This window comes from Hordeum vulgare, chromosome 2H, assembly GCF_904849725.1.
Source record: "Hordeum vulgare subsp. vulgare chromosome 2H, MorexV3_pseudomolecules_assembly, whole genome shotgun sequence".
NCBI classification, from domain to species: Eukaryota; Viridiplantae; Streptophyta; class Magnoliopsida; order Poales; family Poaceae; genus Hordeum; species Hordeum vulgare.
The window spans coordinates 99,739,573-99,793,016 of NC_058519.1; the positions used below are offsets into that span (position 1 = coordinate 99,739,573).

General features: G+C 41.3%; 2 protein-coding genes and 1 pseudogene across 2 annotated transcripts; all 3 read right to left on the reverse strand.

The window, feature by feature from the left end:
* Positions 1-22,334: 22,334 nt before the first annotated feature.
* On the reverse strand, positions 22,335-24,257 carry LOC123425317. Its single transcript, XM_045109000.1, has 3 exons — positions 24,117-24,257; positions 23,875-24,048; positions 22,335-22,818 (listed from the first exon to the last, which is right to left on the reverse strand). Exons 1-3 carry the CDS (start codon positions 24,175-24,177, stop codon positions 22,736-22,738), a joined length of 318 nt encoding a protein of 105 aa, XP_044964935.1. The 5' UTR covers positions 24,178-24,257; the 3' UTR covers positions 22,335-22,735.
* A 1,246-nt stretch (positions 24,258-25,503) lies between these two features.
* Positions 25,504-27,292, reverse strand: LOC123425681 (neuronal tyrosine-phosphorylated phosphoinositide-3-kinase adapter 1-like). Its single transcript, XM_045109388.1, has 3 exons — positions 27,284-27,292; positions 26,227-26,915; positions 25,504-25,713 (listed from the first exon to the last, which is right to left on the reverse strand). Exons 1-3 carry the CDS (start codon positions 27,290-27,292, stop codon positions 25,683-25,685), a joined length of 729 nt encoding a protein of 242 aa, XP_044965323.1. The 3' UTR covers positions 25,504-25,682.
* On the reverse strand, positions 27,269-29,721 carry LOC123425684 (annotated as a pseudogene).
* Between the last annotated feature and the right edge of the window lie 23,723 nt (positions 29,722-53,444).

Here is a 53,444-nt window from a genome sequence, read left to right on the forward strand (position 1 = left end):
CTAATATTATATGTGGATGACATATTACTGATTGGAAACAACGTAGAGCTTTTGGAGAGCATAAAAGGTTACTTGAATAAAAGTTTCTCTATGAAGGACCTAGGAGAAGCTGCTTACATTCTAGGCATTAAGATCTATAGGGATAGATCAAAACGCCTGATAGGACTTTCACAAAGCACATACCTTGATAAAGTTTTGAAGAGGTTCAAAATGGAACAGTCCAAGAAAGGGTTCTTGCCAGTTTTACAAGGTACGAGATTGAGTAAGACTCAGTGCCCAGCAACTGAGATAGAGAGCATATGCGCTCCGTCCCCTATGCTTCAGCCATAGATTCTATCATGTATGCGATGCTGTGCACTAGACCGGATGTTAGCCTGGCCATAAGTATGGCAGGTAGGTTCCAGAGTAATCCAGGAGTGGATCACTGGACAGCGGTCAAGAATATCCTGAAGTACCTGAAAAGGACTAAGGAGATGTTTCTCGTATATGGAGGTGACGAAGAGCTCGCCGTAAAAGGTTACGTCAATGCAAGCTTTGACACAGATCCGGACGACTCTAAGTCGCAAACCGGATACGTATTTATTCTTAATGGGGGTGCAGTAAGCTGGTGCAGTTCCAAGCAAAGCGTCGTAGCAGATTCTACATGTGAAGAGGAGTACATGGCTGCCTCGGAGGCGGCTAAGGAGGGTGTCTGGATGAAGCAGTTCATGACGGATCTTGGAGTGGTGCCAAGTGCACTGGATCCAATAACCTTGTTCTGTGACAACACGGGTGCCATTGCCTTAGCAAAGGAACCACGGTTTCACAAGAAGACCAGACACATCAAACGACGCTTCAACCTCATCCGCGACTACGTCGAGGAAGAGGACGTAAATATATGCAAAGTGCACACGGATCTGAATGTAGCAGACCCGCTGACTAAACCTCTTCCACGACCAAAACATGATCGACACCAGAACTGTATGGGTGTTAGATTTATTACAATGTAATTCGCATGGTGATGTGAGGGCTAGATTATTGACTCTAGTGCAAGTGGGAGACTGTTGGAATTATGCCCTAGAGGCAATAATAAATATAGTTATTATTATAATTCCTGTATCAAGATAATAGTTTATTATCCATGCTATAATTGTATTGAATGAAGACTCATTTACATGTGTGGATATATAGACAAAACACCATCCCTAGCATGCCTCTAGTTGGCTAGCCAGTTGATCGATGATAGTCAGTGTCTTCTGATTATGAACAAGGTGTTGTTGCTTGATAACTGGATCACGTCATTAGGAGAATCACGTGATGGACTAGACCCAAACTAATAGACGTAGCATGTTGATCGTGTCATTTTGTTGCTACTGTTTTCTGCGTGTCAAGTATTTATTCCTATGACCATGAGATCATATAACTCACTGACACCGGAGGAATGCTTTGTGTGTATCAAACGTCGCAACGTAACTGGGTGACTACAAAGATGCTCTACAGGTATCTCCGAAGGTGTTAGTTGAGTTAGTATGGATCAAGACTGGGATTTGTCACTCCGTATGACGGAGAGGTATCTCGGGGCCCACTCGGTAATACAACATCACACACAAGCCTTGCAAGCAATGTAACTTAGTGTAAGTTGCGGGATCTTGTATTACAGAACGAGTAAAGAGACTTGCCGGTAAACGAGATTGAAATAGGTATGCGGATACTGACGATCGAATCTCGGGCAAGTAACATACCGAAGGACAAAGGGAATGGCATACGGGATTATACGAATCCTTGGCACTGAGGTTCAAACGATAAGATCTTCGTAGAATATGTAGGATCCAATATGGGCATCCAGGTCCCGCTATTGGATATTGACCGAGGAGTCTCTCGGGTCATGTCTACATAGTTCTCGAACCCGCAGGGTCTGCACACTTAAGGTTCGACGTTGTTTTATGCGTATTTGAGTTATATGGTTGGTTACCGAATGTTGTTCGGAGTCCCGGATGAGATCACGGACGTCACGAGGGTTTCCGAAATGGTCCGGAAACGAAGATTGATATATAGGATGACCTCATTTGATTACCGGAAGGTTTTCCGAGTTACCGGGAATGTACCGGGAATGACGAATGGGTTCCGTGAGTTCACCGGGGGGGCAACCCACCCCGGGGAAGCCCATAGGCATTTGGGGAGACACACCAGCCCTTAGTGGGATGGTGGGACAGCCCACAAGTGGTCTATGCGCCAAGAGAAGAAAAATCAAGAGGAAAAGAAAAAAAAAAGGGGAGGAGGTGGGAAGGCAGGAGGACTCCCTCCCACCAAACCTAGTCCAACTCGGTTTGGGGGGGAGAGTCCTCCCCCTTGGCTCGGCCGACCCCCTTGGAGGTCCTTGGACCCCAAGGCAAGGCCCCCTCCCTCCCACCTATATATATGGAGGTTTTAGGGCAGATTTGAGACGACTTTTCCACGGCTGCCCGACCACATACCTCCACGGTTTTTCCTCTAGATCGCGTTTCTGCAGAGCTCGGGCGGAGCCCTGCTGAGACAAGGTCATCACCAACCTCCGGAGCGCCGTCACACTGCCGGAGAACTCTTCTACCTCTCCATCTCTCTTGCTGGATCAAGAAGGCCGAGATCATCGTCGAGCTGTACGTGTGCTGAACGCGGAGGTGCCGTCCGTTCGGTACTAGATCGTGGGACTGATCGCGGGATAGTTCGCGGGGCGGATCGAGGGACGTGAGGACGTTCCACTACATCAACCGCGTTCTCTAACGCTTCTGTTGTACGGTGTACGAGGGTACGTAGATCACTCATCCTCTCTCGTAGATGGACATCACCATGATAGGTCTTCGTGCGCGTAGGAAAATTTTTGTTTCCCATGCGACGTTCCCCAACATTGTGCTTGTTCACATTCACTTAGAAGTCATATTGTTATAGATCCTCTAACAAGTGGTGCTTGCCCAATACCTTTGCTAGCCAAAACTACGCACTAAGTAGAGATACTACTTGTGCATCCAAAATCATAAACCCAAATCCATGTTTCAAGAGTCCACCATACCTACCTATGGATTGAGTAAGATCCTTCAAGTAAGTTGTCATCGGTGCACAAAGCAATAAAAATTGCTTCTAAACATGTTTGATCATTTAGAGTAAGGGGAATTAAGCATTGTACAAACTTGTGATGCCGATTATAAAAGCGATGGACTGCATAATAAAGGTTGCCATCACAAGGGGAAATATAACGTAATGTTCTTTTGCACTAAGAGATTTAGCATACAACCAAAAAGCACATGACAACGTCTGCTTCCCTCTGTAAAGGGCCTATCTTTTACCTTTATGCATTTACTTTTGTGCAAGAGTCAAAGTATTTTCCTGTACTTCCTTTATCTTCTCTTTGGCAAGCATCATGTGGTGGGGAAAGATCTAAACATATATATCCAGCTGAATGTGGGTGTTCATGAGTTATTATTGTTGACATCACCCTTGAGGTGAATACGTTGGGAGGCAACACTATAAGCCCATATCTTTCTATGTGTCCGGTTGAAACCTTTTGCTCATATGAATGCGGTGACTATTAGCGATCATAGAAGACTAAACAATGGTTGAGTATGTAGACTTTCCTAAAAGCTCCGACATGTGACCCTTCCTGAAAATATGATGAATTGTGTTGCAAAGTTGACTGAAAACATAGTTTGTTAGTTTACAATAGAGTTTATGCTTCATACTTCAATGTTGTGATGAATTGCTACTTGTTTATAAGAAGCCTTTATGATGAAAATGTTGTGATGAAGTATTTTATAAAGTTTTATTTGTTGTTATAATAATGAGCATGATGTTGCTATGTTTGCATTTTGTTTTCATTGGCACCTCTCTCTCAAAGCATGTGGTCATGATTTTCGTTGTTGGCTTTCGCTTGAGGACAAGCGAGGTCTAAGCTTGGGGGAGTTGATACGTCTATTTTGCATCATGTTTTGTTACTCTTATTTATAGTGTTTTTATGCATTTTCCACTTGGTGGAGAAGTTCTAATGCCTTTTCTCTCGTAATATGCAAGGTTTACATCAAGTGGGAGAATACGAGCTGATGGAATTCTGGAGCTGAAAAAGCTACGTCAGAGATACCTATTCTGCACATCTTCAATTGGGATGAAAATATACAACGTGTGAGGCACCCCTGGCGCGGCCTAATGTCTAGTGGGCCACCTGGCCCACCTCTGGCGCCCATCTTGTGGTATAAATTCTCCTTCGCCCTAAAAAATTAAAGAGAGGAATTTTGGGACGAAGCGTCGCCGTCTCGAGGTGGAACCTGGGCAGGAGCGCTTTTGCCGTCCGGCGGAGCGATTCCGCCGGAAGAACTTCCCTCTCAGAGGGGGAAATCGAGGTCATCGGCATCACCAACAACCCTATCATCTTGGGGATGCCAATCTCCATCAACATATCCACCAGCACCATCTCCTATCAAAACCCTAGTTCATATCTTGTACTCAATCTTGTACAAGAACCTCGAATTGGTACCTGGGGTGTGCCTAGTAGTGTTAATTACTTCTTCTAGTTGATGCTTTATGGTTTACTTGGTGTAAAATCATATGTTCAGATCAATTATGCTATTCAATACCTCTCTAATCATGAACATGTTCATCACTTGTGAGTAGTTACTTTTGTTATTTAGGCCACGAGAGAAATCATGTTGCAAGTAGTCATGTGAAGTTGATATGCGTTCGATATTTTGATGATATGAATGTTGTGATTCCCTTAGTGGTGTTATGTCAACATCGACTACATAACACTTCACCACATTCTGGGCCTAAGGGAACGCATTGTGGAGTAGTAATAAGAGGGTGGGTTGCAAGAGTGATAGAAACTTAAACCCCAGTCTATGCACTCCTTCGTAAGGGGCTGATTTGGATCCCTATGTTTAATGCTATAGTTAGAATTTATTCTTAATACTTTTCTCGTAGTTGCGTCCTTTGTGGATGCTTGCGGGAGGGTTAATCATAAGTGGGAGGTTTGTTCAAGTAAGAACAACACCCAAGCACCGGTCCACCCACATAGCAAATTATCAAAATACCGAACGCGAATTAGCCAACTTGACGAAAGTGACTAGATGAAATTTTCGTGTGCCCTCAAGAACACTTTGCCTATTATAAAAAAATATTCTGGCCTGTTCTAATAACAATTATTCTAAACTATTATAACTATTATTTTTAGAATAATTGTTATCAAAATACCGAACGCGAATTAGCCAACTTGACGAAAGTGACTAGATGAAATTCTCGTGTGCCCTCAAGAACGCTTTGCCTATTATAAAAAATTGTTCTAGCATGTTCTAATAACAATTATATTGCACATACGATTAACATACACTTCATTGAAGAGCTTGTATGATGTGATGTTGATTGTTGATGTGGACACTTATACCAACGATTGAACATACGGACTCTTGAAGATGCTCTAATAGCACATAGCACGATATGATGTCAAGGCCACGCTATATGATGTCAAGGCCGCGCTATATGATGTCAGTGCGCGTGCGGGTCAGTGTTGCATGTTGCTAGTCGTATTATCTCATCAGAGCAAGTACAATAAGGTACAGTCAGCAGGCTGTAAGGATTAAAATACTATATTTTTGCTGAGTTGGATGAGAGAGAAGAGGAGAGAGAAGGGAAGCGGGATCTTCGTGAAGAGTCAGCTCTAGCACGTGCTCCTAGGTGCTTTGTGAGAATGAAAGATGAACCATATATGATAAAAGTATTACTTTTTTATAGCTAATTATTATACAAGCTAGCTATAAGATGGGCTATAAGACTGCTTATAGCCAGCAGTTGGCTATACTATTAACTATGCTCAAGATATCCTGCAGTGGCGGTGTTGGGTGTTGCGAGGAGCGCGCGGTCCTCAAGAACCTCGCGGTCGCGATTGTGTGCTGCCAGTCATGATGTGTCTTGGAGAAAGAGAAATCCTATGCAGGCGATCGTGAGTGCTAGTGTCAAGTGGCGTGTGTCCTCCTATGAATAGCATTGCAGCAGTGGCATAGGCACCATGTAGCTCGCTGTTAAAATAAAGTTGCATGCATGTGTAAATCTTGTTAAGAATAGATTAGTTGCTCATTAATTAAGCTGATTAGGATTAAGTTAATTCTTAGATAGGTTACTTAGTCCTCAAACAACCATGCACTTTCTTGACTTTTAAGAAAACTATGTAATAACTTGGCCCTTAAGTAACTTTAAGTTACTTGACTTTCAAGCAACATGTGTACTTCCGCCCGGATATAAATACCCCATTGCTATCATCAATAAAGACTAATCGTCTATTCACTTTCATTCATCTTTCGTTCTTTACTTTCTATTTCAAACACGTTATCAGCACTTGGCTCTTTGTTGAGAGAGAAAGGCCATCCATGAAAACTGGCTCTTGTGTAAGCAATGCCGAACGACGCGGCGGCCTTTACGCATGTTCAGAGTCGGGAGAAGATGTGCAAATGAATGAGAAGATAAGAGATGGTTATGGACGGGTCACCGAGCATGTGTTTGCTTGAGAAGCGATGCATTCTTTTGTAAAGGGAAAATATACCAGGAAGACTAATTTAATTTCTTTTTCCGTTCTTACCGTGAGTCCGTGATGCAACGAGGGACTAATAATATAACCTAGTGATTGATTGCATTTTTCATGTGCATGGACGAATATAGAGGCGCTCTATGAGGCAAGATTTAGGCCACGACCGCGGTTCTCGGCATCGCTTCAGCGGAGCGGCGCGGCGCGGCGCATCCCTGCATGCGGCGTGTGCGAAGCATCAGCATGGCCTCGTCTGTCCCAGCCTCGGCGCGTAATGCGCGTACCCTTTTGATCGGCATCGGCAACAACGACGGCTATACACCTGGCACGACAACAACACCATTCGGCATGCGCGTAATGACGGGCTGCTCGATTCTAATCGGTTGATTCGTCAACGCATGGGTTCTGGTACTAATTACGGCGACACTTTAAAACATCAACAGCGAAGACAAGCAAGCATCGGCATGGATGCATACGCTCAGAAGAAAACTCTATCAGCAGAACATTTATTTGGTTTTGTCTTCTTGTGATCAGTCATGGATCTAATAACTGATTTTTTTTGCATGTGAAATTGCTTGTGAGCGTTGTGAGAAGGATAATCAATCGCTGCCTAGGAATCTAGAGCAAATTCCTTTTGCATTACAAGAAAACATGAAGTGCATAAGCGTTCTTCCACAATAACAGAATCTTGGACATCATAGTGAGCGGCAGCCGACGAGACGAATCTCTCTACGATGTAGTTTCTCCCTCGGGCATGGCCACACTCAAGCCACAACAGTCCTCAAGACGAATGTCGACGGCCTTCAACACGCCCGTAGCGGTGTACATCGGTAAAGTTGTCCTGGGAAGACCTCATCTTTTCCTATTACACAAATATGTGAATTATTAAATTTTGCATCTATATGTATTACCACGGTGATGGTAATGCAAAAGAATGTTTCGCGTACATTTTATTCCTTCGGAATTTAAGACATTAGATGTCTTTACGACAAACATTCCTTATGACATGCGTTTTGAGGACAACAACTATAACTTTGCAACAGAAATTATTTTTTCTTGCAAAATTGCTATAAATTCAAAATAAGAATTATAATGTGTCATACTCAATATGACTAATCAACATTTATTTGTGAACCATAAGGTATTGGTGGCATCTACTTCATCATTTGCAGATTATCCATCACTACTATGAGGTCTACATCTTATCACTAACAAGATGACTAACTTCAAAGTGTTCTTCAAAAAATTAATATTTGACTACCTCAAGATATCATAAGGTAATATTGGTACCTACTGCAAAATCTTGCAGATTATTCAATATGACTGTGAGATCTACATCATGTTATTCTGACATACGACTATCTTCATACCGATTTTCGTAAATATAGCATAACATAAGGTAATATATATGAACATCTACTTACAAAAGTCAGACTATGTTTTCTATTACTGCGAGATCTTCACCATATTGGTGATTATCTTCAAAGTGGTATCCTATATAAACCGAGGTCTACACATATGGCTATAAGGCATCAGCCGTATTAAAATGTGCTCGTCCGAAGCATTTATTGTTATTGTTCACTAAAATATTTTACTCTCATAGTACATATTGTTCTTGGACATTTTGCTTGAATATGTCATACGAAACTATGAAATATTTACATATAACTGTGATTACCTTCTATTACATTGGTAAAATACATGGCAATGGAGCCTACGCCACTATTTTTAATTATAGTGTCGTCCATCCATCAAGATGGATCCCATAATGTATGGCAATGATTGAGTATCACAACACTTTCGCAAGGACCACATCACATCGTGGTTATACTTTCATAGTGACTAATCAATGTTAAGCACATGCAAGTCTATACGTTTTGGCGGCGACTCTAAAATCACACACTTCCTCAAGAATGAAGTCCAAAACATTAGCAATAATTTCATCGCATGTGTTATATTGAAGGATGCACCTAGGTTCACCAAGGATCACCTTGGCCATGGTTGTTCTCAAACAAATTATTTTATCAATATATATTTCTTACTCATAGAAATAAATTAAAATGAATGTAATAACACTTTCATGTAACACATGGCTGGCATTTCCAAATGCTTTAAATTCATGTTAGGTGGGAGTATTTATCGTAAGATGATTCATGACATCAGTCATTATATCCACATGTGGCATTTGTGGCCACTATAACTCCATCTTCGGAATATGTGTCATGGCTATTCTCTTAATAGCTAAGTATATTCATATGTATTTCATGTGTCACCAAGTTCACTTAGTTCTCAAACTAAGTACATAATGGATGAATATATATTCATCTTGAATATTTCTCTTAAGAGAAACATGCTGCCATGAGCACATTTGGAATGATAACCCAATATATTTTTTTCAAGGCCTCAAGTCTATTGCAACTTACAGTTTTGGTAGTTATAAAATCAACTTTAAGTTGAGATTTTATGATCAGATATTTTTCATATTTGAATCCGATTGAAAAACCCATAATACACTTTACATCCTCTTATGATGGTATTACCATTCTCATGGTAAAGAAACATGTTATTTCTTAAAATCATCATATTCACCCAACGGGTGCTTCAAATATTTGCTAGCATTGAGAATACTATGCAAGTCAATGGTTACAAAATAGAACCATGAGGAATTCAAAGTAAAGTGGAGGCTAAAGACAACCAATGACATAATTACCTTTTTAATTGGTGATTGATCATTTTTAAATGATCACAAAGACAACTCTCAAGTTTGTCAAATGTGTGGTTACATAAATATCATACATATGATTACCAGCGTCAAACATATGGTTAAACCACACCATAAATTTATTAAGAAGGCAAATAAGTTCATTGGGATAGTTGAAAATTTGCAAACATACAACGAGGAAATATCCTCGTAAATGATTGTTTCCAAATCTTCATCAGAAGTTGAACCAAAAATATAGTGTAATAAAAGAATGATCAATTCCTTTATGCCTATGATATGTTTGCATAATAAATTTTTCAGTAATATGGGTGACCTCATGGAATATCCTAATTATTCCCAAAATAACATTAGCCTATACTTGTGCTACTACATGTAGTGTAATGTCCAGTATCCTATTTATTGAACATTATATTTGATAAATTTTGAATGTATGAATCAATTCATACTCAATATTGTTGCGTACACAATGATTTTCTAAGTATTAATAAATTAAATATTAAGCTTAATAGCCTTAGCCATCCTGGTTTGGGGATGATTAGAAAATTATTGCCAATTCTATTGGTCACAACTTAACAAGTTGCAAAATTTCCCAAATGATCAGATTTTATGTGCACCACATGTGCCATAGGGGAAATTACTTTAAGGAACTCTCACCTTACAATTCCTTGAACACATTCAGAAGATATGTGCATTACTCAACCATTGTATGGTATTATATAGATACTTCATGGTACTCATGGAAACATTTATAAAATGATTTCCAGTGTGTCTCTTGTCACACAAACCATGAATCATATAACTAAATTAATTGCTCAAATTCTTAAAGTAAGAGCAAGCTAGTTATCCTAAACAAGGAATAAATCCATTCGAATGGACAACTTCGTTGAACTCATTTCACAAGCAATGTATGATTATACCTAATACTTTATGTACATACACATAATCGTTTAGCTCAATATCTTATAAAAGATAGTGAAATTAATAATATGACCAAACTTACAAAATCGTAATTTACTAGCCTGATGCTAGACAAATACGGCATTACACACCGTAAGTATGATCTAAATCATACCAACTGCATAGCATACTACTTTCCTCTTGTAGTAATTACGTGGAAATCAACAAAGTATTTGCTATCTGCGATAATTCGGTTACATACCGATATCACCACTCCAGCATACATCAATGGGCTCTCATAGAAATTTAGGGAACTATGTGTGAAATAACAATATGTCCGTCAATTAAAATTATTCACAGCTCGTATGCTGATTGCATCAGCAATAAGGACATTTCCAGCATTAGGGGGAGATTAGTACCACAAAGAATGCCGAGAAATAAATTATACATGTTATTGACATTCTGTCCTTATATCCACGTACTCAAAGAATCTGAACAAGAAGTTTAGAATCACATATTTGCAACTCACTGCAAATCTGCCACATACATTTACTGATGACAAATGTGTCACTGAAATTTATATTCCTACAGTAAAGTGTCAGAAAGAGTGGAGGTACCTGATAAACCACTCTTCTCCCTAAATGAGAGCAAGAGGGGAAGAAATCTGACCACATGAGATATAATCTCGCATATGCTTCCGCAGAAACAGAGGAAATCAAATCCTCAACTAGTAAATGTAATTCAACATCAAGTTGAAAGATACCTCACTGGATGGTCATCATCCAAAACCCGACATAAATGTTCACAAATGTTTTGGTGTCGGGACATCGAAACACCTTGACTCCACTGTTGAACGAAATCACAAGGAGTTAAAAGGAATAAATACATTTCCACAAATTTAATCGATTCCTCTAGAATCATATAACATAAGTCTACATTTGTCGACATATATTTCTTCTAAAGATTGCTAAAACCTTTTGGGCCCTGAACCAAAATCCATGGTAGAGTGCCTCTTGTACTCATATTGGTTCACATAAAAGGAAGCAAGTAATGAAGAATAGCACTCGCCAATCAAAGAGTGGTATTTACCACAGTAATACCTACTCCTTATAAGTATCTTCCATATGAAATACTAAAAACTTCTCATTCATAGACAAAGTCAATGAGGTGGTGAAAAAGCAAGGCTTGTTGCAAAAGGGTTCACGCAGAGACCCAACATCGGTTACGATGTAACATATCTTCTTGGTATGAGTGGAACTATGTTTTGATAATAAATACCGTTGGCAGTACAAATAATATTATCCATGCAGTTAATGGATGCAGTGACTACATACTCATATGAGTCACTCATTTCGGAAATCTATATTAAAGTCCCTGAAGGGCTTCATTTCCAAATCCAAAAACAAATCGCAACATGTATTGTGTAAAACTTCATAAGTCACTATATGACTAGAAATAGTCGTGAATCATATGGTACTACCGACTAGACGAGTTCCTTCTTGAGAGGATTACTCATAGGATGATGATTGTTCATGTGTTAATAAAGGAATCCTAAAATTTGATTCCCTTACATCACCTCAGTGTATATCGATGATTTCATCATCAATGTCTCTGCAAGACATAAACATACACAAAAGCATCTCAAGACGGAAATTTTGGATTCAACCAAATTTAGCTTAATCTTACAACTTGAGCATTCTCTCAATATTACATATCAGTCTACATATATCCAAAACATATATGAGAAGTTCAGTGTGGATATATCATAACAACATAAGACATGTATGGTCATACTACCTTTGATAAGGTACATACCTAGGATTGATAATGAAGTGACATAAAGACCTGAAGTTCTATATCTCACTAATGTCAAAGAACTCATATGATTGCAAACTATGTCAGGCCTGACACCATATTTGCTATTTTGTTCAGAGTGCAACCCCCAACAAAAGTAACATGCTTGATATATGGAATATCATCTTATATCTTAAGCTCACAATAAATATTGGACAATTCCATCAGGAAATACAAGATATGACCATGATGTGATATGATGATATTGGCTCTTTATTTGATCCCAATGACGCCATATCAATGACTGAATTTGTTGGAATAGCCTTCATATGGAAGTCATCTAAATGGACTTTAATGGTTATTCCCACGTATCATTATGACATAATTGCTTTATCTAAAAGCATTGTAAAATATGCATGGTTTGGTCGAATGATTAACCACAGTCAAAATCATGTGGTTGAGATTCATCAGAATCACATTACTTGATTTATAAAGCTACTTCCACTTGTGTTACTCAATACCAACAGGTTATATGAAGAGCAATATCATAAATCACATTGCTCGGAAACTATTTATCCTCATGGATTATAGAAAAGTGAGGAAATAATTTGCAATCAAAATCATGTGAAAATCCAACAGATTATACACAATCTTATGTTCATGTCAATGAAATTGGTATGAGACATCCACCATATTTGCAAAGTTCAGGGGGAGTAATCTCCCAAACTATAACCTATTAACAATCATCAGATTGCATATATTGTACTCTTTTTCCCTTGATGAGTTTTTCCCTAATGGTTTCTCATAAAAGGTTTTTAACGATACAATATAATACAAGTGTTTGTATATGCCATATCATTTTCTCCTTATATTTTTCCCACTGGGTTTTAAAGGAGTTTTCAATGGCATGTCAAATGCACTCTTTTCCCTTATGAGTTTTTCTCTCAAAAGTTTCTCATAATGGTTTTTAATGAGGCAATATCTTATCAAAGATCATATGTCATACTTTCTATTTTCCCTATTGGGATTTTTAAAGGAAGTACTCAAGACATATCAATTGTTCTCTAAACTCACCAATGAGTTTTCTCCTTCTTCAAAGGTTTTTCTCATATGAGTTATCAAGAGGCAATAATTATTATATGTTGCATCATTTTCTCCTTATTATTTTCCCACTGGGTTTAAAGGAGTTTTAGCAACATGTCTGCACAATTCTCCTCATATTTTTCCCACAGGGTTTTTGGAGGAGAATTTCAAGAATATTCAAAGAATTTATGAAGATGATGCATATTAAGGATAGTAAAACTGCACCTAATCCCTGCCCTCTCAGCGCTTAGCATTTTCGGCCGTCTGTTTTGGCGATCTGGGAATTTCTGGCCGTCGGATTTACTGTTTAGGCCGATCTGATCCGTAGTATGTTGAATCTAGCCCATCTGTCCTGGGGCTGCTGCTCCATGGGCCGAAACCAACGCCTCTGATGCATTGGGCCTTTCGCCAGCCGGCCCACTGTTGGGATGAGCGACCGCTCCGGCCAGGCGGACGGCGGCGGCGGCCTCTCCTCTCTCTGCTCCCCATCCCGCGCTGCTGCGACGTGCAGGGAGCTGGTCATCCACTTTGCCGCCGCTCCTTCCACCCCGGCCCGGCGCCACCTCCCTCCCTCGTTGGTCTGGCCGGATCCACCAGCCTGCTCTGCTCCTCTCCTCTCTCTGCTTCCCATCCCGCGCTGCTGCGACGTGCAGGGAACTGGTCATCCACTTTGCCGCCGCTCCTTCCACCCCGGCCCGGCGCCACCTCCCTCCCTCGTTGGCCTGGCCGGATCCACCATCCTGCTCTGCTCCCCCGTCGTCCCTCGCTCCGGCGTATACAAATCTGAGGAGGGTCGCGCCTTCGCCACCATTGTAAGTGTCTAATCTCCCGGCGCTCCAAATTTGGGTGGATGCCATTGTGGGCGCACCTGACTTGTTCGATGAAATGCCGCGTCGACCCGTATGGCTTCTACCTTGGTTGACTTGTGCGTTGTTCCTCTGCTGCAGCGTTCGGGCATCACGACCGCCGGCACTGGGATCTGAGTCCTGAAGTTCTTGGAAAATGAGTGCAGGTGAGGGTGTGACTTTCAATTGATCCCTACTATGCGTGCTCGTGGACGTTCATGTTTACTTTTGTTGTTACCTTAAGACATCTGACAGTGGCCAACAACTTTGTGTTCCGTTAGCGTGTTGCCCCATCACTAACTTGACATCTATACTAATATTACCAACCGTTGAATAACCTTGTGAGTTCTCGCAGGTGGCGCGTTTGGTGGAAACAGGGGGGCGAGGCCTGTACCTCCTGAAAAAGGTGTATTCCCTCTCGATCACTTGCACGAGTGCGACCTAGTAAGTTGTGATCATTTTGTTTTCTTCATAGGGTATAGTGTCAGTATGTATTAATTGAGAGCTACATGTTCAAACACGAGAAGAAGGAATATCTTGCTTGCCTGAAATCGACGGGAGCTCAGTCTGAAAAATGTCGGATGTTCTCGAAGAAATACTTGGAATGTAGGATGGAGAGGTTAGCATTCTTACTCTCTGTGTAATAATTTCAGAACTACCATATTGTAGTAATGTTGTTGGCTCAACCTGTTTTTGGCGCATCCACCAATTTATGTGTGGTGATTTAGGGTGGATTTGCCTCCGAAGCAAACTTAATATTGCCTTTGCTAGGCTGCCAAGCGAACTAGCATGCATGGGCTAGCAAATCTTGCCACACTAGAAAAACAGTCTATTTATTGCTGCAGCATGTTAAGATCATTTTCTGAACCATATTTAGTAGTTGAGTGAAGAAACAGTTTATTGCTGCATTGGCTTACAGCAAACCAAGCCTGGCCTCCATCCATGTTCGGTTATTTGCCTCCTATGTTTTTTGTAGCGAATTTGCCTCCTGCAGTGACAACACATGTGTAATGTGCTACATCCAGGCCTGTCTATCTGATGGTTGCTTGAAGCAACCAATCTTGCCAACCAGGCAACCACAAATATGAACTATTAGCTTTAGCCTTTTAGGGGATGTTTAATGCTTGCAGTTGTCGATGTTTTTCTATGATTTATTGTAGAATAGCTCAAGTTCTGACTTGCATTGTTAAGATTTGTTACCGACTTTGGTATCTGAAATTCATTATTCATGCTCATAAACAAAATGCTTTTCATTTGAATTTTTTTGGATGCGACCGATCACTGTTCGCTAAGGTCGTGTTATTTAGGACAGTAAAACTGAGCCTAAACCGAGCTCTCTCATGACTTTGACATTTCTGGCCGTCAGATTTCGCGTTTGAACCGTTTCTAATCGTTAGATCTTCGTTTCAGCCTCAATGTACCGCGACTTGGGCCGCTCCTCCAAATAACTTGGGCCGCTTGTCCTAAGGAGCCGCTACTCTGGGGACTTTTTTGAAGGCTTGTCGTTGATCCACCAGGTCGCTAACCCTCCCGAAGAAAAAAATTGCTCGACACACAGAAATTGCTCTGTCGCTCCGAGAGAAAGGAGAAGGGGATCCGGCGCTGCTCGAGAGGTGAGAGCCCGATGCAGGGATGGATGGATTAGTCATGGCGACGGTGCACCCTATATTTCCGGCGACGGGTGATGTCGCTGACGCCCCATCTCTCTTTCTCCCACGATAGCTGGCTCACCTCAACCCTTTCCCCTCTCTCTCGCAGGTCGTTGGTTTCCCTAACCGCCGTGGCGGCATCGGCGGCGAGCCGGCGACTCTGGGTCATGTCACCACCATCACATGTAAGCCCAATATCCGCACGATCCCATCTCTCATCCTCTCTCGGCAGAAGAGCCCTAGGCGCACACCCCCCCCCTCCCCTGCTCGATTCTTTGTTTTCGCGCGACCTACAACAGAGTGAAATCCTGTGTCGGCAAGGCAATAACTCAGACGCGCTAGGAGGAACTTAGCCACACTTTTCTAGGGACGCAAAGGGTTGAGATTAGTTTTTCTTTTCTTTCTTTATTCTTAATTTCTGATTTGATGTCGCTATGTTGATTCCTTGCAGTGAGTCATGTTCAAAGACATCCTCCAATTCATTAGGATGATCAGGGATCAAAGAGGAGCGTCGGTACATCATCAGCACGCCCCGCTGCTGAACCCCCTTCTCCACCCATCCAGCGGCGTACAGGACGTCGGCAAGTCCAGCACCCCCTTGGCCCCTGCCTCGTGTCCTCTAGCTCCAACAATTTATATTTATTGTTAAGGTACATGAATCAGTCGGGAAATATTCTGATATTTATGTACATTGACTTGGTTCTTGAGCAGGAGTTAGTGCATAATCAATATCAGAACCATCAGAAGTTCAGGATTGGACGTGGTGTTATTTTGTTCCAATTTCTGACACAACCATATGTGTATGCATATCTATGTTATCTGGAGTATGCTGGCATGTTCAAATCATCGTGGTTTTATCCAATATTTACAAGTTATCTCCGCTTTTGACAAACTGCACTTTTCAGTATCTCCGTTGCTTACAGTGCTAAGAAGCTTGATTTTTGTGTAAAAATTATTTCTTTGTGGTTTTATCCAATATTTACATATCTTCAAAATCTTAACATATATAAGAATAGGATTTTTATTTTACTTCCATGTTTACATCATGAATGCCATGGTTTTGAACATTTATGTCAGCTTTTTGTTCATTTGCTATATAACAGTCGAAGGTAGGAGTTTGTGGCTCTGTGATTGTAGTTCTATATGATGATGTGCACCATGTGTTTTCTTAAACTACATTGCCAATCATGACCGTCAGTCATTGTCACATCGCATTCACCATGTAGCCCAAAGGAGAGCTACAAAATTGTGCATCGAGTATGTTGCTTTGCTTCTCCTAGCATACTGCAGCGACAACTCTTGCTTGCTTCATCTTGTCAATTGTCACTTTTCCGTTTACTGTTGGATCTTAGTCTGGATTGCATTGGTTGGATTTCACCTGGTTTCGCTCATGTGATTTAGCTTGTTGATTTGGGGCTAGGATTTAGGGAACACAAAAATTAGGAAGCTTGGCCGAATTTACGGATCAATGAAAAAGATGACATGGCAATGTATTTAATTGGAGATGAGGATTCCTGACTACTTGGTATGTTGGACTATATGGTGGCATATACAATCTGGCCTATTGATCACTGATAGCATGAATGGTTCTTCCGATGAAACACATGTGTGTTGGCTTTCATACGATGTAAGGTAAGCATTGTTTTGATTAAAATGGTTAGTTGTGAGAGGTTATGGCTGGAAAATATGTCTGCTAACTCCGTATCGGTAATTGATTATGTTATATAGTTGGAAAATAAAATTGTGCTAGCATTTGCAATCTCAAGATTAGGTCTGTATAACTATCTACATATAGGAATATCTCTATAACTTTGAAGTATAATAATTATATGCCAAATTATTAGCATTATGATTTGGACCAAAAATATTCTAGGATTTTTTTATTCTTACATTAGTATTTGCAATAAATGTTCCCTTCATTCTTAAGGTTGAATAGTTTTTAAATTATATTGTCCTTCTTTTCTAGAATTATCCTTTTCTTACATTACATTTTAGAATAAGGATGTGTTATATTTTCTTGGGATTCTTGCCAAATGAATCATCCTACTTTATATAATTTTTTCTTCGAAACCTGTTACAGCGGTCTGTCATGGGCATAGAACATTGTTGCATCTTATTTGCATGTGTAAAATTTATCATAATATTACCCTTTCTATTCCATATTTAGTTTAGTCCAGTTTAATCCTCACATATGTTCATCTTTCCATTCATCAGATTCGACGAGAGACTGGTGCTGCTGCGACCATAAGAGCCGGTGATTTCTATACATGCATTGTACCAACGAAAGCTACCATTGATCATGTAGCTTTCCTTGGTAAGAACTAAGAATAATGTATGCTCATATTTGTATAATTTTTAAATATGTGAGTTCGTAATGTATATCACAAAGTGCAGCCAAACAGTTCACTAAATACTCCCTCCGTTCACAAATTTAAGATGTTTTAACTTCTTTCTTTCAATCGGATGTATATAGACATGTTTTATTGTGTTTGTTCACTCTTTCCAATCCGTATGTAGTTCATATTGAAATATCCAAAACATCTTATATGTGAGAACGGAGGAAGTAGTATTTTTGCAGTGTCCTTGATTGTTGTTATTTATACTGAATTTCATTTGTGTTGATCTAAACAGAAAGTTCATTGTTGCATTTTGGTTATGTATATGTAGTACTATTTTTTTTCTATTCAAATATACATGATTCAAGCATTGAGAGTGTCATACGCACCAATAGTTGAAAGAGCTAATCCATCTACTTAGAACGTCGGGAAGCTTTTCACATGCCCATTGACCAATGCATCTGCTACTTAGTAGCATCAGATAACCCATCCTCTAATTGTATTGCCGATGTCATATACATATATGTACAGAAAATATGACTTTTTAAGGATGTTACACTATTATTATTTTTGGCGTGTCTTGCTGAGAAGTTTTGTCAAGATTAGTACAATAGTCATTAGCTCAGTATCATGGAATGCCATTTGGCTCCACTTTCCTTCTACGTTCACCTTTTGGCACATTGGTCTAAATGTTAGGTTGTAGATTTATGACCAAGCTTATGAGATGTTATAAAAATCTCAGTAGACATCAAACTAAGAGGATGACAAATGGTTCAGAAGTTCTTTCATTAAAAATAGGAATTTAGTTCTTTCAATATATTGGAAAAATAGACGGGCGCAGCAACGCGCGCCACTCATGATCTAGTACTCAAGAAGAGGCGTTGTACAAGGGGGAGTGTTAAGAATAGATTAGTTGCTTATTAATTAATCTGATTAGGATTAAGTTAATTCTTAGATAGGTTACTTAGTCCTCAAGCAACCATGCACTTCCTTGACTCTCAAGGAAACTATGTAATAACTTGGCCCTTAAGTAACTTCAAGTTACTTGACTCCCAAGCAACATGTGTACTTCCGCCCGGGTATAAATACCCATTGCTATCATCAATAAATACTAATCGTCTATTCACTTTCATTCATCTCTCGTTCTTTACTTTCTACTTCAAACAAATCTTTCTCTTGGATGTCGTCGAACATAGTTTAAATATCATACTGCTACTCCATGACGCCCGGGGTCGGGGCCACATCCTCCTCGGCTGTTGACGTGGCTTCCTCATCGACGAGGGACGGCGAGGTGTCTCCTTGCCGCGGTGTGGCAACGCATCCTCCTCAGAGCGGTGCTGGGAGGGGCATTGGCTAGGGATCAGGGCGAGGACAAGTACCAATGTAAGACTATTCATAGTGTAAGTAATATAGATAGTAACATAGATATCATCTAAGTAAAAAATATGATATGACAACTAATAAATGAGAAAAAAAATTGAGTAACTTAGCTACTTGGCATGTTATGAATAACATAACGCATACCAAGGCAAGATGAGTTTATAAGCTAATAAATAAAAGGCTCAATGCTACTATCATATGTTACTATTCATTGTGGAGGTAATAACTTAAACTATTAACATATGCATGTTACTACTCTATGTTGCTTTCAATTGTGAATGTGGGGACTGATCTGCGTCGGCGCGTCGGCCGAAACTTTCGGCCGGCCGCGCGCGGGCCGCACGATCCACCAACCCCCGCGCGTCCATACCGCTGGATCTCCATGCAACATTTTTTCCCCGATGCAGCAAAAATTCGACGTGATGCAGCAATTTTTTCAACGGTTGCAACAAAAAACAAAAATTGTAGCAAAACAAATATCTACGTGTTCGTAGCAAAAAAACGAAGCTGATGATGCGTGGTAGCAAAAGTCAAACATCGGTTGTAACAAATATCTACGTGACGTGTATGCAATTTTTTTAGTGAACGGTTGCAGCACAAAATGATACCGGTTGTAGCAAAAATTAACACAGTTATAGCAAAAGTAAACAAACATCAATTGTAACGAAAAATCCGACGAACTGAAGTTGCAATGAAACATATATGCAGCTTTTTTACTGAACAAATATAGCAAATAAAAACGCTTGTAGCAAATATGACGCTGGTTGCAATATTTTAGAAGGAAAAAATGTTGCATGCCCAGTCAGCGCTCAGCGTGCGAGTCGCGTTCGGCCGGCCGAACAGTTCGGCCGGCGCACCGGCCAAAAACGTTTTCCGTTGTGAATAGTCTCAATGATATATCGATTGCATTGGGTATTGTGTCACTTTGTTGACAAATTGCACTTTATTTTTCCACTTGCCATGTCATAATTTGTTTGTCCTATTTTGCAAATACTTAGAAATTGGTTCCTTATGAAAAACATTATAAAGCAAAAAATAAGAAAAAAATATTCATAATTTGAAGTATCTTCATAACTTATTAAGGGTGTTTTTATCACTTAAATGAACATAATAATCAATGCTTAGAATACCTTAAAAGTATCAGAGTACAAAATCTGAAATTTTCAAAGCGTCTCTGTCGTATGGATCTCAAAGGTTACAACTTAAAAATTGATAACAATTAAACTAAAACTTGATCAAAGTTAATTAAACATTACAAATGAACTACCCCTTTGTTCATAAATATTTTTCTTTCTAGAGATATCACTACACACTACATACAAATGTATATAGACATAATTTAAAAAATAGATTCATTCATTTTGCTTGTATGTAGTTCATAGTTGAATCTTGAAAAAGACAAATTTTAGGAACGGAGGGAGTAGTTCGCATCGGTTACACATACAAGAGGTTTGAATCACAAAACATATATTGATTACACTAATACTAAGGCCTTGTTTGGAACCATAATAAATTATGATAATCTGGATTATGAAGATAGATTATATAATCTGGTTTATAAAAATAATCTAGGTGGGCATGTTTGGAGGCCGGATTATATAAACTGTAATCCAGGTTTTACATTGCATAATGACCTGTTTGCCCTCTGTTTTTTTTAAGAGGAGGGTGGCGGTGGTAGGAATGTAATTTTCTTTAACTTTACAAGGGTAATGGGCCATTAGCAATCCATAATCTAATTTTAGCTGGTATAGATTAGATTATGAGATTTTAATAATCTATCCATCTAGTTTTTATAATCTACATCATAAGTTGTCCTGTTTGAAGACAGAATATATTATAAAAACTGGATTATATAATTTGGGTGGTTCCAAACAGGGTCTAAAGGGTCCTAGTTTTGGCAGGGTCGTCTACGTCGCTGTTAGCAGCCTAAGTTAATTATCTTCTTTCAGGATTACTTTTTTGCAAGGATCTTCTTTTAGGATTACGACGACGTCCTTGTTGACGGAGCCAGAGTTGAAGCCCTCCGCGTCGTGGGATGCGAGACGCAAGGTCACCTATGACCGAAGTAACTGCTTGACGTCGTGTGGAGGAAGTGATGTGAATATAGCGTGCATCTCTAGAGCCGACTGCTCGAGTCGATGATCCACCCTTGCCTCGTTCTTCGTATCGTGGTATGCATATGTGGGGGCGGAACTGAAGCTGGAGGCTGTGAGCCTGTGACACCTCCTTCTCGTCGGAAGGAAGGGATGTGAACAAAGCGACGACCTTCCGCATTGACTACTGCAGTCGACACTGCTCCTCCGCGTACGCCGCCCTCGCCTTCTCTTCCTCCTGGAGATACTCGAAGTAGTGGTCGATGGCGACTTGCATCTCAGCGAACTCCGGATCTGCGAGGGATAGGGCTATGTGGTCGGTGTTGGCGAGCCAGGCCTCGATCCGTGCCTCCGCCGCGAGTAGAAAGGGGTTTCCCCTGTCCCACTTTTATTAAACTAGTAGTCATACACGTGCAACACACGTATAACAATGTGATTTTTTAGTTTAATCCTAACAAGCAATCCTTTAAATATGGAAGGAAAAAATTAATAATGTAATAACATAACGAAGGCAACAAAAATGTGGATTGTATTGGTTCCTTTTTTCGGCCTAGAAGATGGTAAGTTTGTGTAGTGGCACTATTTTGCACGCATAATGGTGAGTTATACAAGGAAAACTATTGTTTACAAAGTGATGGCAAGGAAATGAAAGCTTCAAAGATGGCTCAAAGAATCACAAACTTCTTTCTTTATGTAAACGGACAGTTAATCGATATGCAGAAAAACATTGCCGGCATATAAATAATAATTGAATACCAACCACCCAATTCTCGTTCGAGGAGAAAATACAAATGAAAAATTACAAATTCTCTACATTACTCGCAATCAAATGTAAGTAATTTATTCTTGGACATAATCCTTATTTGAGGAGAACATAACGATTCTTTGAGGGAACATGCAAACCTCTCGCCGAAAAAAAGTGAACAGAGGAACCAATAGAAGCTAACCCTTGTAAAAAATAGTGTCATGAAAAAGATGTCAATCAGGACCAAAATAGGCACATGTAACACACGTAATCTTAGGAATTTCTTCAATATGTGATACCTAAATCAATTTTTTGATCACAATAGTGGCCACATAACATTTCATGTTTTAATAAAAATTAGTCTAAACTATTATTTAATGCCTAAATATAACAATATAAACTAAAATTTTGGCAAACGTCCTTCTCGCTAGCTAGATGTGTCCACGCCTCTCAACCTATCATCATGTCACCCTAGAGTGTCCCTCCCATCAATCTTCATTTTCCTTGTGGTGCTCCTCTTTATGTCCCTTGCACCGCCTTGATATTTTTCGAACATGTTTGCCTCTTTCTTCAATGCCACACGGAGCTCTACCTCCACGGGCCATCGAGTCCACTTCCCCTGTATTCTTCTCGCTCTGTCCCCCTCCCCCACGCCCCCACACGGCTGACAAACCCTAGCCACCGCTCCCACCGGCCGAAATGAAGTGGAAGTGGATCCCGGGCACTGCCACCCTTGACTCATTCGTCGTCACTTCAGCTACATGAAAAAAGCATAAAACATCAAGTAGAAGATAGTTGTATGCCTCCACATCATGCAAAATTGCTATTTTTCCATAGTATTTGATGTTATCTAAGGGCATCTCCTCCATATTTCAATTTTGTAGACAAATGCATGTGCACCCTAAGGGATCAATAAGTTCACAACCTAAATATAGCACACAATACAAAGGTGGTTAACAAAATAAGCAGATATATTTATTTACTCAAGCTCCGAATAAAAATCTCCTCGAGAATGCAAGAAATACATATTCGAAATTCCCAGAATGGAGCACATTATAGTTGTATGTTTATGCCATTAGTAGTCAGTAGCAGCCACAAATTCAACAATACCTGCGTGCATTTCAACAATTGTTTACTCATGGCATCTATCTATTTGAGAAGGGTACAAGATGTGAGAATAAAAATGACTTGAAAAATATGGATAATCTTGCATTGCAAGAGGACGCGACCTGATAGTTCCAACAAAGAAAAAAGGACACAACCTGAAATCTTTCTGCACTTGCATATAAAGGTTACCTATGCACTGCAGGAAAAAAATGCATAACGATCATAAGGCTCTGAAAATTGCTATAAACAATCACACAACTGGCATTCATGGGACACCAGCAACATGATCTCTGCCATACCAATTTGGACATGTAAGCAGCTAACTTTTCACACAACAATCAACTTCAATAGAGATGGCGAAAAATGCTTGAGCAATTAATCTGTACACAAACACTATATCACTCAAAATGGTTTATGAGGTAACATTGGATGATAAGAGAATAAAATCGCCAACCCATCTGTACCTGAACAAAATGATATGGCCATGTGTACTTGAACAAAATTATATGGCCATCAGTAGGCCCTATATTAAACTATAGCTTGAAGATGAGTTCTTAAATTTGCCTCAAATCAACACAGCAAGCCTCTTATATTTAGGAACGGGGGGAGTATATCATCAACGCAAGCTTACGGGAGTCTATGGGAAAGGGTTGAGACATCACAGTGTATATCTATGTTGGACAGCAGGAGCGGAGCGAGAACGTACTGGTGTAGCTGAACTTGCAGCCGTCGTGGGTGTTGGTGAAGTGCAGGGAGCTGGACGAGGGCATCTGGCACTGCATGGTGTCTGGCCACGAGCACTCCGCCGCGAGCTTGCCGTTGGCCCACTCCGGCACAGGAGCCCCTTCACCGCCGCGGATACCTCGTTCGTCAGCAAACCCTGCAAGGAAAATCGATCTCAGCCTCGACATTATTCAGTTTACCCAAAAAGGATAAAATAGGACTGACCATTGACCACTTGAGCTGGTTCGGTGGTTGACGCACGTACCTCGACGATCTTGCAGGTCATGTAGAGGGTGTTTGTTTCCAGGGACTTATTGGTTTAGGGACTTAAAAAAGTCCCTATAAGTCCCACCTAAACCAAACACAAGGGACTTATTGGGACTTATTGTGATGATTTGGGACTTATCAGATAAGACTCTCAGGGAGGAGCTTATTGGGACTTACCCCGCGTCGCTCCAGGCTCGTTCCCCGCAAGCCGCCCCGCCTCTCGGTCCAATCGCCGCCGCCGCCCCGCCTCTCGCCCCGTCGTCGCGTCGCTCCAAGCTCGTTCCCCGCAAGCCGCCCCGCCTTTCGGTCCAATCGCCGCCGCCGCCCCGCCTCTCGCCCCGTCGCCCCGTCGCCGCCCCGCCTCTCGCCCCGTCGCCGCGTCACTCCAGGCTCGTTCCCCGCAAGCCGCCCCGCCTCTCGGTCCAATCGCCGCCGCCGCCCCGCCTCTCGCCCCGTCGCCGCCCCGCCTCGGTTCGTTCTGCCTAGGTTCGTTGCAGCGGTGCCTCCAATCGCCGGACAGGCCCTCTCCCGAGCCTCGTTGCAGCGGTGCTTATCCTGCGTGCAATTCATTTGTATGAACAAGGGTTATGTGAACAAGTGTATTATTAGGTGCAACATGGACTTATAAGTCCCTGTAAACAAACAGGTAGAGACTCGGGACTTATAAGTCCCTGTAAACAAACAGGTAGGGACTTATGACTTATAAGTTGAGACTTAAAAAAGTCATAGGACTTATGAAACAAACAGGGCCGTAGTGGTCCTCGAAAACGACAAAGTATGGATTGGATATTGGTTTAAACAATGGTTGCAAAAACACTTTTGGTTGGATAATGATTACAAAATAAACTTTAAAGAAATCTGCAACCAGTTTATAAGCAAGAACTTAGTGGAACATTTTTGTAACAGAAGAATAATGGTAGACTAATAGGGACTCATTCCTAGATTTTGTACCAACCTATTGATTTATAAGGGAGCATTAGTAAAATCATAACAAATTTTGTGGAACATAATAACTTCTGTGAATCATAACAATTTTTGATCTTCTACATCTTCATCCATCTCACATCCATCACATGAAAACCCAATGGGCTGGAACTATCCAGCAACATAGAAGAACAAAAGCTTTGACAATCCATGTGTTGAACCAATCAGAAGACATGCTAGCATATTACCTACAGAAGTGTGTGTGGTATGTTGTGTGAACAATCTGACAGCAGATCATATTTTGTTCAATTAATGAATATTTGTAGTTTTTCCTTTTCTTGATTAGCTAACCAGCGAAAGCAACAGTCTGCTCCGATTTGGCCAGCAAAATCTTTCATATAACATGATAAAAGAACCAATAAAGTTGTAGAATCATCAACAGTCAAGGGTTCTTTCATATGGTACACCATCGAAAAAAATCAATACCCACATTGACTTGTGTACACAAAGCGTTTAACACATATGTGTCACGCCCGAAAACCACAGATTTGACCTCGGCCGTAGTAATGACATCATAAAGCTGCTTCTTCTTCTGCTGGATTAGATACGCATGGTATCCTTGGACTGAATGCTGGAAACGCAAAAGCAAGCAACATTGAAAAATGTTGACCAAATAATCTTGATAAAATATGTGGTCTACTATGTAGCATATAACAATCTAATTTTACAAGAAATAAGGAATTCAGTTTTACTGTCCATTTTATAGTAAGAGCAGATATACAATAAACGCATCTCCTAAAGTCTGGATCATCAATGCCAATTGAAGATTACATATGGGTTGATTCAAAAGTCAGAGTGCTTCAGACCAGTATAGAAACGATGCAATACAACCTTGCAAATCACTCTAGTGCATAATCGCATGTGAAAAAGGGCGAACTGCTTAGGAACACAAATTCACAGCGATGGTGCAAACTCAAGTCTGAATTATTATCAATGGCAATTGAACATCACATTTCTTCCATTCTAAAATCAGTTTATGAATCCTTGTGATGATTTTGTGGGCGTTCTCTACTACACTGAATTAAAAATCTGAAAAACAGAAAGGAACAAATTTTATGGTGCAACTGGTATGTAACTGAGGTACCTCACGGAGGGATCACATCTTGAGTATTGCAGTTGGAGCCGCCTCCTCTGGTCACTTCCTCGACGGGTGGCTTCTCTGCCTGCGCCATGGCTTCCTACCGCAAGCAATGGAACATGGCATGTGCGGCCTCTATGGTCACCGTGGCATCGCCATTGCATTCGCCGTGCGCAGTCGTCCTTGTTCCCTAGCGAGCTGCAAACCGGAGGCAGCCAATTTCTACCCGCTTGCGTCGAGGGAATGTGGTTGGCAGAGAGAAGTGGCGGCGGGAGTGGTGGGGTCGAGGGGCGATTGCGACAGGTCGAGCGGCAGGGCATGCGGTTGGTGCTGAGCGGCGGCAGGCGGTTGGCGGCGAACGGCAGAAAACTGTCGACGGGTGCGGGGGGCGGGCGACGGGGTAGGCAGTTCGTGATGAGCGGCGGGGCAGAGCAATGGGTGCGGCGGGCCGAGCGGCCGGAGGAACGGGACAAGCGGTTGGCGGCGAGCGGCAGGGAACTACCAGCGGGTGCGGCAGGCCGGGCGACGGGGTAGGCCGTTGGCGGCGAACGGCGGGCAAAGCGACGGGTGCGGCGGACCGGGCGACGGGGTAGGCCGTTGGCGGCGAACGGCGGGCAGAGCGACGGGTGCGGCGGGCCGAGCGGCCGGAGCAGCGGGGCAGGCGGTTGGCGGCGAGCACAGCAGGAGAGGCGGGACTGAGCGGTTCGCGGCAGCAATGTAGGACGTGTGCGTATGGTGCGCGTATATGAAGGACTGAGCGGTGCGCGTATGGCAGAAGAGGCGTTAGTAGCTTTCGTTTTTCATTTTTCGTTTTTTAGTGTGTAGATCTAGACCATTAGATGCTAATCATATGGTTAATATGTTAAGTTGGATCTGTCTTTTCGTGCCTTTTATAGTACACTAGTAAAGTGTACGTGCAACGCACGTCTTATTAACATATTTTATATAAAACCTAACAAATTCTAGCCAACTATATCATTAATTTCTTAAACTTTCACACGAAATGCATAATATCTAGTTTCATGCTGGATAGCGACGTGTACGATCCTAGTCCTTACACCACCATCGTCATTTCCAATCAGTAAACAACTATGGTCCTAGCGTCCTACAACATCATGTCAGTTGGGGTACCTACAGCACAGCACTCATCACAAGGCAACCAGTGGTGTCGCGGCTCTGCTGTCCAAGCTCGGGAGGTTGTCGTCGAAGAGCGACCCCATCCCAAAAATCTTGTCAATTCCCAGGTCACTCGAGATCCTGTCGCAGAGCTGCGAAATACGTTCCAAGGAAGAAACATCATTAAGTCATTCACTCACTAAGCACCAGCATCGAAGATGAAAGTTATGGCAGTGGCAAATCCAGTTGTTGTTAGCGCTCTTGTCTACCTGTCTGTACACTGCAGTGTCACCATGGGACTTCCTAAGCTCCACAACATGCAGAGAGGGGCCAAGCTCAAACACCTGCGACAAGAAAAGAAAAAGAAAAACAGCACCACAGATGTTAGCAGTTGATATGGTATCCATTGGTTACCCTTCCCACACGTTTCATCGAAGAAATGTTCAGCTCGCCGAATCATACCTCGGCACAGACTAAGAATGGTGTGGGGTTGTTCGGTCCATTGCAGTTGCCTGTTATTTTGAGCTGAAATATAACACGGCACATCATTTTCAGTTCCTTCAAAAGCTGTACTCAATCATGTGATGCTGAAAAACATTTACAATGAGAAGCTTCTGCTCACCTTGCTATGCGCTCTCTGAACATGGAACCCCGACTGTGTCGCGGACACTTCAATCTTGTCGAACAAATCCATCGGTGGTTGTGCTGACGTGAACCTGATCTTTCTCTGGGACACTCCCTGCAACAAATTCAACTGAATCAGATGAGTTGTTGTATAATGCCTCAGTGGCAGCATTCAGTGATTATCTTGATCTAAGAATATGAAGTGTTTATCTTCAGAAGATATGCATATGATTTTTCTTCCCAGCTTTGCAGACCAAATCACTCTGAATACAGAAAGGGAGGAATTGGAAAATGTTTGTGCATACCTCTTCCTCAAATAAAACTGAAAGATCGAGGGAGGATGCCATTCCGATCAGCTGAAAAGCGTTCATCTGATGAGTGCTCTTGTCGCCGGGTGCTTCACTAATTTGCTTCAGGATAGAAAAATAGAAACCAAAATTCACCAATCAGTGACTATAGATACGGAACATATGATTCCTATATTAGATCATAAATTGGTCTTAGGCGTCATATAGTTTGTGTCATCTTGTCATACCTGTTTGATAGGTAGAATTGCACCAAGCCGTACATCTTCATCATCGTCATCATATGGAGCGACAGGAATATAGTCCTTCTGAAACCATTCGTGTATTTTGATCTCTGCCATGCTAATCCTCTTCCTCGGATTTGGTTCAAGAATCCTCCGAAGAAGGTTTTGTGCACTGGGAGAAAGCCACTCCGGGATCTGAGTGTCACCCTTGAAAATCTACACGCAACCAAATAATAGCAGTGTCATTGGAATGGCTTCAGATAACTATCATAACAGAACAGAACACTAAATTTCACTTATTTTCCCTTTTTATGAATATCTACCTTCTGATAAAGAACAACCATATTCCGGTCATCAAACGGAAGGTGTCCTACGAGCATTATGTAAAGAATTACTCCACAAGACCAGATATCCGACAATGATCCATCCTAACCTCTGTTCTGCAGAACCTGAATATATTTGGCACAGAATTAGCAAATATACTGCAAAATAGACAATTGGTCTGAAGGTGGCCAGTCTTTTACCTCACGAGCAATATAGTTGGGGCTACCACAGGTTGTATGCAGCAATCCATCATTCTGAAAGGTTGCAGGTCTTAAATTCAATGAAATGGAAATATCCTCGCCGTCGCTGGAGCCCTTCGCCTTGGGCTTCTTCTTCTGCAGCGTCTTGGATATTATTTTCCGCAGCGATCTCTTCTCTTTCCTCTTCGGGGTGGCCGGATCTTCGCCGCCGGAGACGAGCTCGCGCCTCTCGGATGGCCGAGCGGAGGGGACGTCGCTTCCGTTGTCGGAATCCGAGCAGCTAGATGACCGGGGCGCCTCTTCCACCTGCCGAATCGGCGAGACGGGGGCTCGGCGAGCGAATCCGTAAGCTCCTCCGGGCCAGAGCGCCGTCGACACGCGGACTCGATCCAGAGCAGCGACGCGCCGAGCGGGGGCGGGCGGTGCGGGGGCGGGCGGCTGCGCGAGGATGGGGCGAGCGATGCGGGCGGGGGCGGGGGACCTGGGCGAGGCGGGCGAGCGGGGCGATTGACCGCGAGACGACGTGGGTGGGCAATTAGCGCTAACGAAAATTGTTAGTTTCGTTAACAACGTTTTTAGACCCTTGATGATGTAATCAGACAGTCCAGATCTATAGTTGGATCTGTCCTCTCGTGCTTTTAATAGTACAGAAGATATGAGGCCTACTACCATATTTATATCCCATGGCAGAGTTGAAGGCATCGTCATCACGGGTGGTGGCGGTGACCGGCCAGAAGAAGTGGTAGGGGACGGATCCGGAAGGTGGCCATCCACGGGCTGACGGTGGGGTCGGCCACGCGACATGAAGAGAGATGAAATGGGGAACGATGGCGTAAGAGATGGAGGGTTTGTATGTGAGGAGTGGATAATAATAATCCAGTGGTTGATGGAGGGGATATAAGAGCACCGGTGTTGCTCCTTCTGTTTTTACACAATCTTTAAAATATGTTAACATCATTTATACCAATTGAAACGTGAGAATCACAACACGATCTATTTAATTGAACTCTCATGACACATTTACATCATTCATGTCCATTTTTAAACTTACACGCACACTTACAAAAAGATTAAGAATCACCATGAACATGCGAGGGTCATGCTTCTACATCAACATGTAAAAACAATTATGTACAGCCGAACATATATATGTGCAATTCAAAAAAAAATTGAAACCATCTCCTAATGCCCAAGATATAACCCATGCATAACTTCAACTTTTTACATATATTATTAAGTGTGTTTTAAGATTTTATATGAAAAATACTAATAAATGCATAGAAAAACTCAAAAGTTTCAAAGGGGATGTAAACAATCTATATTTTGAAATCATGATTAAAAATGATGTAGTATGTTTGGATTTATGTTGTGCAAGGTGGTTACAAGGTGTGGCAATTATTGATTATCAACAAAAAGTACGACCTCAAACTATGACGTGAACAACAAATCTAGCATATGTAATTAAATACTCATTCCACTGTACATGATCCATGTCCATTGTTGATCTAACATGCACAATCACAAAAAGATTGGGCATTACAATCCTCTAAGATTCTCCATGAACATGTAAGGGTCATGCTTGTACATCAAAATGTTAAAAAAACAATGTACAACCAAACATTTATATGTGCAATGCAGAGAGAGATTTTAAACCATCTCCTAATGCCCAAGATATGATTACATGCATAACTTCAAATGTTTGCATAGATTATTAAGTGTGTTTTTAAATTGTCATATGAAGAATGGCAATAAAATTGCATAAGAGAATTCACAATTATCAAAGGAGATGTAAACAATGCGACATTTTTAAATCCTAAGGATGGAGTGTGTTTGCATTCATGTTGTTTCAAGGGGGTCACAAGGTGTGACAGTGACCGCCTATCAGCAAAAAGCATGTTTGTGCTCATAAGATCAACATGCCGAGTGTCATTGTTTTAATTTCAGGGGTAGTCTCGAACATATTGTTATGTCGGAGGTGGACATCGGGCGTAGGAGAAGGATTTGTGGGAGCTTCTCCTTCTTTTTTCTTGGAATGAATGGAAAACAGTCCACCTCCTCCGCTCTCTATGGACACTCTAGCAATTTGTTTGATCCTAAATATGGATTTCCACGACCGGCCATGTTTTAGACCTCTCTTTTAAAAAATACCTATTATGTTGCCAGGAGGAGGACATAGTTGATCAAATTCTCATGGAATGTGTGGAAGGACGTGGATGTCACCTAAAGGGGGTGAATAGGCGAAAAACAATTACGGTTTAGGCTTGAACAAATGCTGAATAAAACTATCATTTTATTTGTCAAGCATAAAACCTAAAAATACTAGGCTCAACTATGTGCACCAATAAATTATGATAAGCAAGATAAACAACTATGTGCTATCAAGATATATAACATGAAGCACTATAGCTATGACAAAATAAGTGCACAAGTAAAAAAGCTCAGATAAGAGATAACCGAGGCACGCGGAGACGATGATGTATCCTAAAGTTCACACCCTTGTGCATGGTAATCTCCGTTAGATAAGTGTGAAGGAACAATGCTCCCCAAAATGCCACTAGATCACCGTATTATCCTCATGCCCTCGCACAATTCAATATGGCGTGATTCCACTAATGGACCCTTGATTGCGGGCACTGAACTCGTACAAATGACGACCCTTGGGGCGGTCACTAAACCCATACAATTGGCAACCCTTGAGGCGGTCACCAAACTCGCACAAATTGATCGGGGCAATCTCCACTACGTAACTAGAGACCCCGACGCTTACCTGGAGCTTTACACCACAATGATTGAGCTCCACGACACCACCAACCGTCTAGGGATCCCAAGCATCCAAGAGTCACAAGCTCTAGAGTGTCCATACACCCAAGAGTAATAAGCTTCTCAAACTTCATTTCCACGTATCATCGTGAAGAACTCAAATTTATGCACTAAATGCAATGGTGAAAGCACACGGGGTGCTCAAGTCCTTCTCTTCCAAATCCCACCAAAGAAACGGAGGCTATGGAGGAATAAGAGAGGAAGAACAAGGAATAGAACACAAAGAACTCCAAAATCTATATATAAGGGGTTCCACCCACTTAGAGGAGAAAGTGATTGGTGGAAACATAGATCTAGATCTCCTCTATCTTTTCCCTCAATAAGGAGCAAGAATCATTAGAGAGATTGAGATATAACAAGCTCAAGGAGGGTCAACAATAGATGGGAACACGAGCTCAAGAGGTAAGGTCCATTAGGTATGAAGGCCCCCTTTTATAGTGGGCGCAAATCCAACCGTTATGCACTATGCTCTTGCACTACCGCTTAGCCCAGTCAATGCAACCCCAATGAGTACAGAAGTACTAGAATGGTAGTTTGTTGGAGCGGTGCTACCGCATACAATAAGCAGTACTACTGCTAATTGTCAAAGGGTTACAGAGGAACCATCGGTTGTGGAGTGGCACCAGAGCGGAAGTACAACATAAGTATGACTACCTCCAAGTAACACGGGAGTAGAATGAGCAACAGAAACTTGCATAGCCCTCGAACACAAGCGGAAGTAGCAGGAATAGTAATAAGCGGTACTACTATGCTACTACCGTGCCACTACCGTGACAACACAATGGGACAAAAAACTTGCACATTGCCTCACTGCAGGCAATAGTAGCCGCTGTAGCTCACAGCGGATGTACCGACTAAGCGTTACTATCGTGGATCCGACCGTACTATCGTCTAGATACTGCAAAAGTGCCCAAGCAAAATATATGGATCAATAAGCCCAAAATTGGCATAACTTCTGCAAACGAACAATGAAATCAGGAAACTCAAGTTGTATGGATAGATGACGACAGCCACTAAAATTTCACGTAGATAAAAAACAAATAAGAACCAAAAAAGATGATGCCAATGATGAAATGGTTTGAGCTCTCTATGAATGATATAATCAAGCTACTCACTATAGACCCCCCCCCTTGATAATATGGCAATCAATCCTATAACTCGGTCTCCCAAATACCACCATGAGACTGGTAAAATAGAAAACATATCAAGTTAAAACCTTTGCCTTGCTAGATGGTGATGATCTTGACCTACTCAAGTTGGACCATCTTTCTTGATTGCGTTGGATCGATAAAGACTAGTGAATTGCTCCCCCATACTCCACTATGTGTGAGCCTCTCTTAGGCACATCTACACATGTCCAAGCTTCAAGCATGATCTCTTTGTGATGCTTCTCTTGAAGTTGCACACCGCACCCTTGATTATGATCACCACTTAATACCATCCTCCATGGGTTATATGAGATCTCCTTTTGATGCAAGCCCATGGAAAGATACCTAACCCCAGAAAGAAACCTCAGATAGATCATGGGTTAGTACACAAAGTGTAATGGAAAATACTTACCAAACCATGGGATCACTTGATCCCACTTTGTACATCTTATATGTTTTGTGTTTTGATCAACTTGAATCACTCTTTGAATTAGTATTCATCAACCTTGTATATTATCTTCCCACTTCATAAAGATGATGTCTTGAAGGTAAACATGAATGTTCACATAATCTTCTTATTCAAGACATCTTGCGATAGGCTCAACTCTCACATGACCAATCTTTGGATAACTCCTTGATTAACACCTTGGCCAATACATAATCTCCTTCTTATGGCCTTGAAACAAACGAATGGTTTCCAAGTAATGTCTGTGAACAAAGCCTTCAAATATAACTTGAGGCAACCATTAGTCCATAGAGATTACCATCAATTACCAAAACCAAACATGGGGTTACCATGCTCTTTCAATGTGTCTATGCAAGACAAACTTGGTATAGAGTTTTCACGACGATTCATATTCACACTGCACCCCCGATGATCACCGAGTGCCTTGAGGAGTGGTGGTTGAGTGCTAGCAAGACAGTGTCGAAGAGATGAGGAAGGGTTTTGATTCAATTATCATTCTCATAGCTTGGAGCCTTCGGAAGAAACACAACGTGATGGTCTTCCACAATGTGGAGCATTGGAGTTATAATCTAGCCCCCGTGTCTCACATCAACGATATATGTTTACAATCCCTAGAATTTTTGAAATCAAATTCCAAATACATATAGAGAAATGAAAAGGACAAATCAAATATGAATAGTGTCACAAAAAGGGACACAAATGGCACTACTCACATATCAATTTGTCCTTTTCATGAATTTAGTTCTAAAAATTCATCTTTTTTGTTTCTGTTTTTATTGCTCGTGTAACAAACAAATTCAGAAACCACAAAGAAAAAGTAAAATGACGAAATTACATAAGCAAATTTGAAATGCACAACAAAAAACAAAAATATACAAACTGATATGTGAATAGTGCCATTTATACTTTTTTCTTTTTGTGACACTATTCATGTTAGATTTGTTTTTGTTTTTTCTCTTTGTGTATTTCGAATTTGGTTCTAGAAAATCTAGGGATTGTAAACACACATCTTGTGAATGTTGGAGAGTGTTGCATAGGAAACAAAAAACTCCTACGCGCACGTAAGATCTATCCATGGAGATGCATAGCTATGAGAGGGTGTGTATCTACATAAACTCATAGATCGCTAAGCGGATGCAGATATAACGCGGTTGATGTAGTCGTACTCTTCATGATCCAATCCAATCCAACACCAAAGAGACAACGCCTCCACGTTCAGCACATGTGTGGCTCGATGACGTATCCACCTCCTCCGTCCAGCAAGCAAGGGCGGAGTTATATATGGGTTCTCAAGCAGCAGAATGGCATGGGGGAGATGGTGGTGGATCAATCCCGGCAGGGGTACACCGAGCGCTACCAAAAACGCGAACGATTGAGAAAACGATCTAGGGAGAGAGAGTGGCGCCAAGGGCTTGGTGTGTCCTCTTGGGGTGCTCCTCCCCTTTATATATAGGTGGAGGGGCGTGGAGAACAGCCCCTCCAAGCCCTAGCGTGCAACCAAGGGGTAGGTGGAATCCTAGTCCTCCTACTTCCCTTCCATACAAAGCTGGATTTTCCACCTTTCCCACTTGCATGGGTCTTGAGGGACTTGTGCGCCTGGCCCAATATGGCCAGGGCGCCTCCCCTCACCCAATGCAAACCCTTGGGACACGGTGGAACCCTTGGTGGACTTCCAAAGTCCTTCGGAAATTTTTGGAACCTTCTAGAAGCTTCCGGTACAATACCGGAAAAACCCGAAATTTCTCGATAGCCAAAATATGACTTCCCATATATATATATCTTTACCTTCAGACCATTATGGAGCTCCTCGTGATATTCGGGATCTCATATGGGACTCTGAACAACATTCGTCCACCAACAAACATAAGCAATAATACTATATCATCACCAAATGTTAAGCGTGCGGACCCTACGGGTTCGAGAATCATGTGGACGTGACCGAGACACCTCTCCGGTCAATAACCAGTAGCGGTAACTGGATGCCCATATTGGTTCCCACATATTCCCTGAAGATATTTATCGCTCGAACCATGATGCCAAGGATTCAATCAATCTCGTATGCAGTTCCCTTTGTCCACTCGTATGTTACTTGCCCGAGATTTGATCGTGGTATCTCCATGCCTAGTTCAATCTCGTTATCGGCAAGTCTCTTTACGCATTCCGTAATACAAGATCCCGTGACTAACTCCTTAGTCACATTGCTTGCAAGCTTCTTGCGATATTGTATTACCGAGAGTGCCAAGAGATATCTCTCCATCAAACGGAGTGACAAATCCCAGTCTCGATCCATACCAACCCAACAGACACCCTCAGTCATACCTGTAGAGTACCTTTATGATAACCCAGTTACGAAGTGACGTTTGATACACACAAGTCATTCTTCTGGTGTTTGGGAGTTGCATGATCTCATGGTCTTAGGAACAGATACTTGACATGAATAAAGAAGCAGTAATAAATTTAGTGATACGATCAAATGATATGCTTACGGTTTGGGTCTGTGCTTAGTCTCACTTATACGTTAGTTTCCCTCCAAGCTTAAAGGGTGATGTAGCACAGCGACAGCAAGTATTTCCCTCAGTTAAGAAATTCAAGGATCAATCCATTAGGAAGATCCAAAATACTATCTAAGCAGCACCTGCACACAAATAACAAATCCTCGCAACCCAACGCGTGCATGGGTTGTCAATCCCTCGTGGGTAAAGTAAGGATAGATTGATTGATGCAAATAAGAGTGATAGCACATAGAATGCAGCAAGGTATTTTTGGGGTTTTTGATAATATAGATCTGAAATCAAAAGAGCAAATAAAGTAGAAACACAAATAGCAAACTAGAGATTGGAAATAGATGGTGTGAAGTAGACCCCGGGGTCGTAGGTTTCACTAGTGGCTTCTCATGAGAAATAGCAAACGGTGGGTAGACAAATTACTGTTAAGAAATTGATAGAAGAGCAAATAATTATGACGATACTCAAGACAATGATCATGTATATAGGCATCACGTCCAAGTTAAGTAGAGCGAATTCTGCGTGCATCTACTTCAATTACTCCACACATCGACCGCTATCCAGCATGCATCTAGTGTATTGAGTTCATGGAGAAACAGAGTAATGCATTAACAACGATGACATGATGTAGAAAAGATCTATTCATGTTGGAATAGACCCCATCATTTTATCCTTGATAGCAACGATACATGCGTGTCATGTCTCTTTCTGTCACTGAGATTGAGCACCGCAAGATCGAACCCATCACAAAGCACGTCTTCCCATTGCAAGATAAAAGATCAAGTTGGCTAGACAAAAACAAATATCGGAGAAGAAATATGATGCTATAATAATCAAGCATTAATATGTTTTCATAGATCTGATCATAAACTCCCAATTCATCAGATCCCAACAAAGGCACCGCAAAAGGAAGACTTACATCATATGGATCTCCAAGAGATCATTGTATTGAGAAACAAAACAAGAGAGAAAGCCATATAGCTACTGCCTACGGGCACATAGGTCTGATATGAACTACTCACGCACCATCGGAGGAGCACCAATGAGGATGGTGAACCCCTCTGTGATCGTGTTCCTCTCCGGAATGGGCTCTAGATTGGATTTCGTGGCTCTGGAACTTGCGGCAGCTGAAAAGATTTTTCGTCGACTCCTCTAGAGTTTTCTGAATATTGAGGTATTTATAGAGCTCATAGGCACTGGAGGACCTTCTCGAGGGTCCCACTAGACACCAGGCTGCGCTAGGGGCCTCTAGCGCGCCCTAATGTCTAGTGGGCCACCTGGGCCTCATTTGCTGCTCATTCTTGGTTCCCAAGTTTCCTTCTGATCCAAAAAAAATTCGCCGTAAAGTATTTGTGGCAGTTGGACCTCATCTGATATGGATTTTGTGCGAAGGGAAAAACAGCAAAAAGTAGCAACTCGCACTAGGCACGATGTCAATAGGTTAGTCCCAAAAATGATATAAAGCTGCTATGAAATGATGATAAAACATCCAAGAATGATAATATAACAGCATGGAACAATCAAAAATTATAGATACGTTGGAGATGTATCAGCATCCCCAAGCTTAATTCCTGCTCGTCCTCGAGTAGGTAAATGATAAAACAGAATTTTTGATGTGGATTGTTGCCTCACATGTTCATCATATTATTTTTCTTTTCAGCATGGGCATATGGGATTGTAGATGATGCAAAGCAATAGTCTATAATTTGACACGAAAATTTCAATACTCAAGAATATCAACAAGTAACCAAACCTTTCAAAATATCAACGCTAAAGAACATTATCCCTAGCCCATCATGCTCTATCATTGATCCATTCATGCAACACACTCAAATATTAACTACATCCAATGCTCAAGTGTGATAATGGTGTTCCTTAGTTGGTGTTTTATAAGATAAGATGGAGACTCAAATTCAACATAAAAATTACATAAAGTAAATAGATAGGCCCTTCGCAAAGGGGAGCAGGGATTTGTAGAGGTTCAGACCTCGAAGTGAAAAACTTAGAGATAATTTTATTTAGGGTGGCATGCTTTTCGTGTCAACGAAAACGACTGACAGTTTCCAATATCCTCCATGCTAAACAAATTATAGGTGATTCCCAAACTGAAAATAAATTTTATTATTTTTCCACCATTCTTTCACATTCCATGGCTAGTCATATCCATGGGTACAATCCATACCAACACTTCCCATGGAATTTATTATTTGACAACATCAAATAATTTTTTTCCTTTGTTTTCGGGACTGTGCATCCCTATTATCGTCATACTCTAATGCAATGATAAGTGAATAAACACTCATCTTGAGAATAACCTATTTAACATGGAAGATATCGGCCACCCCTCGCCACTTCTTGAGCGGTACGGGCACACAAAACAAAAAATTATTTTGAACATTAGAGTTGGCACTTGCAAATTTACTTGGAACGGCGTTGAAATACCGCATATAGATAGGTATGGTGGACTCATTTGGCACAACTTTGGGTTTAGGATTTGGATGCACAAGCAGTATTCCCGCTTAGTGCAAGTGAAGGCTAGCAAATAGATTGAGAAGCGCCCAACCAAGGAACAAAAATCATCATAAGTGAACACTAAACATGACTGACACCGAATAATGCAATACAAGTAGGATGTAATCTCATAGCATAATTATTTACTTCATGTGCATGCATAGGGAATCACAAACCTTAACACCAATATTCTTACTAGAGCATAATTACTCATCAACATAACTCACATATTACTATCTTCATATCGCAAAACTAATGCAATGAATCAACCTTAATATCCAATGATCTTTATGAATTTTTTTATTATATCTTTCCTGGACATCCATCACTTTGGGACTGATTTTCATTTAAAGCAAATTGACAATGCAAATAACAAGCTCTCAAACAAATATAAGTGAAGAACGAGAGTACAAGTTTCTGTAAAATTTTAACTCTCCAAATTATATAAGTGAAGCAAGAGAGGATTTCTTCAAAATCTCAGCAACTCTCAAAATAATCTAAGTGAAGCATGAGAGCAAATTTCTTCAAAATAATAGCACCACTATGCTCAAAAAGATATAAGTGGGGGCACTTGAGCAATTCCATGGCTCAAAGAAAATTAAGTGAAGCATAAAGAGCAATTCTAACAAATCATAGCATAATATGGCTCTCTCAATTGGATGTGTCGAGCAAGGTTTATTATGACAAACTAACCAAGAAATTAAAGCAAATACACAAATGGTACAAGACGCTCCAAGCAAAACTCATGCTATGTGACGAATAAAATTATAGCTCCAAGTAAAATTATCGATGGTTTCTAGATGAAAGAGGGGATGCCTTCCGGGGCATCCCCAAGCTTATATGATTTGTACTCCTTAGATATTTCCTTGGGGTGCCATGAGGCGTCCCCAAGCTTAGGCTGTTATCACTCCTTATTCCTTCATCCATCGTGATCTCGCTCAAAACTTGAATACTTCAATCACACAAAACTCAACAAACTTTTCATGAGATCCGTCAGTATAAGAAAACCAAACTTTACTATAGGTACTGTTCAAGAACTATTCCAACTTTGTTTTTGCATTATACATACTATATTCTAACTTTACCATGGCTTATGCCCCCCGATATAAACCATAGAATCAATAAAATAAGCACATAACGCAAACAAAACAGAATCTGTTAAAAACAGAACAGTCTGTAAAGATTCAAATTTGCTTATACTTCTGTAACTCCATAAATTCTGAAAACTTAGTACAACTTAGGAAATTTGTATATTAATCTTGTGTAAAAACTTCAGACACTTTTGACGTTGTTGTGATCTCTAGGATTTTTCTACTAGATGCAAAAAAAAATGTTTTTCAACAGGATTAAAGCAACTAACATCCCACATGATCCCAAAGGCTCTAATTGGCACAAACAATAAATAAAACACAAAAAACACAATTATAACAGTAGCATAATTGTGCAAACACTCAGGAACATAAAGCAAAAGTAAAAATTGGATTGCCTCCCAACAAACGCTATCATTTTACGCCCCTAGCTAGGCATATAGCATAGATTTTAAGTATTATCATCTTTAGTTTTTGCTATCTTTGTAAGGGCTTTCTCAAACCTAGGTGGATCCTTATGTTTTCCAATATTCTCAGGAAGAGAGTCCATCTTAAGATCCAAAATATCCAAACGCTTATTACACAAGGTAATTAAAGTATTCATGCGATTGATATTTCCACTAATATGTTTGGGAGGTTCATAAGATTTTTTGCAATTCAACAAAATTTTCCTAACGATCTCCCAATTTGTCTAATATTTGATCTCCTTCTTGTGTAAAAGTAAATACCTTTTTGAATGGCGGAACCCCCAATATTCCCTCTATTATTTCATAAGCAGCATTAGCATCAATCTCAACAAAAATTCCTTTAGCGGCAAAATCTAGAAGTGTTGTGTGATGCATGTTCAATCCTATATAAGAATTGCGGACAAAATATTTGCACCTCCTTTTAAATTGGAAACATGATAAGGTTCCATCAACCTATACCACGCATCTTTCAAATTTTCTCCTTGTTTCTGTTTGAAGCACAAGACTTCAAGATCTGGTGACAAAGGAGCAGAACTAATGCAAGACATGATGATCATGCAAACAAGAGATCCGGCAAGAAAACTGCAAATGGAAACAAGGAAAATAAAAAGGAATTTTTTGATGAAGTGTGGGAGAGGAAAATGACAAATAATGTAATTGCAAGGAGATGAGATTCGTGTGTAGGAACCTGATAGATCTTGACTTGATCTTCCCCGGCAACGGCGCCATAAATATTACTTAGTCTCACTTATGTGTTGGTTTCCCTCCAAGCTTAAATGGTGATGTAGCACAGTGACGACAAGTATTTCCCTCAGTTAAGAAACCAAGGATCAATCCAGTAGGAAGATCCACAAGACTATGTAATCAGCACCTACACACAAATAGCAAATTGTCGCAACCCAACGTGTGGAGGGGTTGTCAATCCCTCGTGGGTAAAGTAAGGATAAATTGATAGCTGCAAATAAGAGTGATAGCAAATAGAACACGACAAGGTATTGTTGGGGGTTTTGATAATATAGATATGAAAACAAAAGAGCAAATAAAGTAGAAACACAAATAGCAAAGTAGCGATTGCAAATAGATGATGTGAAGTAGACCCGAGGGCCGTAGGTTTCACTAGTGGCTTCTCTCGAGAAATAGCAAACGGTGGGTAGACAAATTACTGTTGAGCAATTGATAGAAGAGAAAATAATTATGACAATATTCAAGACAATGATCATGTATATAGGCATCACATCCAAGATAAGTAGACCGAGTTTTGTCTGCATCTACTTCTATTACTCCACACATCAACCGCTATCCAGCATGCATCTAGTGTATTGAGTTCATGGAGAAACAGAGTAATGCCTTAAGAACGATGACATGATATAGAAAAGATCTATTCATGTAGGAATAGACCCCATCGTTTTATCCTTGATAGCAATGGTACATGCGTGTCATGTCTCTTTCTGTCACTGAGATTGAGCACCGCAAGATCTGACCCATCACAAAGCACATCTTCCCATTGCAAGATAAAAGATCAAGTTGGCTAGACAAAAACCAAATATCAGAGAAGAAATACGAGGCTATAATAATCAAGCATGAATATGTTTTCATAGATCTGATCATAAACTCACAATTCATCGGATCCCAACAAACACACCGCAAAAGAATGAGTTACATCATATTATTGAGAAACAAAAGGAGAGAGAAAGCCATCTAGCTACTCCCTACGGACCCTAGGTCTGATATGAACTAGTCACGCATCATCGGAGGAGCACCAATGAGGATGGTGAACCCCTCCTTGATCGTGTTCCTCTCCGGAACGCGCTCTAGATTGGATTTCCTAGCTGTGAAACTTGCCGCGGATGAAAAGGATTTTCATCGACTGCTATAGAGTTTTCTGATATTGGGGTATTTATAGAGCTCAGAGGCAGTGGAGGACCTTCCCGAGGGCCCCACTAGACACCAGGCCGCGCCAGGGGCCTCTGGCGTGCCCTGATGTCTAGTGGGCCCCCTGGGCCTCGTTTGCTGCTCATTCTTGGTTCCCAATGTTAACAAGGATTTTGACCAAGATAAAATAAAATACCTAAACTACATAAAATATAAATGCATAACGGCAAATTTCATTTTATATCAAAAAGAATTGTTTAGAATTAATATAGTCAACCTCTCAAACTGAGGGCGGACAAAAATAGGCAGGGGCGTATATTGAACCGACAATTATAAAATATGACGAAACAAATAAACAATCATCAAATTTTCTTGCCTAAAAAAAGGAGGGGGGTCACATAGCTCGCACGTATGCACGCCGTCACCAATGACGACAATGCCAACATAAAATTGTCGTGAGTAACATTAATATCCCCAAAATATCGATTGTATAATAAATATTTGACCCTATTCCATCGACAAGGTGAAATATTGAAGCGATACATAAAAGTTATATCGCACTAATAAAATATGTGCAGTGTACTCTGTCAAATGTACATCTCATATCACATGTGGTGCTACACCTTAAGTTTCATACAAAAAATTAATTAACGTGTATACCCACACCACAAGCCTTCTAAACCGTGACGGAGGAAGTATATGATAAATGTTTGACATGATTTGATCGATAAGGTGAAATATAGTCACGGCACATAAAAAATGCCGCGCTAATGAAATGTATATACGTTGTGCGCTTTGTCAAGTGTTCATCTCACAACACATACGGCACTAGGCCTTGTGTTACATGCAAAAGTAATAATAATTAACATGCACACTTCTATTCTAAGCCTTAGTAAGCAATTAATAACTAATCAAGTTTGTCTCATTAAAAAAATGGCCATGCATGCATGGCCGTAGCTCCCAAAAGGCTGTTGTTCCCTGTTTAAAAAAAAAGTGATGTGCATGCATGTATATGGGTGAGGTGTTCCCAAGGCCCACATGTTGATAAAGAAAAAACTCAAGCCCAGATTGACTAATTAGACTGCCGGCTAATTAGCAAATAAAGAAATAGAAAAAAGAAAGGAGCGTTGAGGTGTTCCCACGATCACACACAACGCCACGATCAGTGGACGTGGGCGGGCGCGCAACCAGCCACGGCTTATCGCTGCTGCTCTCGCCTGCTATAAATACTCTCATCACCTAGCGCACAGGGAGGTTGGATCCATTTTTTGCACTCGCTGCCAGCATTCATTCATCTCCTGCTACTGCTAGTCACAATACGCGCATACGAACACACAAGAAAAAGAAGCAGGGAGGCCAGCGATCGACTTACCGAGGTGAGAAGGTGAGATATGATGATGGTCTCATCCCCTTAGTTTTGGCCGCTTGGTTCGGATCAAGGAGCTCTCTCTTCTCACATATGAAATATTGTTTTTAGTTTCGGTCGTTTGGTTCGGATCAAGGAGTTTTTTTTTCTCACATATGAAATATTGTCCTTAGTTTCGGCCGCTTGGTTCGGATCAAGGAACTCTCTCTTCTCACATATGAAATATTGTCCTTAGTTTCGGCCGCTTGGTTCGGATCAAGAGTTCTTTCTTCTCACATATGAAATATTGTCCTTAGTTTCGGCCGCTTGGTTCGGATCAAGGAACTCTCTCTTCTCATATATGAAATCATGTCCTTAGGTTCGGCCGCTTGGTTCGGATCAAGGAACATAAAATCCACCAAATCATGTCCTTCGGTTTGGTCGTTTGGTTTGGATCAAGGAACATAAAATCCACCAAATCATATCCTTAGGTTCGGCCGCTTGGTTCGGATCAAGGAACATAAAATCCACCAAATCATGTCCTTCGGTTCGGCCGCTTGGTTCGGATCAAGGAACATAAAATCCACCAAATCATATCCTTAGGTTCGGCCGCTTGGTTCGGATCAAGGAACATAAAATCTACCAAATCATGTCCTTCGGTTCGACCGCTTGGTTCGGATCAAGGAACATAAAATCCACCAAATCATATCTTTAGGTTCGGCCGTTTGGTCCGGATCAAGGAACATAAAATCTACCAAATCATGTCCTTCGGTTCGGCCGCTTGGTTCGGATCAAGGAACATAAAATCCACCAAATCATGTCCTTAGGTTCGGCCGTTTGGTTCGGATCAAGGAACATAAAATCTACCAAACCATGTCCTTAGGTTCGGCCGCTTGGTTCGGATCAAGGAACATAAAATTCACCAAATCATGTCCTTAGGTTTGGTCTTTTGGTTCGGATCAAGGAACATTTTTTTTTCTTTCTTCACGTGGGCATGCCATGTGTGAAAAAATCATAAAATGCTCTACGCATGGGTTCCTTACATTTGAATTCCATGACATGAAAATACGTTTCCTGCAGGGGTTCTTTCTCACGAATTCCATGACGCGAGCCATTAAATGACTAAGCCATGAGCCAATACACAATTACGCTATGTCATGGGTTCTTGTCATATGAATTCCATGGCGTAAGTCATAAAACCAAAGGAAATACAAATTATGCTATGTCATGGGTTCTTTTCATATGAATTCCATGACATAATTCGTAAAATAAAAAAATACATAGTATCTTACGTCGTGGGTTCCTTCATACGAATTCCACGGCATAAGTCACAAGTTGATAAAAAAATATAAAAAGTTCTTATGGCATGGATTCTTCCATATGAATTCCGTGGCATGAGCCATAAAATAATAAAGTTACGCTATGACATGGGTTCTCTCATACGAATTCCATGGCATACAACATCTATATAACAAGTACACAATTATGGCATAAACCATCAACCAAATAGAAACAACAATTATGCTCCAAGCAGGGGTTCTCTGAAATGAATTCCATGATATGAGCATTAAATATTAAAAATGCATGGATGTATCCTATGCCTGAAAGATAAAGAGATATATGGCAAACCATCAAACATAACGGTGTCGAAGATAATCTACGCAGATAAACTTCAAGTTCCTAGGCCGGAGTTCAATGTCGACCGCGAGGAGGATTTTTCTTGTAGCAAATTGTAATAGGAATGTGTTGCAATCTCATGTAATAGATATGTTGGAATTATTAATCAGGGGTTTTCTTCACGGAGATGTAATTAACAGTTCTTTTATATAAATATAAGAGTTCTGGAAATATGTACCTACAATGTTTGATCTTCATTTTATTTTATGCATTGTATGCGCTTTAAATATATATATTCACTCTGTATCAATGACGGAGACGCGTGTTCTACATGCTCGTCATTTTCCTGTCATCACCCAAGTTCCCTTCTGGTCCAAAAAAATATCTGTAAAGTTTTTGTGGCAATTGGACCTCATCTGATATGGATTTTCTGCGAAGGAAAAAACAGCAAAAATTAGCAACTCACACTAGGCACTATGTCAATAGGTTAGTCCCAAAAAATGATATAGAGTTGCTATAAAATGATCATAAAACACCCAAGAATGATGATATAACAGCATGGAACAATCAAAAGTTATAGATACGTTGGAGACGTATCAGTCTTGTCCATCACATCATTCTCCTAATGATGTGACCCCGTTATCAAATGATAACTCATGTTTATGGTTAGGAAACCTTGACCATCTTTGATCCACGAGCTATCTAGTAGATGCTCACTAGGGACACGGTGTTGTCTATGTATCCACACATGTATCCCCTTGTCAGACACGTGGCAAGGCACACATCAGGTGTGGTACACAGCATGGCATGTCGTATAGAGCATATGGGTATGGCGTAGGGGACAACCTTCATCCTTTCTCTTTCTTCTGTCGTGGTCGATCTTTGAGTCTTACTCAACTTTACGCCTTACAACTCACGCAAGAACTTCGTTGACTGATCCATTTTGAACTCCTTCAAAATCTTGTCAAGGCATGTGCATTGTGAAAGTCTATTAGGCATCTTGATCTATCTCTATAGATCTTGATGCCCAATATGTAAGCAGCTTTACCCACGTCTTTCTTTGAAAAAAATCCTTTCAAACAACCCTTTATGCTTTCCAGAAATTCTACATCATTTCCGATCAACAATATGTCATCCACATATACTTATTAGAAATGCTATAGTGATCCCACTCACTTTCTTGTAAATACAAGTCTCTTCATAAACTTTGTACAAACCCAAAAGCTTTGATCACCTCATCAATGCGTATATTCCAACTCTGAGATGTTTGGACCAGTCCATAGAAGGATCGCTGGAGCTTGCATACCTTCTGGCATCCTTAGGATCGATAAAACCTTTCGGTAGTGTCACATACAACCTTTTCTCACGGAATCCGTTAAGGAAATGATGTTTTGATATCCGTCTGTCATATTTTGTAATCCAAAAATGCAGCAACTACTAACATAATCCCAACAGACTTTACCATCGCTACGAGTGAGAAAGTCTCATCGTAGTCAACTCGTTGAACTTGTCGAAACCCCCTTTGCAACAAGTTGAGCTTTACAGATAGTGATATTACTACCAGTGTGTGTCTTCTTAAAGATCCATTTATCCTCAATGGTATGTCGGTCATCCGACAAGTCTACCAAAGTTGACACTTGGTTATCATACATGGATCCTATCTCAGATTAGATGGGATGTAGCCATTTGTCGGAATCCGACCCCATCATCGCTTCCTCATTGTTCGTAGGCTCGGCATTGTCTAACAACATGACTTCCAAGACAAGATCATCGTATCACTCGGGGCAGTACGTGCTCTTATCAACCTACGACGTTTGGTAGTATGTTGATCCAAAGTTTCATGATCATCATCATTAGCTTCTTATTTAATTGGTGTACACATTACATGAACACCTTTCTGCATTGCACTACTTTCCAATTCAAGTGAAGGTTCCGTAACCTTATCAAGTTCTACCTTCCTCCCACTCACTTCTTTCGAGAGAACCTCCTTCTCTAGAAAGGATCCATTCTTGGCAACAAACACCTTGCCTTATGATCTGTGATAGAAGGTATACCCAATTAGATCCTTAGGGTATCTTATGAAGATGCATTTTCTGCTTTGGGTTTGAGCTTATCAAACATAAGTTTTGCATTCCCAAACTCTCAGAAATGATAGCTTAGGTTTCTCGTCAAACCACAATTGATGTGGTGCCATCTCAACGGATTTAGATAGTGCCCCATTTAAAGTGGATGTAGTTGTATCTAATGCATAACCCCAAAAGATAGTGGCAAATCGATAAGAGACATCATAGATCGCTCCATATCCAATAGAGAATGATTACAACGCACAAACACACAATTACGCTATGTTGTTCCATGTGGCGTGAGCTATGAAACAATTCGACATTGTCTTAAATGCATACTAAACTCATAACTCAGACATTCTCCCCCATGATCAAATCGTAGAAACTATATCTTGTTGTTACGTTGATTTTCAACTTCACTCTGAATTTGCTTGAAATTTTCAAACATTTCACACATGTGTTTCATTAAGTAAATATACCCATATATACTCAAATCATCAGTGAAGGTAAACAAATAATGATATCCATCACGCGCTTCAACACTCATTGGATCGCACACATCGGTATGTATGATTTTTAACAAGTCCCTTGCCCGCTCCATTGTTCCGGAAAACGGGGTTTTTGTCATCTTGCCCATGAGGCATGGTTCGCATGTATCAAGCGATTCAAAATCGAGTGATTCCCAAAGTCCATCAGCATGGAGTTTCTTCGTGCATTTTACACCAATATGACCTTGGTGGCAGTGCCACAAGTATTTGGTACTATCATAATTAACTTTGCATCTTTTGGTATCAATATTATGAACATGTTTATCACTACGATCGAGATTCAATAAACCATTCACATTAGTGCATGACCATAGAAGGTATTATTCATGTAAACAGAATAACCATTATTCTCTTACTTAAATGAATAACCATATAGCAATAAACAAGATCAATATAATGTTTATGCTCAACGCATGCACCAAATAACATTTACTTAGGTTCAATACTAATCCCGAAGGTAGAGGGAGCATGCGATGGTGATCACATCAGCCTTGGAAACATTTCCAAGTTCCAAAACACATCATCACCTCACCCTTAGCTAGTCTCCTCTTATTCTATAGCTTTTGTTTCGAGTTACCAATATTAGCAACTGAACCGGTATCTAATACCCACGTGCTACTACGAGTACTAGTAAGGTACACATCAATAACATGTATATAAAATATACTTCTGTTAATGTTGCCAGCCTTCTTATCTGCCAAGTAATTGGGGCAGTTCTGCTTCAAGTGACAGTTCCCCTTACAAAAGAAGCACTTGATCTCGGGTTTCGGTCCAACCTTGGGATACTTCAATGGAGTGAGAGTTGGCTTGCCATTCTCGAAATTTCCCTTCTTGCCCTTGCCCTTCTTGAAACTAGTGGTTTTACTAACCATCAACACTTGATGATCCTTCTTGATTTCTACCTTCGCGGTGTAAAACATCCTGAATAGCTCAAGGATAGTCTTCTGCATCCCTTGCAGTTTATAGTTCATCACAAAGCTCTAGTAGCTTGGTGGCAATGACTTGGAGAACTCTGTCAATCACTATCTTATCTTGAAGATTAACTCCCACTTGATTCAAGCGATTGTAGCACCCAGAAAATATGAGCACATGCTCACCTATTGAGCTATTCTCCTCCATATTGCAGGAAAAGAACTTGTAGGAGGTCTCATAGCTCTCAACACGGGCATGAGCCTGAAATTCCAATTCCATCTCTTGGAACGTCTCATATGCTGAGTGACATTCAAAACGTCTTTGGAGCCCCAGTTCTAAGGCGTGAAGCATGGCGCACTGAACTATCAATTAGTCATCAGAACGTGCTTGTTAGATGTTCACAACACCCATAGACGACGCTTGAGGGAGTGGCACACCAAGTGGTGCATCAAGGACATAAACCTTCTCTCCAACAATGAGGACAATCCATAAATCACGGACCTAGTCTGCATAATTGCTACCATTATCTTTCAACTTAGTTTTCTCTAGGAATGTATCAAAAACAGGGGAGCTACAAAGCGAGCTATTGATCTACAACATAATTTGCAAAGACATTTTGACTATGTTCATGATAATTAGTTCAGCTAATCAAATTACTAATGAACTTCCACCCAAACCAACGTCCCTCACGTTGGGGAACGTTGCATGGGAAACAAAAAGTTTCCTACACACATACAAGATCTATCCATGGTGATGACCATCTACGAGAGGAGATATCGGATCCACATACCCTTGTAGATCGCTAAGCGGGAAGCCTTAAGAAATGCGGTTGATGTAGTCGAACATCTTCATGATCCAAATCACAAGCCGTCCCGCGATCCAATCACGATCTAGTGCCGAACGGACGGCACCTCCGCGTTCAACACACGTACAGCTCAATGACGATCTTCACCTCCTTGATCCAGCAAGCTAGGATGGAGAGGTAGATGAGTTCTCCGGTAGCACAACGGCGTTGTGCCGGTGGTGGTGAACTAATCCGGTGGGGTTTCGCCGAGCTCTACCGAACTAATCTAGAGGAAGAATACGATCTATGGAGGAGAGGGCGGCACATGGCTTTTCAGGTGGTGGCTGCCCCCAAAACCTCCAGTATATATAGGAGGAAGGGGTAGGTAGGGATGGCCTTGCCTCCTCCAAGGAGGAGGGTTCGGTCAAAGTGGGGAAGAAGTCCACCTCCCACAAGGGAGGTGGACACCCTTGGGAGGACTCTTCCTCCACCTCCTTCACCAAGTCTTGGTGCATGGGCCTCTTGGGGTCAGCTGCCCAAGACACCATGGGGCGGTGCGCCACCTCCTAGGCCCATGTGGCCCCTGAGGTGGGTGGCCCCTTCCCGGTGGACCCCTGGAACCCTTTCGGCGCTCCTGGTACAATACCGAAAATCCCCGAAAGTATTCCGGAACCCGAATACCACTTTCCTATATATAAATCTTTACCTCCGGACCATTCCAAATTTCCTCATGACATCTGGGATCTCATACGGGACGTTGAACAACCTTCGCTCACCAACATACATTACTCAATAATACCTAAAGATCATCGAACCTTAAGTGTGCAGACCTTGCGGGTTCGAGAACTATGTAGACATGACTGAGACACTCTCTAGTCAATAACCAATAGCGGGACCTGGATGCCCATATTGGTTCCTACATATTCTACGAAGATATTTATCGTTGAACCTCTATGTCAAGGATTCAGATAATCCCGTATGTTGTTCCCTTTGTCCATCGGTATGTTACTTGCCTGAGATTCGATCATCGGTATCTGCATACCTAGTTCAATCTTGTTACTGGTAAGTCTCTTTACTCATTCCGTAATACGAGATCCCGTGACTAACTCTTTAGTCACATTGCGTGCAAGTTCATTGTGATGTTGTATTGCCAAGTGGGCCCAGAGATACCTCTCCATCATACGAAGTGACAAATCCTAGTCTCGATTCACGCCAACCCAACACACGCCTTCGAAGATACCTGTAGAGCACCTTTATAGTCACCCAGTTACGTTGTGACGTTTGATACACACAAGGCATTTCTATGTTGCCCGGGAGTTGCATGATCTCATGGTCATAGAAACAAATACTTGACATGCAGAAAACAATAGCAATAAACTGACACGATCACATGCTATGTTCATAGTTTGGGTCTTGTCCATCACATTATTCTCCTAATGATGTGATACCGTTATCAAATGACAACTCATGTCCATGGTCAGGAAACCTTGACCATCTTTGATCAACGAGCTAGTCCTTAGAGGCTCACTAGGGATAGTGTGTTGTCTATGTATCCACACATGTATTTGAGTTTCCAATCAATACAATTTTAGCATGGAGAATAAACGATTATCATGAACAAGGAAATATAAGAATAACTAATTTATTATTGCCTCTAGGGCATATTTCCAACACCTCATGTTGTCTAAGTGTGACATGATCCAAATCCACCAACCCAAGTCCGATCATCTCATGAGATGAGGTGGTTTCAATGGTGAAAATCTCCATGTTGATCATATCTACTATATGAACCATGTTCGACCTTTTGGTCTCATGTGTTGCGAGGCCATGTCTATACATGCTAGGCTCGTCAAGTTTAACCCAAGTATTCTGCATGTGTAAAACTAGCTTACACCCATTGTATGCAAAAGTAGAGTGTATCACACCTGATCATCATGAGGTGCTTTGAAACGACGAACATTCATAACGATGCATACTTGGGGGTAACACAATTTTATCTTGAAATTTTAGTGAGGGATCATCTTATAATGGTATCCTCGTCCTAAGCGAAATAATATGCATAAAAGTATAAACATCACATGCAAATCATATAAGTGACATGATATGTCCATCATCATCTTGTGCTTTTGATCTCCATCTCCAAATCACCTGCATGATCTCCATCGTCACCCGCATGACACCATGATCTCCATCATCGTGTCGTCATGTGGTTGTTGTGCCAAATATTATTTCTACAACTATTGCTAACTCATAGCGATAAAGTAAAGCAAATGGCCCAAATAAATTAAAGACAACCCTATGGCTCCTGCCGGTTGTCGTACTCATAGACATGCAAGTCATGATAACTATTACAAAACATGATCATCTCATACATCACATATATCAAATCACGTCTTGGCCATATCACATCACAACATGCCCTACAAAAAGAAGTTAGACGTCATCTACTTTGTTGTTGCAAGTTTTATGTGGCTGATACGAGCAACTAGCAAAAACCTTTCTTACCTACACAAAGCCACAACGGTGATATTCAAGTTGCCTTTTAACCTTCTACAAGGACCGCCTCTGTCGAATCCGATTCAACTAAAGTAGGAGAGACAGACACCCGCCAACCACCTTTATGCAAACAAGTTGCATGTGAGTCGGTGGAACTGGTCTCTTGTGCGAGCACAAGTAAGGTTGGTCCGAGCCGCTTCATCCCACAATACCGCCGAACCAAAATAAGACTAAGGAGGTAAGAAATCCAAACATCAATGCCCACAAACACTTTGTGTTCTACTCGTGCATATCATCTACTCATAGACCTAGCTCATGATGCCACTATTGGAGAACATTGCATGGGACACAAAAATTTTCCTACGCACACGCAAGATCTATCCATGGGGATGCATGGCTACGAGAGGTGGAGTGTATCTACATACCCTTGTAGATCGCTAAGCGGAAGCATATATAACGCTAGTCGTACTCTTCACGATCCAATCGTGATCCAATCCGATCCAGCGCCAAACAGGCGACACCTCCTCGTTCAGCACACGTGCGTCTCGATGACATCTCTGCCTCCTTGATCCAGCAAGCAAGGGCGGGGTAGTAGATGGGTTCTCAAGCAGCACGACAGTGTGGTGGTTATGGTGGTGGAGCTATCTCGACAGGGCCGCGCTACTAAAACCACGGACGAAGAAGAAAACGATCTAGGGAGATAGAGAGGGGTGCCAAGGGCTCGGTGTGTCCTCTTGGGGCACCCCCACCCTCATCTCGATATATAGGTGGATGGGCGTGGGGAATGGCCCCTCCAAGCCCTAGGGTGCAGCCAAGGGGGGAGGTGGAATCCTCGTCCTCCTCCTTCCCTTCCATGCAAAGGTGGACTTATCACTTTTCCCAACTGCAAGGGCCTTGAGGGACTTGTGCGCCTGGCCCAATAAGGCCAGGGCACCTACCCTCATCACATGTAAACCTTTGGTACTTGGTGGACCCTTGGTGGAATTTTGGACTCCTCTGGAAGTATTTGGAACCTTCTAGAAGCTTCTCGATACAATACCGGAAAAATCCAGAACTTTTTTGGTAGCCAAAATACGACTTCCCATATATAAATCTTTACCTCTCGACCATTCGGGAGCTCCTCGTGACGTCTGAGATCTCATCCGAGACTTCGAACAACATACATCACCTAGTAATACTATATCGTCATTGAACATTAAGCGTGCGGACCCAAAGGTTCGAGAATCATGTGGACATGACTCAGACACCTCTCCGGTCAATAACCAATAGCGGGACCTGGATGCCCATATTGGTTCCCACATATTCCACGACGATCTTTATCGGTCGAACCATGATGCCAAGGGTTCAATCAATCTCGATGTAGTTCCCTTTGTCAAGCGGCATGTTACTTGTCCATGATTCGATCATCGGTATCTCCATACCTAGTTCAATCTCGTTACCGACAAGTCTCTTTACTCGTTTCGTAATACAAGATCTCATGACTAAATCCTTAGTCACATTGCTTCCAAGCTTCTTGTGATGTTGTATTACCGAGAGGGCCCAGAGATACCTTTCTATCAAACGGAGTGAAAAATCCCAGTCTCGATCCATGTCAACCTAACACACACCCTCGGAGATACATATAGAGTACCTTTATGATCATCCAGTTACAAAGTGATGTTTGATACACACGTGGCATTTTTCCGGTACGAAGGAGTTGCATGATCTCATGGTCTTAGGAACACAAACTTGACATGAAGAAAGCAATGGCAATAAACTTGGTGATACGATCAAATGCTATGCCTATGGTT

Bases quoted from the DNA above. Each gene is read 5' to 3' on its own strand.
- LOC123425681 (XM_045109388.1), bottom strand. The intron at 25,714-26,226 runs GTACCTCAGTTA...TTGCGTTTCCAG, and splicing joins AGATGTGATCCCTCCGTGAG to CATTCAGTCCAAGGATACCA.
- LOC123425317 (XM_045109000.1), bottom strand. From the start codon at position 24,177: ATGACCTGCAAGATCGTCGAGGTACGTGCGTCAACCACCGAACCAGCT. The intron at 24,049-24,116 runs GTCAGTCCTATT...TTTTCCTTGCAG, and splicing joins ACCAGCTCAAGTGGTCAATG to GGTTTGCTGACGAACGAGGT. The intron at 22,819-23,874 runs GTACGTTCTCGC...TTTTTCATGTAG, and splicing joins CTGCAAGTTCAGCTACACCA to CTGAAGTGACGACGAATGAG.